This window comes from Callorhinus ursinus, unplaced genomic scaffold, assembly GCF_003265705.2.
Source record: "Callorhinus ursinus isolate GAN/ISIS: 27379988/994484 unplaced genomic scaffold, GSC_fseal_2.0 scaffold92, whole genome shotgun sequence".
Lineage (NCBI taxonomy): Eukaryota > Metazoa > Chordata > Mammalia > Carnivora > Otariidae > Callorhinus > Callorhinus ursinus.
Window position 1 is genome coordinate 2329851 of NW_027397154.1, and position 67856 is coordinate 2397706.

The 67856-nt window shown below is 52.2% G+C and overlaps 3 protein-coding genes and 2 long non-coding RNA genes across 10 annotated transcripts in view; 2 read left to right on the top strand and 3 right to left on the bottom strand.

Moving 5' to 3' along the window:
- Nucleotides 1-1369: 1369 nt before the first annotated feature.
- Nucleotides 1370-7430, bottom strand: SLC27A3 (solute carrier family 27 member 3). 2 transcript variants are annotated; one of them, XM_073888598.1, is made up of 10 exons: nucleotides 6731-7430; nucleotides 6212-6421; nucleotides 5742-5900; nucleotides 5048-5172; nucleotides 4611-4805; nucleotides 4411-4458; nucleotides 4082-4122; nucleotides 3759-3856; nucleotides 3508-3638; nucleotides 1370-3191 (listed from the first exon to the last, which is right to left on the bottom strand). In XM_073888598.1, the coding sequence occupies exons 1-10, from the start codon at nucleotides 7311-7313 to the stop codon at nucleotides 3015-3017; spliced, it is 1767 nt and encodes a 588-aa protein (XP_073744699.1). In that variant the 5' UTR covers nucleotides 7314-7430; the 3' UTR covers nucleotides 1370-3014. The 2 variants fall into 2 exon arrangements, with proteins under 2 accessions (XP_073744699.1, XP_025714757.1); XM_025858972.2 differs by having other exon boundaries at nucleotides 4082-4280; nucleotides 4411-4501; nucleotides 6731-7427.
- Nucleotides 7431-7871: 441 nt separating this feature from the next.
- Nucleotides 7872-48496, bottom strand: INTS3 (integrator complex subunit 3). Its single transcript, XM_025858763.2, has 30 exons — nucleotides 47772-48496; nucleotides 39196-39279; nucleotides 36895-36978; nucleotides 31952-32065; nucleotides 31673-31757; nucleotides 30283-30349; nucleotides 27270-27414; nucleotides 26232-26361; nucleotides 24826-24923; nucleotides 22367-22558; nucleotides 21313-21400; nucleotides 20748-20827; nucleotides 20271-20362; nucleotides 19872-19978; nucleotides 19060-19179; nucleotides 18611-18740; nucleotides 18136-18190; nucleotides 17806-17909; nucleotides 17000-17044; nucleotides 16690-16809; nucleotides 14145-14298; nucleotides 13034-13102; nucleotides 12229-12304; nucleotides 11756-11869; nucleotides 11334-11382; nucleotides 10295-10462; nucleotides 9886-9986; nucleotides 9691-9763; nucleotides 9445-9601; nucleotides 7872-9338 (listed from the first exon to the last, which is right to left on the bottom strand). The coding sequence occupies exons 1-30, from the start codon at nucleotides 47916-47918 to the stop codon at nucleotides 9261-9263; spliced, it is 3126 nt and encodes a 1041-aa protein (XP_025714548.1). The 5' UTR covers nucleotides 47919-48496; the 3' UTR covers nucleotides 7872-9260.
- Nucleotides 48497-57627: 9131 nt separating this feature from the next.
- Nucleotides 57628-63286, top strand: LOC141371743 (uncharacterized). Its single transcript, XR_012376940.1, has 3 exons — nucleotides 57628-58648; nucleotides 62426-62524; nucleotides 63153-63286. It is a non-coding gene; the product is annotated as an uncharacterized lncRNA (long non-coding RNA).
- The window catches only part of NPR1 (natriuretic peptide receptor 1), a 14505-nt gene continuing 5805 nt past the window's right edge, over nucleotides 59157-67856 (bottom strand). The window contains exons 8-23 of one of the 5 annotated variants that reach the window (XM_073888594.1): nucleotides 67600-67720; nucleotides 66950-67024; nucleotides 66723-66800; nucleotides 66221-66325; nucleotides 65888-65962; nucleotides 65636-65792; nucleotides 65194-65349; nucleotides 64827-64995; nucleotides 63974-64120; nucleotides 63764-63887; nucleotides 63553-63621; nucleotides 63131-63305; nucleotides 62780-62878; nucleotides 60279-60370; nucleotides 59992-60101; nucleotides 59157-59488 (exon numbers count right to left, since the gene is read on the bottom strand). In XM_073888594.1, the coding sequence (XP_073744695.1) occupies nucleotides 60039-60101; nucleotides 60279-60370; nucleotides 62780-62878; nucleotides 63131-63305; nucleotides 63553-63621; nucleotides 63764-63887; nucleotides 63974-64120; nucleotides 64827-64995; nucleotides 65194-65349; nucleotides 65636-65792; nucleotides 65888-65962; nucleotides 66221-66325; nucleotides 66723-66800; nucleotides 66950-67024; nucleotides 67600-67720 (1705 nt within the window). In that variant the 3' untranslated portion in view covers nucleotides 59157-59488; nucleotides 59992-60038. Of the gene's footprint in view, nucleotides 60102-60278; nucleotides 60371-62779; nucleotides 62879-63130; nucleotides 63306-63552; nucleotides 63622-63763; nucleotides 63888-63973; nucleotides 64121-64826; nucleotides 64996-65193; nucleotides 65350-65635; nucleotides 65793-65887; nucleotides 65963-66220; nucleotides 66326-66722; nucleotides 66801-66949; nucleotides 67025-67599; nucleotides 67721-67856 lie in introns of all 5 variants that reach the window. The other 4 variants (XM_025858807.2, XM_073888593.1, XM_073888596.1 and 1 more) reach the window with 4 other exon arrangements.
- The window catches only part of LOC141371742 (uncharacterized), a 4699-nt gene continuing 723 nt past the window's right edge, over nucleotides 63881-67856 (top strand). The window contains exons 1-3 of the long non-coding RNA XR_012376939.1: nucleotides 63881-64023; nucleotides 64844-64927; nucleotides 67609-67725. This is a non-coding gene — a long non-coding RNA (uncharacterized lncRNA). The remainder of the gene's footprint in view (nucleotides 64024-64843; nucleotides 64928-67608; nucleotides 67726-67856) is intronic.

Here is a 67856-nt window from a genome sequence, read left to right on the forward strand (position 1 = left end):
ACACGTGAGGGGAGGACACGCAGGCCCGGCGCTGAGCACGGAGCCCCACGGGCGGTTCCATCCCATGACCCCGAGATCAGGACCTGAGCCAAAGCCAAGAGTCAGAGGCTCAACCCACTGAGCCCCCCAGGCGCCCCCCAAGTCAACATTTCTCCCCGCTTCTGTCCCTAGAGGCCCAGAGAAGAGGACCGCGGACGCGCGGCCCCCACCGCCCTCCCCTCCCGGCGCTTCAGAGAGAGCCTAAGGCGCCCCGCACCAAGGCGCAGCCCCGCACCGCGGCGCAGGCTGCATTCTTGGTCGGAAGGCGCCCCGCGGCTCGCCCCGCCTACGCCGGAGGACTCCTCCCACTGGTCCGGCCTGCTCCACCTCCCTCGAGCCCGGGCACGTGCCTGGCGGCCACAGCCGGGAACGCCAGTGCGCGCTTGCGCCGAGACGCGAGCGCGCCCAGGGAGCCTGCGGGCCGGTGCGCGCCCGGAAGTGGCCGCGCCGCCGGCGCTTCCGGCCTCTGCCGAGCCGGCCGTGGGGGGAGGGCCCTGGGCCGCGAGCTGCGCGCCGAGCCCGGGCGGTAAAACCTGGGGCGTGCCGCGCCAGAGGCGGGGGTCGGGGCCCGCGGAGTAGGTGTCCTGGGCCGTGCGGTCTGTCACGACGGCCCGCCTTGGCTCGGTGCAGGAAGGCGGCCGCAGACCTCGGGATCCCACGTGGTCTTCACACGTCGGGAAGCCTCCTCTCATCTCTTCGGTCGCGTAAAATGCAAAATGCGTGCGTCGCCCCCCGGCACCTGGGCCCACGGCCGGGGCGGGGCCGGGGCCCCGTCTGCACCGCCCTCCCCTCCAGCCGCCCGGAGGGGGAAGGACTAGAGCCTTAGCCCAGCTCCTCTAGGCACGCCGTCTCGGCCTCCCGTTCCATTTTATTTCAGTGGATTTTTTTTTTAAATAACCTAATTCTTCTGAGATTTATTATTTTTAATTGCGGTAAGTGGACAACCTAATTCTTTTGGATTTAAGGCATGCCTTTTTGCAGCTGTCAGTTTCTGCCGATCACGTCTGCACTGAGGCTGCATCTTGAAGACACATGCTGGTCCCCGTCACCTGCTCTGAGCCTGGGGACAGACTTCTCTCCTCCAGCTGCGTCTTCGCTAAAGCATCGGCTCGAGGGCCCGCACCAGGGACCACTGACACGTTATGCTTGGTGTTTGTGGGTCTGAAGAGTGAGGCCACTGTTCATTGGAAATACGTGACTCATACGTAATTTAAAATTCGCTAGTAGCCACATTTACAAAAGTAAAAATAAACAAGTTTAATTTTAATGTTTTATTTAACTCAATACATCCAAAATGCAATTTCAACATGTAAGGAATATAAAATAAGAATATAAAATTAAAAAATGCATTTTGGGGGGTACTAAGTCTTTGAAACCTGGTGTATATTTTACACTTACAGCGCGTCTTGCTTTAGACTAGCCACATTTCAAGCACTCAGTAGGCAGGTGTGGCTAGTGGCCACCATATTGGACACATCGCAGACTTAGGTGAAATGAAACAGGGATTGTGGAGAAAAAAATGTGTGTGATTCCATGAGGGGAGAGATGGCTCCTCAGCTCAGTCCTGGGAAATGGGCCGAGTTAGGGTTTTTAAGAGGGCAGCTGCAGGACATGGCCCTGCCAGCCAAGTGACACACCCGCCCAGGCCCCCCATGGCAACCCCCCCATACACTTAACTATTGCACTCTTTCTGGCCGAATTAGAGGTGAACGGAATGAGGTAATTCCTCATTTATTGGTCAGTGTGTGAAGTCACCTGCACCTCAATTAGTGTGTTGTTGATGCTGAACTGGGTTTTCTGATGGAGGGTGGGGCACTGCATATGTTTTAGAACAGGAGTTAGCCATCGGGACCTGAAGTTGTTGGTGGGGCCCGTCCCCTGACCTCTCATGATGGGGAGAGGAATTTGAGGGAGAAAGACAGCCCAAGGGAAAGTAGCAAAAAATGTTGACCCACAGCTCAAAACAGAAGGGACTTTACTTAAAAAATTAAAAAAAAAAAATCTCTACACCCAATGTGTGGGTCAAACCCACAACCCCGAGATTAAGAGTCCAGTGTTCCACTGACTGAACCAGCCAGGCACCCCAACAGGTGGGACTTTAGTTTTAGGGGAAGCAGGAGTTTCGTCTACATGATGAACTTTATTGATGCTTCATTTGGAGGCTAAGGACAGGCCTTTTTCCTTTTGATTCCTCCATTCTTCCTGCTGCCACGTGCACACATGCACTGTGAGCCTTGCTCCCAGGAAAGCCTTCAAAGTCTCCTCAGAGCCTTTGGGGCTCCAACCTGGGCTGCTGCTCTGGCAAAGTAGGACTAAGATTAGGTAAAATTAGAAACATCTGAGCTGGTGGGGCTGTGTTGCCCCCACCCTTTCCCCCTCATTGACTGGTTTTATCAGAGGCTGTGAGGGAAGAGGGGTGTCTAGAGTACCCCTGTCCTCAAAATCAAACCTTCGTTTTGCCCGGTTGACTCTTCTCCAGCCCAGCCACACCTGCGTCTGTGGGGACAGGCTGGCCGGCCACAGGGAGCAGCATTTCCGTGCCTCTGCCCACCTGTGCCATTTGGTCAAGCCCTCCAGTCCCACAGCTCCCCCGACGGAGCTGCCCAGTGCTCAGGGCGTGAAGCTGGGGTGGGCACACACAGCACAGACTGACATCCACCACCAGGCGCTCTCCAAGGACAGGGATCACACGGGGTGACCTGAGAGGAAAAACACTGCGGTCCAGACGCGGAGCTCAGGCCCACATAAAGTCAGGGCAGAGGTGTGTGGCTCTGTGCCAGGAAAAAGCAGTTTCACAGACAGGGAAGCCCAAAACTGCAGATCAGAAAGACAGAGCTAGACTGGCTCTGGTCCCGTTTATTACAAAATAATGATTCCAAATCTGGTATAAAAAAGACCCCAGACAGTCCCCAGTACACCTGCCATGCCCCCAACCCACAAAGTCGCTCCCTCAGGCACCTGAGCATGCGGGGTTCTCAGATGCGAAGGTCCCCAGCCAGGAGGGCACTGTACCGGGCAGGTGTGAGGGGCAGGTAGGCACCCCCAGCCTGGTCCAGAACATAGAGGGGGTCAGGCAGTGTGCTTGGGTCAAAGCCCTCCTTTGTCATCCGCACCTTCTGTTGCTTGAAGGTCTCCGTGGTGGCCAGAGACTCCTGAGGAGGGGCATCAAAAGGAGTTGAAGGAAGGCATATTCTGCCCAGTGGTTCAGGTGAGTCACCTGAATTTTGTCAAGGGGCAGGGAAAAGGAGATATGAGGTCAGAGTTTAGGGGACGGGGTGACAAGGAAGAGGAGACAAGCCTGGAGGAGGGCAGAGGGAATGAAGGGGGGCAAAGGAGTGCATGTCTGGGAAGGAGCTGTTCTTTCTCTTCACGGAGAGTATCACGTGAGGATCCCTGTGTGGGGGTTTGGGCGCCACCAGCTGCTGCAGATACCGGGGGGTGAGGGGTGGAGCAGGAGCAGCTGATTACCTGGAGCCTTAGGAATCGAGGCCAGGCATACGGTGGCAAGTTCTCAGAAACATGGGCGTAGAGCTGCACAAGGTCCAGTGAGTGGGGGGGACGTAGAACCAGGGCCGCCATTCCAGCTCTGCCTTCGTGCCCTGGTGGTCAGTGGGGAAAGGTCAGCTGTGGACCACCCTCCGGCTTCATGTTCCCTGGGCCCAAGTGATACCAGGTCAGGGCAGTGGGCCAGCTGCCTCCCACCTCCCGTGTCTTGGCACCTGGCACGGTGACTCCGTAGACGTTCACCTCCTGAAGAAAATCCAGGGACTCCAAGGCTTCTGCCACCTCAGTGGTGGCCACGTTCTCCCCTTTCCACCTGCAAGAGGGCAGAGATCCTGGGCCTTAGAAGGTGGGTGGGGGGAGGACACAGGGTGCCAGATGCTCAGAGGGAAGAAGTGTTCCAGAGGTCTGTCTGACAGCAGAGGTTGGATGAGGGGCTGGGTTTGGGTGCGTTTGGGTGTGAGTTAGGGAGATAGGTTTAGGGGCTTTGGGTCACAGAGACTGGATGTCTGGGAAAGGACTCAAAGTCATGGGCAGATACCTGAAGGTGTCTCCAGTACGGTCGTGGAAGCGGAGAAAACCCTGGTCATCGCACACCAGCAGGTCCCCAGTGTTGAAGAAAACATCCCCAGGCCGGAACACATCCTTTAGCAGCTTTCCCCGGCCCAGCTCTGGCCCCCCAGCGTAGCCCAGGAATGGGGACTGCTGGCTTACTGGGGCCACCAGCAGCCCTGGCTCACCTGGCAGAGTCACTGGGGTCAGGGGTGATTGCCCACCTCACCCAGAGCCTCCTGCCCCTCACCCCACTGTCTAATCCCAACCCTCCTTTGCCAGCTGCACCACCCCCACCCACCCCACCTGAGCACGAACCTGGACATGTGGCCACACAGTGCCCCTGAGTGTCCCGAATCGGCTCCCCTGTGGTGACATCATAGCGAATCAAAGAGAAGGGGAAGACATGCTGGGGGAAGGGAGACCCAGGCACTGGGTCATTTCAGTTGCACAAGCCCCCTCCCTGCCGGCCCCCACCTTCCATGGGATCTCCAGTTTCTTTCCCACCCTTCCCTCACCTTGTAAAGCCAGGACGCACGTCCCACAGCACCCAGCTGTCCTGTGTAGTTGAAAGTGGCAACGTTGCCCTCTGTTAGTCCGTAGGTCTCCAGCACCTGCAGGGGCCCAAAGCGCCGCACAAAACGCTCCCAGGTGTCTGGGCGCAGCCCACTGCCCACCGCCAGCCGGACCTTATGTCCATGTTCTGCCTTGCTCTGAGATGAGGAGAGATGGGCAGAAGGTTCAGCACCAAGACGCCAGCTCCCAAAAGCGAAGTCCTGTTTCCCACTCCCCTGGAGCCCCTTCCACGGTGACCTCACTCAGATACCCTATCATCCCACGCCCCTCACCCCACCCTGCCGTTCTCTTCCAACTCCCAGACCACTGTCTCAGCGTCTCCCACGAAGTGCCCATCTCCCTGCCTGGGCAGCTCTGCCCCGGACCTGTGCCCACGCACCGGGGGCTGGTTGACAAGGTATCGGCACAGTTCCCCGATGTACTGGAACACTGTCACCCTGTGCTGCTGGCAGTCCTCCCAGAACTGGCCAGCCGAGAACTTGGACTTCAGCACCACTGTGGCCCCTGCCAGAAGTGGAGGAGGGGGAGGAAGGACGGTTAGGGTTAGGGCTTTGGGGGCGCCCTGGCCCCCTCCTTCCCAGACACTAGTCCTCAGTGCAGTGTGTAGTCCCTGGGAAGGCCCTGCTGGGACATTCAACAGCAGGCCCAACCTGGCCTTCTTCCTTTCCCACCTGTGCCTCAGGGAGGTCAGTGCCCTTTCTCTACTTCCTGTCCCCACACAGTCCGTGCTCTGTACCCTGCCCCCAAGTCCCAACCTTCTCCATTTGCTTCTTCCTGGGCTGACATCCACAGCCCTTCCCCACCCCGCCCTTGGAGTCTGGAGTTCTGTGAACGATATGGCCTCCCTAGCCAGTCTGTAGGTTGTGCAGGTGATGCTACTCCACTGTACCAGGAGCTCTTGGAGAGTAGGCCCCTGCCTCCTTCTTCCTCAATTCTCTACCCTGAAGGACTCAGGAAGCATCCCGAAGTGAGCATACCACTTAGGTACTTAATAAATGTTTGCTAGAAAAAACGTCTGCTGGAGGACCAAAGGTGGGGGGTTGGACTGGGGTGGGAGCTGGGGAGAGACTGACCAATGCCCAAGCAGCCCACAATGCCCAACAGGGAGCCGGACATGTGGTGCAGTGGGAGGGCAAGGTAGATCACATCCTCCTGGTGGGCTCCGCACAGCTGGTAGAACGCCTGGCACTGCAGAATCTTCAGATGACTGATCCTAGCAGCCTTGGGGAGGCCTGTGGGTGGTGGGGGGAGACCCGGGGAAGGGTCTGAGCTTCAGGCCCTGCCTCCCTCTGCCCCTGCTGGGTTTCCCAAAAAAGAGGCAGAGGCAAGGCTGAAGCTGCAAAGAAGGGAGGCCAAGCTGTCCTGGGAATGTGGGAAGTTCAGGGAGGTGGAGAAATGAGTATGATCCCCGGGACCAGGAACCAGCGTGGAGGGGCGGGGAGGGTTTGGAGGAGTGGCCTGGAAACTGAGGCCATAGTTCCTGTCCCCAGCCCCTTCCTTGCCTTCCTCTGCCTAGTTTCTGGGAGGTAAGGCCAGTGCTCACCCGTGGTGCCAGAAGTGAAGATGTACAGGCACGTGTCCATTATGCTCTGGGGGGCAGAGAGGTACCCCGGCACTGGCTCATCCACTTCAGCGGAGGCCTCAGCCAGCAAATCGCTGATTCCAGCAGGATGGGTTTCAGGGCCTGCAGCCCAAAGACGGAGCCCCATGGCTCTCAGGGCTGGCAGGTCAGGCTCCAGAGACTCCAAGAACTCTGGATGAGGTGGGAGGGCATAGCTTGGCGACCCAGAATTCTTCTCCACCCCACAGCCTATTTGCAGCCCCCCTCGCCCCTCCCCACCACTTCACTGCTCTTGGGCGAGAAGAGTATGAACATCCCATTACCGTTCTGGGAACCAAAGACCCAGCTCCATCCCTTCGCAAACCCGAAGACTCAAATCCCCAAGCACCCTTTCCGAACCCCCTCGAGGAGGCTCCGCCTCCTTCCCCCTCCCCGTCCCCCACCGACGCGCCCCTTTCCGAGGCCGGTCCCGCCCCCGCTGGCCGTGCGCTCCGGCCTTACCTGGCGCCAGCACCAGCGCGCGCGCGCCGCAGCTGCGGAGGCAGTGCAGGAGGGGACCCCGGCGCAGGGCGGCCGGCACAAAGGCTGTGCGCAGGCCGGCCTTGGCTAGCCCGAACCAGAGCCACAGGAACTCTGGGCAGGCGGGGAGGAGCAGCGCCACGGTGGCCCCGGGTGCGAGAGGGGCCGCGGCGCCGGCAACTCCCGCGGCCCGCTCGTCCTCTGCGCCGCCGCCGAGCCCCGCGTCCCAGCCCCGGGCGCGCAGGAAAGCGCGCGCAGCCCGGTTGCTCTCGCGCTCGGCCTCCGCGTAGCTGAAGCGTCGCGCACCGTGAATGAGGAAGATGTGTGCTGGGCGCTGCCGGGCCAGTTGCGCGAGGCGCCAGGCCAGGCTGCAGCCCCCCTCGGGGCCCCTCGGGTCGGCGGCGGCCGCGGCCAGGGCGCGCGCTCGAAGAGCCCGTTTGCAGCGTAGGGCGCGCACCGCGAAGGCCAAGTCCGCCGCGAGCCAGCGCAGCCGGGGCCAGATGTGCAGCTTCCGCAGCAGCAGGAGTGGCAGCAGCAACAGGGACAGCAGCAGGAGGGCGGCCATGGTGCCCTCGTCCCTGGCTCGGCCCAGAGGCTCCCTTCCGATAACGGGCCGCTCGCTTTTGCTCGGAGACCTCTCCCTCCTGGGAGCGCGCGTGCGCCGGCACACGCCCCTTCCCACCCAGCTCCCCCCTCCCCCCCTCCCGGTTCTCCACGGGCTGGGAGCCGAGGCCGGGAGTGCGTGGGGGGCGGCCCCGCGCTCTGCGCCCTCCCTACAGCCGCGCTCCGCCCTGTGCGCGCTCCCTCCCAGACAACCGGCGGCCCACACCCTCCCAGGTCCCGGTTCAGGTTTTCTCCCCAAGGGCGATTCTGGCATCTGGCTGAACTGTGGCGTCCCGGCCTGAGGATGCCATTGCTCTCCCCCAAAACTGGCCGGAGAACCCGGCCCCTTGCCCGTTTGGCGCTGCAAGACCCGGTCCGATTGCCAGACCCGTGCCCTCCCCCAGCGCCAGCAGCAGCCCCAGGGGATGGGCGGGGGCCCAGCCAGCCAGAGTTCTGGAGGGGCGACTGCGGAGGCCCCTCCTTCCGGGCAAGGGCACAATAATTGGGGCCAGCCAGCGAATGCTTTCCATCCTGGTTTTAATTGGGGCAGAGGGAACGGGAAGGGGGAGAGGAAGAGGCCTCCCGCAACTAAGGTTTTTAAAGGAAGGAATAACAGCTTTGAGGAAGGGGGACACTGGATTCTGCAGGAGCCCTCGTCCTCCACCAAGACCTCACTCCTCTCTCTTCCGTTGGCCACCCAGCCTCCTGGGCAGCCTAGGGGATTCTTTTCTGCTGGGACGCAGGAGATGGCAAGTGGCCAGACGGTGGAACAAAGACGGTTGGTTCCTTCTTGCTGGCATCTGAACTCTCCCCACCAGGCCCACTTCTGTCCATCAGAATCTGAGTTGGGGGCATCCTTCACCCCCAAGCCATCCACCAATAGTTGGTAAGCACACAGATCTACTAAGACTCACTTTTGGAAGCCTCTAGTTTCTTGACAGAGAAGTAGGGTTCAACTTAACGGGAGATGGTGCCTGGACAGGTCAGTGCCTGGCCCACAGCCCCAGTGGCAGCAGGAAGTCTGGGCAGGAGGGGGGCGGCAAAAAGCCCCTCCTGCTCCAGACAAGGGGGTGTTCGGGAAGGGAAAAGGGGAAGTTCTGAGGCCACCAGGGGAGGGGGGGGGGGGGCAACCAGTTAGGTGCACAGGGTAAGAGCACCTGGGCCAGCAACTCCAGCACAAAAGAGGTTCTGGCTTGTTTTATTGTCATTTAAAAACTTTTAAAACGCGATTATCTCTGCCAAAACAAAAAAAACCCCAAAAAGACAGAACTGAGGAAATGGGACCATTTGACAGTTCTGTGGAAGTCTCTCTCTGGGAGTCCCAAGGGCTCTGGCCTCCCTCTCTGCCCTGGGTCCCTGCCTGAACTCTTACGGCATCTGCCCCACGTGGAGGAACAGGCAGGCAGCTGGGCCACATCACTGATGAAATGCCCATTTCACACGGGAGGATGGAGAGCAACTATAAAATGCCTGTTAGGAGCAAATCAAGGCCGGATGGGGAACATGTGGAAGGGGCATCCATACACTGTCTTCACTCCCATCCTGGCCTCTCTGACCAGCAAGCCCCATCTGCCATTTCTCTTCTCTTTGGGAGGCTGGGGAGGGGCAGGGGCTGAGGACCTGCACCAGCCCAGATTTCACACAGCCTCTGACTTCAGTGGGACCCAAGTCGGTGGGAGCAGCAGTGTGATGGGGCTGGAGGCGCCTGGACAGCAGGGAGCAGGGGCTGGGGCTGCATGGCAGCTTCTCAGGCTGAGCCAAAGGAAGCAGCTCATCCTTCCCACCAGGCGAGCCTTGAGCAGAGGGAGAGGGTGTCTCCCCACTATCTCCCCAGCCCTTATTAACCTCTGATTCACCAAGGAGGGGAGGGCAGTCCAACTGGGGGTGGGATGGAGGAACACGGGGGGCCTCAGTCACTGTCAGACCCCACTGCAGAGGACCCTTTCCGTTTCCGCTTGGTAGGCTTCGGTTTTGTGTCTTCTTCCTCCTGGAAGAGATGGGGGGGGGGCGGTCATTAGCCTGAGCAGCTGCTAGTCCCAGCCCCACCCGCTCCCACTGTTCCTGCTGCTGAGCACAGAGGTGAGGGCTCTCACCGAGGCACTGCTGGAGCCTGACTCTTCCTCAGCATTGGGGGGCTGTGTGGCATTCTTTCGACTGCGGGGGCTGGACAGAGCTGCTTTTCTCCGGCTCTTGGGCGGCTTGGTGGATGAGTCCTCATATTCCTCAGCCAGGGAGAAGAGATCGCTGAACCTGAGGGAAAGAACACACCCTCAGCACATTCCTCCCAGCCTCTTCTCTGTCCTGGGCAGGACCCCTCCCACTGCTTCCCAAGGCCTTACTTCATCTTGTGGGCCTCGTCACAGCTTGCCTGCACGTGCTGCAGAGCCTGGAGAATTGGGGTCTGGCTAAAAACTAGAGGGAGGAGGGAGAGCAGGGAAGGAAGGACAGTGAGCGGTCCAGAAACTCACTCAACTCTCCTGCCCCTGCCCCCACCCACTCTAGGGCTGGTCTGAGCCAGGGTCTGCAACGCATACAGTTCTGCTTGGTGTTGGTCAGGTTGAGGCGCAGGTTGTCCAAGTGCTCCAGGATCTGCTCCAGAGTCAGCTGGGCCAGCTTGCTGCTGGAGCTCCTCAGGCTGCAGGGAAGTCACACAGCCAGAGTCTGAGCTTGAGGGGAGGGCTCCAGGAGTGTGGGACACCCTCCCCACCAGGGCCCCTCCTGAAGACAGACGCAGCCCATATGGGGAAGGATGGGGTGGAACAGGGACCAGCCACGAGGCACTAGGGAAAGAGGGGGAGGGGCCAGAGTGGGCCCGTACACCATGTAGCTTCAAGACCACTAGGTGTCACCCACTAACCAGGAAGGAATTGCCCTGGTGATGGCCTGTGGACCGTGGGCAGCCCTCCACAGGTCCCACGTCCCCCCTCCGCCTCTTGCTCCCACCTCTGCCTCTTGCGCGGGAGGCTGTTGTTCTTGATGAGCAGGGACTTGATGTGCTCGGCCAGCAGCTCGTCATGCTTCATGCACCAGTGCCGCAGGATGCTGGTGGTGAACTGGTCGTCAGGGTGGCAGGGCCTGCTCAACACCATCTTCACCATCTCCTCGCTGGGCCTGGGGGTGTGAGAGGAGTGGAAGACACCCTGCTCACACAGCTGGCCTCAGGATCCCCTGGTCTCTCCCACCTGACTCCCCAAACCTTAGCCCCCTACCCCCAACCACGTTGCTGCAGCTTCCTGCTCTCACACCCTCTCCCTCTCCTCTCTGGGCCAAGGAATGCTGGTTTCATCCTTTGCCGAAGCCAGGAGACACAAGTGATTCTTCAGTTTCTGCAGTAGTAGCTGGTATGTATGGGGGGGGGGGAGAGCTCACCAAATCTCTCCCACCTTGCCCAGAATAGTCAGGAAATGGGCCCGGGAGGCAAAAGAGAAGGCGCAGGGGAGGGGGCTGGCAAGCCACAGCCCTCAACCTGCCCACTTCCTTTAGGATGTTCTGTACCACTTCTAGTCTTGGGCAAGAGAGCAGAAAAGGTGGAAGGCAAGAAGGTAGAAAGAAAAAATACACAGCTATTGTCCTACTTATCTGGGCTGTTGGGAAGGTGCCTGTGCTGGAGGGTGGAGGGGCCTCTGCTGGCTCCCCCTCCAGGCCCCACCCCTGTACTCTTGACCCAGCCTCCTCTAGGATCAGCCTAAGGTGGCCTCAGCAGAGTAGGGGTGGGGAGCAGGAAACCGGGATGTCCGGTCCCCACCCCCTACCCCCTCCTCCCAGGGCAGCTCCTGGTGGGCAGGGGCGTCAAGTAGAGAGGAAGCCCAGATCCCAGGGGAGCTGCATGTTTGTAAATCATTTTAGGGGAAGGGCAGAATATGTAGATGTCTACAGTAGGAAAAAGCATGGCCTCCTGAAGGAGCAGCCAGGAACCCTTTACAGGATGCTCTCTCTCGGTATGCTGCGACTGGGAGCTCGAGTCCCCGGAAGTAGAACTCACTTCTCTCTTCGCAGCTGAAGCAGCAGGCAAGACAGGGCCTCTGGGTGCTCTGTGGGGGAGGGCAGAGGCTGCTCAGAGGGTTGTAGACTTCCAGGAAGAATCTTGGTACCTCTCCCATCCCCCAGTTAATAGCCACTCGAAGCAGCAAGGACAGTCTTCCCCAAGGAGTCAGGAAGAACAATCCCTTGCTTCTAGAAAATCCCGAGCGGCCTGAGCCCCAGCTCGTGCCTGGCTCAGAATGGGCCTGCCTGTAGGACTCATCTGAAGAGCCTAAGTGACTGACCAGGGAGCCTGGCCTTCCGGACTTCGCTGGGAGGGGCAGCAGTGGGTCTGATCATCCAGAAGCCTAGGGGCCTCAGCCTTGCCCCAGAGGGCCTGGGACGGTCCTTCCCTCAATTCTCCCTGCCCACAGCCCTACTCACCTTTGTATTTGAGGTGCTGCAGGATGGGGATTATGGTCTCCAGGGGGATGTTGTGAGCCAGGAAGAGCTGCCAGGCACAGTACTGCTCAAAGGTCTCCCAGTCTAGGCTCTGGACTGCAGGGGACAGAGAAGGGGCATGTTCGCGCTTGCTCTCTCTCTCTCCTTCACACACACACAGGGCTAATTCACTAACAGCATCCCAAGCAGGGGTGATACACAGGTGAGGACAGTGACCCCAATACTACAGATACTCTCCCTTTCCACACAAACCATTATTTTCAAAAACTTCACTCCTATCGTCCCACCAGCCCTGAGCTTAAGCAGATCCAGAAACACTGCCCAAGACCACAGAGCAGGGCAGAGTGACGGTCTACCCCATTCTCAGCCCGAGCCAGCTATGCTGTTACTAGAAAACATCCAGGGCTGCCACACGTCTCTTCCCCCCGGGGTGCCTGCAGGGTCTGTTCACTTACTGAGTATGTTGAGGACAGAGTCCTTTCGAAACATAACCAGGTTCCCCATCATCACGTGGCAAACCAGCTCCTGGAGCTGAGGAGAAGGAAGAAGGCAAGACCCATTGGTTCTAAAAGAAGCCAGGAAGCCAGTATGGAAAGAGAAGCAGGAGGGCTCACATGGGGGAAAAAACCAGAGGAAGGGAAAACTTGGTTTAAAGGCATGGGGAGGTCTCTGAAGGATGCAGGGGCTGGTGAAGAACAGGTGAAGGCTTGTTTGGGGCAAAATAGTTAAAGAAAACCATTAAAGTGGTTTCCAGGCCCTGACAGCAGAGGGAGAATGGACACTTGTCTACCTCACCCTAGTGTGGGCCCCGACCCACAACAGCCTGTGCCTGAGGAGGAGGGAAGGGCCCTGGGAGGCTGAGTCTGGAACAGAGGTGTGGGTACGAGAAAGGCAAAGAAAGAAGGGCTCTTCTGTCATAAATGGGGCAAGGGAGTGGAGAGGAGGAGCAGAAACGGGACCTCAGTTCAGCACGAGAACAACGCACAAGCAAAGCTGCAGCCTCCCGGGGCCCTGTCCGTGGTGGAAAGATCAATGGCCTGATCATTTTCATCCTGAGCCAAGGGGACAGCCGGTTGAAAGCTAAAAAAAACCCACCTCCTAGCTTTCCATGTGGAACTGGAGTACCCAGGAGAGAATGAGCCCCGCCTGCCTCCCTGGGATCCATCTCCCTTCCAGCCCCCAGGCCGGAAGTGCACACAGGTGCAGGTCCCCCTCCCCCACCACTGCCCAGGCCTCCCAGGATGACAGCTCCTTGTGCACCTGTGCAGAGTCAATAACGGCCACGATCATGTTCAGCAGCTCGCCACTCCGCAAGGTCTCATCTGGAAACTGGGCAGAAAAAGAGGGAAACTGGGGCAGGAGTCCAGGGTGCACCCCTTGACCTGTACCTCATAATCCACTCCCCTTTCTTCCCACATGCTCAGGGAATGGCTGGGTTAGCCAGATGTGGGGTCTAACACAAATACCTAAACAAAGATCCAACAGCTGTGAAGCTGGGATTCTAAGTCTTCCAAAACCCAAATTTGCTATTTGTGTGCCCACAGCATGAGGAGGGTGTGTGTCTCAGGAAAGCAATGGGGAGCCATGTAGAGATGAAGCTAGAGCCAAAAAGGACTGGCCATGGCTGGTGAGTGCTGTGTGGCAGCAGTAAGAAAAATAAGCATTTGCGTCCCTGGCAGGAAAAAAAATCCAATCTATATTAACCCTCAGCCAAAGAAGAGAAGGCGCAGAGTGTGAGTGTTTGGGGTGCATGACAACAGGCAGGCAGGACCCCTTCTTGGGGAGGCCAGTTTACCAGGGAGGGAGCAGAGGAGGAAACTGCCATATGCTGGGTATGTGCACCCCTCCCCCTGCAGTTTTTGGCTGAGATCACAGTTCCTCCTGTTATGCCCACATCCCGTGCCCTGATTTCCCTGTTCCCAGAAACTTTCACCAAGAGGAAGAGCTGATACTTCCTCTGATGTCCCAGTTCCTAGAGAAGACAGTGAGTGAACGAGGGAAATGAAAGTTGGGTCTCCATCACAAAGGCCCTGGTCTTTGGGAACCACTAGAGAAACAGAGTGAGCAATCAAATGGCAAGAGGGCCTGCAATGTGTGAACGTGGATTTGGTTGGGGCCTGTCCTGGGTCCAGAGGATGGGGCCAAAGCTGAGAAGCCAAGTGTAGAGGCCCAGACCCCAACTCACAACACAAAGCACAGGATAGGAATTCTGTGGGTTTTAGACATTTTTTAACCTTTAATGGGAGGGGGGCCCACGGGCAGGTGTGGTGCTGGAAAAAACCGCCTGCCCAGGCCAGCAGAGATGCGCAGACCTGTGAGCCTGCCCTGCACCGCTGCCCTGCCTCAGTGGGACTCCATCAGAGACACTGACCTCTGTATAGATGGAGGGTGTGAGGTGGCACAGCAGCCGCACATCGTCTTCCTGGCAGGCCTTCATGTCCATCATTAAGCAGGTGTGCAGATCACCCAGCTGAGTGGCCTGGGCAAATGACTCGTACAGGTTCATCTTCCCAGCAGCAGCTTTGCTGCAAGAGCATTTGGGCCTAAGCCAGCATCCAGCCTCAGACATCCCCTAAGTAGGCCCTCCTCTGCAATCCCTTTGCTGCCCCCGATGCTCTGGGCTAATCAGTCTCATGGCTTTCCCCTGCCTTCCTCAAGAGCTTGGTAACTTATAAAAACCAGGACACACTTTTCTTTCTCCCCATCCTTCCCCAGTGCTCCAGACAGGGCGCTGACCACAGTTAATGAAGCCGCTAACTGGCGAGAGTTGAACACAGGAGAGGGCTCAGCTCAGGCTAGAAAGCTCGCTTCCTGATTTCAGGGCTCTGAGCAATGAGGACACCACCACATAGAGGCCCCCACCTCACATCACATACAAAACAACTCAAAAGGGGTTATAGGCCTAAATGTTAAGAACTGAAACTATACAACTCCTAGAAGAAAATACGGGAAAGGGGAGCCTGGGTGGCTCAGTTGTTAAGCGTCTGCCTTCGGCTCGGGTCATGATTCCAGGGTCCTGGGATCGAGTCCCACATCGGGCTCCCTGCTCTGCGGGAAGCCAGCTTCTCCCTCTCCCACTCCCCCTGCTTGTGCTCCTGCTCTCGCTCTCACTCTGTCAAATAAATAAATAAAATCTTAAAAAAAAGAAAGAAAACACAGGAGAAAATCTACATGACACCAAAAGCACAAGTGATGGAGAAAAGATAAATTGTACTCTTCAAAATGTAAAACATTGGGGCACCTGGGTGGCTCAGTCGTTAAGCAGCTGCCTTCGGCTCAGGTCATGATCCCAGGGTCCTGGGATCAAGCCCCACATCAGGCTCCCTGCTCGGCGGGAAGCCTGCTTCTCCCTCTCCCACTCCCCCTGCTTGTGTTCCCTCTCTCACTGTGTCTCTCTGTCAAATAAATAAAATCTACAAAAAAAAAAAAGTCAAACATCTGTGTTTCAAAGGATGCCATCAAGGAGGTAAATAGACAACCCGCAGAATGAGAAAATATTTGCAAACGTTATGTTTCGTAAGGGACTTGTATCCCGAATATATATAAAAAAAGATCTTAAAAATCAACAATAAAAGGATGAATAACCCCAATTAAAAAACAGGAGAGGGGGCGCCTGGGTGGCTCAGTTGTGAAGTGTCTGCCTTCGGCTCAGGTCATGATCCCAGGGTCCTGGGATCGAGCCCCACATCCGGCTCCTGCTTGGCGGGAAGCCTGCTTCTCCCTCTCCCACTCCCCCTGCTTGTGTCCCCTCTCTCGCTTTGTCTCTCTCTGTCAAATAAATAAATAAAATCTTTAAAAAAACAAACAAACAAACAGGAGAGGAGAGGAGGGGCGCCTGGGTGGCTCAGTCAGTCAAGTGTCCGACTCCTGGCTTCAGCTCAGGTCATGATCACTGGGTGGTGGGATCAAGCCACACGTCAGGCTCTGCGCTCAGTGTGGAGTCTGCTTAAGACTCTCTCTCCCTGTCCCTGTGCCCGTTTCCGCTGTGCACACTAAGTCTTAAAACAAAAACAAAAAACAGGAGAGGATCTGAACAGACATTTCTCCAAAGAAAATAGGTAAATGGCCAATGACAAGCACATGAAAAACTGCTCAATATCATTAGCCATCAGAAAAATGCAAATCAAAACCACAAACCCATTAGGATGGTTGTAATGAAAAAGCTGCACAACGACAGGTTGGGAAGCCTGTGAAAGCACTAGAAGCCTCCCCCACAGCAGGTGGCAACGGAAACTGGCTGCAGTCACTCCGGAAAGTAGTTCCGCAGGTCCTCACCAAGTTAGAGATGGAGTTACCGTTCGACCGGCATCTACTCTTAGGTATATATACCCAGGAAAATTGAAAACCTGTGTCCAGGTAAAAATCTCTATGTGAATGTTCACAGCAACTCTTTTCACAATAGACAAAAAAGCAGAAACAAATCAAATGTCCATCGCTGGGTGAACGGATAAACAAACTGTGGTATATCTAGACAGTGGAGTATTATTTGGGCATAAAAAAAGGAAGTTCTGACACAAGCTACAGCAGGGATAAACCTTGAAAACACTACACTAAGTGACAAAGCCAGTCATGAGAAACCACACACGCTGTATGATTCCATTTATACAAAACATGCAGAATAAGTAAATCTATAAAGACAGAAAGCAGATCCGTGGTTGACAGGGGTGGGGTGAAAGGGACAATGGGAAGGTGACTGCTAACTGGGACATGGTTTCTCTTGCAGGTGATGAAAATTTTCTAAATTAGCCAGCAGCAACAATTGTACAACTTGGGGAATATACTTTAAACCACTGAATTGTGGTTTTAAAGCAAGCAACACATGGAAGGCCGTGGTGGTGACAGCCGAGGGCGGGGGAATCAGTGTGCGTAGGAGAGGCTCTCCAGGACACCTTCTCCAATGTGGGGACCACACCCACCTGGCCCTCAGGTAGTACAACAGGTGGTAGCCAATCTTGGGCTGTTTTTGATAGAGCTCAGAGAGAAGATCCAGAAGCAGAGAGAAGCTGCTGTTGTCTTCCTGCATTTGGCACAGGTTCCTGGAGGGGGAGGGGGAGGGGGGAGCAGAGCTGTATGTAGGGCGACTCTCCTGTGGAGGCATGAGCTACCTGTGCCCACTGCATATCCCTCCCCTCTGGAAAAGGAGTCCCATTACCCTAGGACAGAAGCATAGGACTGCTGAGAGAAGGACAGATGGCCCAGCAGTGTCTCCTACAGCTGGACCCTTACCTAAATATTAGGTAGAGAGGCTTTCCCACAGACTCCTCCAGGGACCTGCAAGAGGAGGGTGACATCTAAGAGTCCACATGAGTAGAGAAGATGGGCTGCAGGCAGACATTAGGGAGGCTAGATGCCAGCCTGCTCCTTTCCAAACCAAAGGTCAACTTCCTGCTGTCCCAGAGGCTCGGTCACAGAGAAGACAGATCCCTAACATACACCACAGTCTGGGTAGTGACTGTCACTGAAAATAAGATGCCTGGGGCGCCCAGCTGGCTCAGGTGGAGGAACATGCAACTCTTGATCTCGGGGTTGTGGGTTGGAGCTCCCATGTTGGGTATAGAGATTGCTTAAAAATAAAATCTTTAAAAAAAAAAAAAAAAGAGAGAAAAAGAAAATGAGATGCCTGCCCTTCTGGGAGGGTCCAGGCAAGGGTCCAATCCCACCTACAGCAGCAAGGGCTGGGCACACAGGAAGGGGCCCTAGTCTCTGCCCCACGCTCCGCATTCAGCAGACAAAAATGAATCCTTAAGTGAATCAGCACACGTGAGAATAAAAACAAGTAAAGAGAGGGGCGCCTAGCTGGCTCAGTCGGTGGAGCATGTGACTCCTGATCCCAGGGTCTGAGTTCAAGCCCCACGCTGGGTGTAGAGATTGCTTGAAAATAAAATCGTGAAAAAAAAAAAAAAGTAAAATAAGTGAAGATTATTTCTCTCAGGTCTACAGCAAGATGCCTCCTGGACTAGGGCTCTAAGAACATACTTCTGGCTCCCAGAAGCCAGTGGGTAGGTGGAGGGGTCAGGAAAGATAAGCCTTACTCCTCGGTGATCTCCTCAGGCAACACCTCCCCTCGAAAGTGGGCCTTGAAGAGCTCCTGTAGGCAGGAAGCAAGGACAGACAGCTGCTCCGAGTCAAAGTCTTCCTGGTGGTGAGACAAGTGAGCAGGTATCACCACGGGACCCAAGCCTTACTGCCCCCACGACCCGGAGCCTCTGCACTCAATCTGCTTCCACCTCCAGGATCAACAAAGCCCTGCGCCACCAGAGGGGACCCATCTTGAGGACGGGAAGAAGTCAGCTGCCTGGGTGGGGGAGTTCTGCGCTGCGTGGGCTAGGCTGCTTCCTCCTCAGGGGGTGGGATCTCCTCACCTCTAGGACCTGGTCCACGATTTCCTGCATGACCTCACACTGGGCCTCGGTGTCACTGTAGTGCAGAATTGAGAGGAAATCTCAGGGACGTAATGACAGCAGAGGGCAGGACACTCAACCAGCAAAGCCCACTCATGCACAGACAAAACAAAGGAGCTCTGTATGAATCCGGGCTTGGGTCGGGGAAGCTTTAGGGCCCAATTTGCTACTCTCTGGGAAGAGGCCCTAAAGGAAAGGAAATCCCCATCATCCCACTTTGGTTCTCAGAGACTCTTGTCCTCAGAACCTACAGAGTGAGACCTGCATGCTGGGGAACGAGGCTTCCTTCCCCCAGCCCATACCCCCCAACCCAAACTGCAGAAGGCACATTGCGGAGCTTCTACTACCTCTCCATACTCCCCACCACCCCCACCAGGTAGCAGGGAGAAAGCCTGGGGCTGAGCCTCCTGAGGCTGAGGACAGGAGCTGCACCCACCTCCCCTTCTGGAGCTGAAGCACTTTGTCCCTTAGGGACTCATCCAGTTGGTCAAGATAAGGGGTGATATCAACTGGCTCCTCCACAACTGTCTCCTTGATAGGGTGGAAGCGAAACTCTCTCTTCTTTCCTGAAGGGAATGATTCAGGAAAGCGGTCATTTGCCCAGACACCAGCAGCAGGGACAGCCCCACACGCCAGGTGTGCATGTGCCCTGGATGTGGACACACCCAGCCTTAGTAGCACACAAGGGCAGGGGCCACTCCTCCTTCTCTCCCTCCTGCTTCAGGGCCAAGGGCAGGGCTCTGCGCCCTGGAGTCCCATCCAGTAACCCTGCTAACGAGACTAACGCGGGGGGCCAAGGCAACAGAGAGGCGCAGAGAGGCTGCTCCTGCCACCTGGTCCTCTTAGGGGTGATGCCACCCAGAGCCCCTTCGCTGCTGAGCCCACCTCTGCTGCTGAGGTCCTCCTCATCGTCACTGAAGGCTGCCTCTGCGTTGTCATAGCAACCCTCATCCTTGTCTGACATGTGGTTGTCCATCTCCACAGAAACCGGCTCCTCAAGTTTGACTTAGGAGGAAAGAGACAAAGCATTTGATGGCCTCCTGTGACCTAACATGCCTAACTTGGGGGGCAGGTGGATTATAGACCCTGGAAGGACAGACATCTTGTCCTCACAACCTTTCACGACTTGCAGGGCAATTTTGCCAGGAATAAGAATGGTACAGGAAATGCCTGCTGTGCTTAGCTTGCATTGACAAGTAGGTAAGACCAGGGACAGTCCCAAGTACTCTTCACTTTAAAACCAAGCTGGGAAGTTCTGCTTGGCTTAAGCCTTACCCCAAAAGAAAAAAGGGTGTATGTGTATAACTGGGAGCAAGAGTTGAGACCCAACATGACCACCTCTCATCAGGACTCAGGGCCCGGGGATGGGAAGAGAGAAGAGTCGCACGAAGTTACAGTGAGGCAAACACAAATACCCATGAAAGCCTTCCCTATGCAGGGTAGGCTACTGAGTGAAGACACAGGAGCTGAGGAGCAAGAGAGGTCAGTAAAAGTCAGGTAAGATCAGATAGAGAGGGAGAACCAAGGAAGACAACACAAAAACTCATTAAAGAGAAAGTGCGGAACAAAAACCTGAAATGGACAGTCACAGAGGTGAAGAATCGCCCCGGGGCGACATACATGGGGCTCCAGGCTGAGAGCCCTGGGTGTCTCCATCCCTCTTCTCAAACAGGTAATAGAATGGGAGGGCCCCATACCTTCCACTGGTGGGCTAGGCGAACTGCAGAACTCGGGAAACTTCTCCCTCAGCATTGCCCGAAGCTCCTTATCCAATTTAGGGTTGTCAAATAGGGGAGCCAAATGCCTGGGGAGGGGGGGAACATGAATGAAGGTCAACATCAGAGCTCGCCACTTCAGTTGGAGAGACAGGTCTATGCCCAGCCAGTGCAGCTGGGCCATACTCAGACCCCTGGAATGTGACAAGACCAAAATTTCTCTAAGTGTCAAGAGGACATAGTCTCAGCAGTCTGGGGCAGAGCCAGTACTTCCTGTCAGGAAAAGTCAGCAGCGCTAGGACAGTATCTGAACGTGCGTGACCGAGTGACACATGAGAAAACAGCCCCTCCCCGCTGCTTACAGACACGTAAAGTTCTTACGCCAAGACCCGTTTCTCCACAATGTGGTTGAGGGAGGAGAACACACCCTGTCGCACATGGCCCTCCAATGGTGGATAGAAGTTGGGAATGATCTGGAAGGGAAGAAAGGAAGCAAAGAATGAGCACACAACACAGAGTGTTCTGCTGAACTAGAGCTAAAAAGCTGCTTCAGTTTTGATCAGAAAACACAAGTATGGCTGCAGAAAAGTCTGGAATATTCCTCACCATTTCAGGTTGCTAAAATGGTTAATTCTTCCTAGACCTGGTTGCCCCTCACAGGGACCAGATTCTACCTTAAGTCATTATCCCTGAGGTCAAAAAAAACCATGGAAAGATCCCACGGGACATGGCAGGAATATGGAAGGGGAGCATTCACTAACCTGGGGGGTAGGACCTATGACCACAGCTGCTCCCACAATGAAGGGCACTGAGAAGACCTATTTGTGGGCCTATAAGGTGAAGGGGACACACACTTACACGGCACATGAAGTCCAGGAGTGTGGCAGTGATGGCTGGGTGTGGCTTCATGGAGTGGTGCATGACCAGGATGGCCGGTTCTGGGGAAGGTGGAATGAAAGGGCCCCCACATCAGACAGTCTGTTCCCAGCTCCATGAAACAAGGCATCAGTACTTATGCATGGTTCGGGAGAAAGCTGTATCCCTACCCCCTAGTCCCACTGAGCAGACCCAAAAGCAGACAGGCCCCGAAACAGCTCCTAGCTCTCATCTCCCTTGTCCCCAGCATATAGCTTGGAGAATAGAAGTGGCAGGAGAGGAAAAGCAGGGTGTGGCACAGCCCTGTGCCTAGGCCCTCCCCACCAGAAGCCCAAGCATAAGCTCTAGGGCAAAACGGGGGGAGTGAGTGCTTGGCTTCATAAAAGCAATCTTCCTTCTACATCAAGGGAGCACTGGTGAGGAACAATGGAACTGCTCCCGGATAAGCTGCCTCTCCCCAGGCTGCCCTGAGATTTATGACTACTGTCACCAAGGCTAGGCGGGGGCTTGGGAGATGGGGGCGGTGTTGCCCGGTCTGGTCACATACCTATGTTCATAATGCTATCCTTGTCTGGGCTAAAGAACAGCCAGTCGTAAAACAGAGCCAGCTTGGCATTGGAGGCAGCAACATTTGACTGGAATAGAGAGGAGAAGGGAGGGCTGATTTCATCAACCAGCTCCCTTCCCTTCAGAAGCGCAAGGCAGCCTCCAGGGCCCACACAACTGCCCATCTATGAAATAAATTCACTTCTTAGTGAGACAGATGGAACCCCCCAGGGGTGAGGGGCACACAAGTCTGCCTAAGAGTGCAAGTGGCCGTGTTCTCACTGACCAAGGGACCAGGGATTGACCTGGGTTCTCATACATCCAGAAGAACACATCCTTGATCCTAGAAAAGGAGCTGGGACCTCACTGACACACATTCAGACCAGCGCCTAGGCTGCCCCTGCTGGGCTCCCCAGGCACATTCCTGACTGAAAGACCCCCTAGGAACAGCCTGTTGTTGTGTCTGAATCAGCACATTCCAAGGACCCAGTTGGGGGGGGGGGTCAAAAGGCAACTAGAGGCCAGAGTGCAGACAATTTGGCGTTTCCCACCCAAGGAACAGGGAGAAAAATGCTGGGAAAGACATGGCTATGCCATGGAGTCCCTATGTTTGCATTAGTATCCAAAGCTGATGCCAAACGGTTGCCAAGTGAGGGTCTAAGGAACACAAGCCCTGAATCTGAGGAAGGAACCATTCAGAGGAATGACCATATATGGTTCTGAAAACTAAAAGGAAAGACGGGGAGGCCTGAGAAATCTGGGCTTAAGGATCGGCAGTAAAGGCGGAGATGGACCTGTTCAACCCCAAACCCAGATGGGGAATAATGAGTGTAGTCCACTTCGAGGGACACGGATGGAGGTTGGACGAAGGCGCAGACATTCAGCAGGAAGAAAGTGAAGGAAGGGCCCGTAGGGGTCAGGAGGCCAGGAGAGGCAGTTGGAGAGACAGGTCTAGGCCCAACCAGTGCAGCATGGAAGCATGGAAATAGGGGGAACTCAAGGGAAGAGGGCTCTTCACCACCCGAGAGCCTCCATCCCAAAGCCCAGCCCCTCACCGTGCATGTTGTCAGGAGCCAGCCAATGATGGCCCATCGGGGCAAGATATCTGAACTCAGCACTTCGTTAGAAGGGTGGACAACCCCACAGATGTAGCGAATGAGGTCACAGCGCAGAGACTGACTGTCTGGGGTTGACAGGTACTGGCGCTGGAACCAATCCTGGTAACGCTTTTGTTGACCAAACCGCACCTGGAGGAAGGGGGCGTTGGAGAGAAACTCGGAAGGAAGGGTGTGGTCTCCGGGCAGAGGAAAATGACACTAGGCTCGACCCAGACTTCAATCTCTTCCCTCCACTCATTCATAAACTCACTTTCTTCTTGACTTCTCCTCCTTTGGGAAGACTTCCTGATTTAAACAGTCCTTGACTGAAAAAAGTGCCGAGACTCTTTCTCACTCACCTCTTGTGCCAGGGATGCCTTCATTCCTGCCATCCACCTAATGTCCTAAACATTTACCCCCAACTGTGACTGCAGCCCATTTTTGGCTCCTTTCTCCTATTCTGGTCACAGAGGCTCTAGTCCTAAGCATCATCTTTTCTTATCTTCTGGAGCCCCTTGTGGCCAACAAGGAGTGTTCCTCGAGAACAAGAGTGGAGCCTGTTTGCCACTCAGCACTGACAGAGCTTTCTGATGTTCAGCAACCTACGGGGTCACTATCTCAGGTACACAGACTCTCCAAACCTTCTTGCAGCAACTCCTTCCCCGATCACACTCTAAAGTGGTATAATAACAACACTAAGTAAGAGAGATGCAGTTTTCTCCCCTCTATTCCCCAAATTCAAACAAAACAGTGAGGAGAAGGAATAAAAAGAAAGAAACAGGGGTAGTTGGTTGAGCATCTGTCTTCGGCTCAGGTCATGATCCTGGAGCCCTGGGATCGAGCCCCACATCAGGCTCCTGCTCCGTGGAGAGTCTGCTTCTCCCTCTCCCTCTGCCCCTCACTCTGCTCATGCTCTCTCTCACGAGTATGCTCTCTTTCTCAAATAAACAAATACAATATAAAAAAGAAAAGAAAAGATACAACTAGATCAACACTGTCCAGCAGAACTTTCTGCAACGATGGTGCCTACTGAGCACTTAAAACGTAGCTAATGCAACTGAGGTACTGAATTTTTAATTTTACCTAGCTTTAACTACTTTATTTATTTAAAAAAAATTTTTTTAAAGATTTTATTTATTTGACAGAGAGAGACAAAGTGAGAGAGGGAACACAAGCAGGGGGGAGTGGGAGAGGGAGAAGCAGGCTTCCCGCTGAGCAGGGAGCCCGATGCGGGGTTGACCTGAGCTGAAGGCAGACACTTAACGACTGAGCCAGCCAGGTGCCCCTAAAAAAAAAATTTTTTTTTTAAGATTTCATTGTCAGAGAGAAAGAGAGAGTGAGCATGAGCAGGGGGAGGGCCAGAGGGAGAAGCAGGCTCCCCACTGAGCCAGGAGCCCGATGTGGGACTCGACCCCAGGACCCTGGAATCATGACCTGAGCCGAAGGCAGACACTTAGGTGACTGAGCCACCCAGGCATCCCCTTTTTTTTTTAAAGATTTTATTTATGTATTTGTCAGAGGGGGAGTGGCAGGCAGAGAGACAAACAGATCCCCCTCTGAGCAGGGAACTGATGCAGGACTCGATCCCAGAACCCTGGGATCATGACATGAGCCGAAGGCAGACGCTTCACCGACTGAGCCACCCAGGCGTCCCCCCCCCCAATTTTTTTTTTTTTAAGATTTTGTTAAGTCATCTCTATATCCAACATGGGGCTTAAACTCATGACCCTGAGGTCAAGAGTCACACGTTCCACCAACTGAGCCAGCCAGGAGCCCCTTGCTTTAACTACTTTAAATTGTAACCCATGGCCAGTGGCTACCACATGGGGTAATACAGATCTGGAAGGCTCTCCTGCATGACTCAAGAAAACAAAAGTGGACTAGGCCAGTGGCTTCCCAACCCCCAGACTGGCTGTAGAGGAGCTGTTGCCTGGAAACTCTCTGTTAAAAACATAGATTCCTCAATCAGATTATCTGGGAGACTAGCATCTAGGAAGATGTATTTTTAACATGTTGCTCAAGTAATTCTGCCATAACTCAGCCATGTTTGGAAACCAAAAGGCCATAGCTCTCTTCCTGAGAACTCACATGCAGCCCAAGGAATAGGGGGTTTCCCAGAATGAACACTCTACCTTTTACAGTCCATTTCATACTTGTAAATTACATAATTTGTGTAATTATTGGTTTAACGACGGTTTTAGACAGACTGGAATCTTCACAAGAGCTCCAACTGGATGTACCTCTTTTACTCAACCCTGTATTCCCAGCTCGTAGCACCCTGCCCAATGCCAGGTAGACTGGGTACCCACCTGACCACCACTCTGCCAGTCAGCACTCAGGGGTAAGGCATCTGCAGACTGGAGGAAGAAGCCCAGCCAACCTGCAGCTTCTGTTCCTGCTACAAAAGGTTAGCTTACCCGGGAGGTCATGAAGAGGAGCTTAGTCTCCATGTCTGGGGTTAGACGACATGCTAGGAATTTCCGGGATGTTCTTGACTGAAGAAGCTGCAGGATACCTGAATGAAGTGTGTAAGGGAAGAGAAAAGAGACAAGCCTGAGGACCAGAAGGAAAGAAGGCAGGTGGGGAACCTGGGCCAAGTTCTGATGGCCAGTGGTCTTGCTCTTGGGGAAATTCTAAGACAAGACCAAGAGAGGTCAAGCACAGATACAAGTGGGGGTTCTAACCAGCATCTGCCATGTTCTGTTCCAACCAACCACCATCCCCAGGACCCAGATATATTACTGCTCTTCTGCTCCTGGCCATCCAGAGCCCCCTACTCACATTATTCCAGTTGGCAACATGTGGAAAAGTTAGGGGAAAAACAGGGGAAACCCTAGCCTCTCTTCCTGCTCCTGATGGTCCCATCCCTGGGTCCTGGGATCAATGTGGTGTTGTGGTATAGGCACGGGCTCTGGAGTCAAACAGACCTGGATCCAAATCCTGCCTGTGACACTCACTAGCTGTGTAGCCTTGGGCAAATTACTTAATCTCCTTGAACCTCATTTTCTTTATCTGTAAATGTGGAAAGTAAAATATCCATTTTACAGGGTTGTCCTGAGGATTAAATGAGTTAACATCCATGTGTCTAGCACACAGTAAGCACTCAAAACAACTCAACACATGTTCAATATAAGAGCAATACGATATAAGGGAGAACCAGGACTTTCCTCTCCTTCCTGACTCTCCAGGGCCTAGACAATTGTTTCCATGTGCACACCCATGTACATGCACACACGCAATCTACATATACACACATGCGTGCTGGAGGTGGGATGGGGACCCTGAGAAGGGGAAAGAGCTATCGAAAAGACCTTGTCAGGGAGAAGCACAAAGAGACTCCCTCCGCTGAAGAGAATTTCGGCTAAGCTGGATCCTTGGAATTCAGAGGCAAGACTGCTCCCAGGGAGAAGCATTCATTCTCTTAAAAGGCTAATCCCAGCCTCTCTGCTGACTCAGTCTCACGAGCTGACCTCTGCCTCCCCTGCTGGACCCAGTGAGGCTGGAAGCTGGTCATCAGCTCACCTCCCAAGCCAAAGAGCTGCAGGGAAGGGAGGAGGGTGATCACAGTTCTGTCTCGGTTTTTCTTAGGAGCAATGGCAGCTGGAGTCTGCCAAGCAGGGGCTATCTGGGAACCACATGAATTATTCTATACCTCTGCCATTCCCACATTCAGCCGTACTTGGCAGAGCCTGCCCAGTCCCAAGCTTCCTATATCTGGCGGTCAAAGCCTCTCCTACCTCCAGCCTCTACCCTCTGGATTCACACAGCACACATACACTGACCTCCCAACTCCCAAGGGCAGGATGCCCTGGTCCTTACTTACCTGTGAACTGAGGACTTAAGGCCTGAGGGTTATGGATAATATCTTTCCAAAGCAGTTCAAATTCTGGTATCCTAGCAACATTCTGAAGTAGTCTTACAAGGTCCCGGCCAATCATTAAACACTCCATGAACTTGGTGAGGGGAGGAGGGACAGGAGAGAGAATAAAAACACAGACAGTTTACCTGCTGTAGGAAGGACCAAGGAGCAGCTTGTTCTAGGGAAGGAAGGAAAGAGGGTCCAAGGGACAACAGGGTTTCTTCTGGAACCAAAGGGGAAGAGAGCTGGAAGCTGGGGACTGACCTCAGAAGGACAGGCCATTGGAAACTACCAAAGCCCCGTTGACTTCCTCCTGAATCTTTTCCCCTCCCCTCCCAGAATGGCTGTGATCCAGATGGAGAGAGACCATTCTAAAAGGGCAGGACTGGCAAGCTGAGCCCCAGATAACTTTCCCCAACCCTCCCTAGTCCAACAGAACAATCTGTGATAATGGAAATGATCTCCATCTCTATGCTGTCCAAAAGGATAACTATATGTGTGGCTAATGAGCACTTGAAATGTGGCTAAGTCAACTAAGGAACTGATTTTTTAATTTTATTTAATTTTAATTAACTTTAATTTAAATTGCCACATATGGGAAGTGGCTCCCACAGTAGAGATCATAGCTCTGAGATATCGCTCGGGAGATCTGATAGCGGACAAATCACGATCCCACTTGACGACAGCCATCACCCAGGTGGGTAGGTGGGGAGGGTGACATAGTCGTGGCAGTTTATGTCCGTGGTGTGCAACAGTGTCTACGAAGCTGACCAGGAGAATCCCTAGGATGCCAGTCCAACAGACAGCTATTCTAGGAGCCAGGGCTATTCTGCATGGATTCCCCACCTCCCCCCTTTCTCTGTCTCAGAATGATGAAAAAACACCAGGTCTTGAACCACCTCTTTCTCTTCAAAATGACATCTCTTGGCCTAGGTCACCTCACAAAACTCACATAGGTGTCCCACCCTGGGTTTCACTTGCCCACGCTGTTTTCATCCTTACCCGTTCCCGAAGCAGGGACATGCAAAAGTCTACCTCCTTCTGCCGCAGGGCCTGGAGCTGGGCAGTCCCGTGGTGGTCGACGATGAGGCGGAGGTATGTGTAAACAGCCATGGCAATGAGGATGCTGCTCTTCAGCACCCACTCCCTGCAGAAGTTGGGGGGGGGGCACCTGATACTTGGGCTCTGTCCGCCTATTCACTCTCCCAATTTACTCCCACACATGGCTCTGGGGCCTCAGCAATGTCTGGTGATTAGCACTGGGAGGAGGTTCTTTGATTCCTTGACTGCCTGCTCATTACCCATCTTGGACTATCAACTGGCTAAGGTAGTGACAATTTCCTACTGCTCCACCAGGCGCCCGATAAAGATAAGCACTGAATGAAAGCAATCTCTCTTTTTCGCATAACTACTTAGCTTCCGATAAAGCAACCTGTTCTTTGATTCACTATTCAAACATTTACTGAGTGCCTATCATATGCCAAGCACCATGTGAGGTACTAGGGACAGAGAATACACCATAGCTTCTCTACAGCTCGGAGAACAGGAGAAAGAGGTTCTAGAGGCAACCCTAAGTCAGCAGTTCCTACGATGTGAAATGAGGACTGTCAGGGGTTAAGACCCTTTGAAGACCCTTTAGGACACACCGTGTCAGTCCTTCCATCGTGCCTATCATTAGTGGCCCACTATGCTATATGGCTTTCCCTGGTTCTCTCCCTGGCCACTGCTCCCACTCCCAGACAATGAGGTACCTGCCCTAAATCACAATCTAAAAAGAAGAACATGATTTTGGATGGAAAAGCCTATTTCCCCAGGAGTTTTAGAAGTTCCATGGGGGGAAGGGGGGTAATGAAAGAACTGTGTGTTCCCTGCTGCTTCACAAAGAGTAGAAGGGGGGATGCCTGGGTGGCTCAGTAGGTTGGGCGTCTCCCTTCGGCTCCGGTCATGATCCTGGAGTTCCTGGATTGAGACCCACGTTGGGCTCCCTGCTCAGCGGGGAGTCTGTTTCTCCCTCTCTCTCTGCCCCTCATCCCGCTCATGCTCTCTCACGTGTGCGTGCACTCCCTCTCTCTCTCAAATAAGTAAATAAAATCTTAAAAAAAATAAAACCATTAGGGGCATCTGGGTGGCTCAGTTGTTAAGAGTCTGCCTTCAGCTCAGGTCATGATCCCAGGGTCCTGGGATCAAGCCCCGCATCGGGCTCCCTGCTCAGTGAGAAGCCTGCTTCTCCCTCTGCTCTTGTGCCCGCTATCTCAAATAAATAAATAAAATCTTTAAAAAAAATAAAAATAATGCTAAAAGAGATGACAAAAACTCTCCAATGTTGCTTCAATGTGCCAAAACGGGGAGCTATGTCCCCCAAGCAAGTAGCTGTAAGGACTTTGGCACCCCTGCTGGAAAGCAAGGAACCACAGGAATAAGCAGAGGAGTTTAATTAATCCAACCAGGCAACATCCTGATTCCGGAAAAGTGCTCAAGCCACCTAATTAAAAGACTCTGGTCTTTTCCTTTCACAGAATGAACACAGTAGCCAAGGACAATGGGGAGGCCCTCCCCTACCTGCTGCCCGTTAATTCCAAGGCCTTAGAAACACCTGGGAAGGGACGCCTGGGTGGCTCAGATGGTTAAGCGTCTGCCTTCAGCTCAGGTCATGATCTCAGGGTCCTGGGATCGAGTCCCACATCGGGCTCCCTGCTCCTTGGGAGCCTGCTTCTCCCTCTGCCCACCCCCCCTGTCTCTCATGAATAAACAAATAAAATCTTTAAAAAAAAAAAAAAAGAAATAAACACCTGGGAGGGAGGGAGGGAGAGGCTGTAGAAGACAGTCTTAAATATCTAGGGACTCACTTGCACCAAAGGATTTGAGGTTTTGGAGGGTAGGAGAAAAGATAGGGCAGTTATCTGACACATGTACATGGAGACTGCTCTAACTGCCCAAATGAGGAAAATTCAGCTTTACCGCACAGGAAAAGGGGGTATTTGGCACCAGAAACAAAATGAGAAAAATCAGTTTTCAGGAAGACTGTGAGCAGAGGTGATCAATTATCTGAATCCTGGGATGGGATAATGAAGAGAAAGAGAAAGTGAAACCATCCACCCAGGACACCAGAAAGGCAGCGACCCAGCAAGACGCTGCTGGGATCTCCCGGGCTATGCCGGTGGCAGTGGGGTGGCACCAGGAAGAAGTGCCCCAGCCCCAGCCGCAAGCTGTGCCCAACGCACTAGGTGGCGCTGCAAGGCACCTGACCCAGCCCCCAGCTTGGGCAGGGCCCAGGCAAGTGTGAATACGGGAGGTCTGTCCTTCTGAACCACAGGAAATATGGGCACTATTAGCCCTTCCAATCATCTGACTACTGTGGTGGCCTCGCACAGAAACAGAAGTCAAGCAACAGAAGAGCAAGGCCACTGGACGGAAGCCCCCCTTCTCTTTGTGAAGCTACAGGGAACACACAGAGAAGGCCTCACCCCAAACAAGTGCACATATGGTACAACCCTCATAAAATTTCTGGTCCTTTACTTTACTTTGATGGGAAAGGGAAGGAATTAGCCAGAAGTCCAATGTGCCCCCTTATGCCTTCTACCACTGCAGCCCCCCAACCCTGTGTGCAAACCTTGGCCTCCCACCGCACCCCCTGCCACTTCAGGACAGCGCTGTTTGGGTGGACAGCCTCGGAAGGGAGAAAAGGGGTACCTGCCAGGCAGGGGCGGGGCAGTTGGCTGGCCCCACTCTGCTGAGCTCATTCTCCCCCATCTCCCCCCAAAGATAAACATTCCAAGGAGGTCTGGATCAAAAATAAACCCTTATCAGATGAAGCTAGTTTTTCCTGGGCTCTGAAATATTTTAGCAAAGGCCTTCCTTCCCACCCCTTCATCCCTTTGGGCCGGAGAGTGGCTTTAATTCCTTCACTTGCCTCTCCCTCCCCCACCTCACCGGGTCTAAGCCCAGGTGTTCTCAGGCCACCTATCAGTGCTCACACCCCGACACCCACACCTGCTCCTGTCAAGGCAGACTCTACCTCTGCTCCGTCAAGATATCCAGGACACTTTCTGCCAACCAGATATTTTTTGCAGTAACATCTCCACCTGATTTCAAAGGGGGGGGAGAAAACAGAATGAGAATGGCTCTGATCATCAACTCAGCTAATCCAAAACATTTCTTCACCCATCCTGTTTCTCCTGTCATGGAGGTTCTGAGTGTTGGAAAAACTGCCTTCTGTTCAGTCAGGCTATAACGTTTCCCCTTTGTGTCCTCAGAGAAAGGAAGGTAAGTTCTAGATATTTCCAGAAACCAGAGCTGCTACTCTTCCATAGACTGGGGGTTGCAGTAGGTATACTCTGACCCTTGAAAGGGAATGTCTGAGAGACATGAAGAACCCCTGGTTGGAAGAAAGGGTGACATCTCAAATAGGGCCTGAGGTGCAGATGACCAGTGACAGTGGCACTCCAGCACTGGGGTGCCCCAAATCCCAAGTCAGGCTCATGAAAGGCCAAGAGTTTCTTGCTTCCAGGTATCATGGTCTTCCATGCTTGCTATGGAACTTCCTGGGGCAGAAGTAACATGTGGCAATGTCAGACCAAAGTCTGAGGATGAGAAGAGGAGACTGAGGACCAAACTGGGAAGGAAATGCCAGGAGGTAAAAGAGCCAGCACAACACTATGCCTGCTCTAGTCCTCATTTAAAAAGTCAGTGTTCACATAGTCAGATATCACACAGAGTAAGGTTTATGCACATCAAAACAGGAGCACCAGTGTTACAGAAATTCCTAAAGAGGAAGCAAAGAACCAATGGGAATGGTGAGGTAGAGAAGCAGAGTTAGTTTAAAACAAACACACGTGATCTTGGGAGTAAAAGAGGTAGCACAGGCAGGCCTCTTGGATATTTGGTGGCTCAGACAGATGTCACTGATGCGAAGGAGAGAACAAAACCTAAATGTCAGGGTCTCTTCTGTGACATAGTTCCTCCCTCAAACTGGTTCCCATCAGATGTCATAAATATTTGGAAGCAAGCGTTCAGAACACAGGGGTGGAGCCCAGGAAGATATCTGGGTTTCTGAAAGCATAATGTGATGGGAACAAATTATCTGCCCTCATGTCTCTTCCCATTCCTTCCAGATCCTTCCTGATCCAACATGCCATGAAACCCCAGCGTGAGGACTGGCTAAAACAGGCCAACTATTCTACGTCAGGCCCTGAGTTTGGCAGGAAGGAAAACAAAGCAGACGTATTGCTTCAAAAGACCCCATGTGACTTTTCCATTTCTTTCAGCCAGAAGAGGCCTGTCTCAGAAGGAAAGAGTCGAGGCAACCCAGGAATTGAGACCCCCAGGCACTTAATCCTTCCCCATTGCCCGCATCTAGCCTTTGGGCTCCTCTCCTTTCTTCTTTATGCTCTTGCCATCACACTCACCGGCAATCTGCTTCATGAATGTCATGCAAACACCATCGGCTCCCAGAACCCCACTCTTCACTAGTTCCCGTACCAACCACACCAACTAAAAGAGAGAGGAAAAGGTGGATGAAGAGAAGGGCCTCTCAATTTGAGGAAGGCGTGAATCCAACCACATTATAGTTTAGGTGTACAAAGGAAGAGGCGTGTTACCCCCAATTTCTCCTTCCCTTCCCTTTAGGAGAGAGAGTCCATTGCCTAGTATGTCTCTAAGCTGGATCTCTCTTTTCCTGGCCTTACCTGAGTACGGCAGGTATCCTGCAACTTCAGGTACTTCTCCATGAGTATCTGGTTGATCTTATTCAGGACAATATTCATGCCATCACGACTCACCAGAGCCAAGTCCCGGTAACACTGTGAGAAGCAAGGTTTGTGAGCAACCAGCAGACTGAGGACAGGCTCCCCCCTTCCCCTTAAATTCCACCCATGGGATTCAAATGGCAATGAAAGACCTTCCACAAGGCTCCTCCATCCCAAACCCAACCCTGGCCCTGTCACACAGGGTGGGGAGGAATGGAGCTACTCTCTAAGAAGGCAGAAAAGCCTGCTAAGAAAGTCTCCTTGTTCCTCTACCTCCCTTCTTAAAAACTGCCCCACTGTTTCATGCCATAAGCTGAGCAAAACCAGGTGGAGGCCATCTGCTTTTCATCTGCCAGGGAAAGGTCACTGCAGAATGGGTCTGGCTGAACAGACTATAAAGGACCCCAAAGAGGTTTTTAGACCTGTATTGACTCAGCCAGATGAAGCAAAGGGCTAGGAACATTAGGGAAGGGGACTGGGGACCAGGGCCCCAGAAAGAAAGGGCAGGACAAAAGTGAACTTCCTTAACTGAACATCGTTCTTCTTTTCTCTGGGCTGCCCTTTGCTTTTGCTAAGCACTGAAAAAGGAGGGGTCCTTAAGCATACCCAACCCTGGAAGAGGTGAAGGCAGGCATGCCAATCTTCTCTGAGTGCTCTTGTCCCCTTCCCCGGAGAGTATGCTCATCCTGGCTCTCTAGAAACTAGAGTCCTGGAGGAATGCCTTAGGAGGCCACTGGCCTGCTGAGCTCCATGCTGTCAGGGTCTCAGCACAAAGGGTAAAAATTATGTGGGTATCAGCCCACCACCTCGAAAGCTAGTGGCATCAACCATGGTGACACTTATGCTAAGTTAACATGCACTGGGGTTGTGCACCTGCTATTATATATATGGTTGCATTTGAATCCCACAACAACCCTCTGAAACAGGTACCAGTAATTATTATCTTTATTCCTGCAGATGAAGAAACAGGTATAACCGGGCAAAGTAACTCGCCCCAGGTCACTGAAGAGACCGAGGAATGACCAGAATCCAAGTCCCGTTCTAGATTCCATGCTCTTTTTTTTTTTAAAGATTTTATTTATTTGAGAGAGAGAGACACAGCGAGAGCGGGAACACAAGCAGGGGGAGTGGGAGAGGGAGAAGCAGGCTTCCCGCGGAGCAGGGAGCCTGATGCGGGGCTCGATCCCAGGACCCCGGGACCATGACCTGAGCCGAAGGCAGACGTTTAATGACCGAGCCACCCAGGCACCCCAGATTGCACGCTCTTAACACCTCTTTACTAGCACTAGAAATAGCTACAAGGAGAAGAGGCTGCTGGGGAGGGGTGGGGACTGAAGGTGGCTTTGAGACGACCATATTCCTGAGCGCTTTCATCCTAAGTGTTTGGAAGAGAAGTGCTCCTACTCTCTGGCCTCCGTGTGAGGAGGAACTCCTGAGAGGTTAACTATTGTTACTTCCTCTTGCCTCTATTGCCCTAAGTCAAATGTTTGATCTGATAAAAACACCAACACTTAGAGATCCCTCACGTGCCATAAACTCTTCATACCCAAAGGAGGATTTGATTATCCTCTGACTCCATTTGAGATCAAAAAGTATAAGCAAGGGAATAAGGAATGTATAAAGGTACCAGTGAACTACTGCCAACAAGCCAGTCAGTAAATGGTGGGTCAGCCCTGGAGCCTCCCCTGGAGGTATGACTTACAGGATGGGCAGAAAACAGGAGGGAGGCAGAGACAGAAGGAAAATCTGTCAGGACAAAGACAGAGACCAGACTCACCGGAGAGGAGCCCTGTCTGTTCAATCAAAAGCAGAAATGCAGAAATAGACCCAGGACAGGGAAGGAGGACAAGTCTCCCAGGAGACACAGGGAACAGATGAAGAGAGCAGAAACCGTCTGCCTAATTCCACGCGCCATGTGGGACTTATCAACCACACTGCTGCTAACATGTGCAGTTGAGCACCAGGGCACCCCATCCTGATGCTGCCAGTTGCCTCACCAACCTCTGTGCCATTTTTCTGATGGGCTTGAAAGAGAAGCAGATGGGAAAAAACAAAACAAAACAAAACAAACTCAGTGGGGAACACAGAAGAGAAGCAGAGAGTCTCAAAAGAAAGGATAGGTGGCCGGATGGCAGGGAGGTAGCGCTTCTGCCCCAACTGCTGGGCCTATGCAGCCTCCAAGCCACCTTCGTGAGCAACAACCGCCAAGACCTGAGGCCTTGCCTCTTCAAAAGGAACCTTCTCACTGATGCTAGACCTTTTCCTGTCACCTCTCTCTACTAACTGCTAGAGCCTGCCTACTCAGCCTCCTACAGCCCCACAGGCCCTGAAACTGGCCTGCTCCCACTTATTCAGCTCAGACATCAAATAAGAAATAAACAAACTCAAAAACTATAAACGTAAGAGCTGCCCAGACAGATGAACGTTAAGAAGGTACAACCAGAACAAAACCCACCCCACGCATATTCCACTCTCCACCAAAACCCAGCCTGCTTTGTCCTTCCCTGAATGCTCTTGTTCAACCTGCTCTTGCTGCACCAAGAAGTCCCAGAGAGCTGGCCCTAACATCTGAACCTGCCCGCAGCCCAGACTGGGCTCTTTAGCTCCTGCTTCCCCAGAGCAGGTTTGTAATGTGCTCAAGACTGTTTCCACTACCACCCTCTCCACCACCCCTGCTCCCATCTCCTGGCCTGACAAGATCTAGGAACCAGATCTCCACTCCATCCTGAGGTTTCTGGTCCAGAGACGGAGTCAACCCCAAACAAACCCTTAGAAAACACTCCCCCTGTTTTAAGCTGAAGCCTAAAACAATGCATCAGAATCAGTCCTCACCAGGAACTCCTACCTGAAACTTCTGCAGCACAGAAGCATTTCACAAGATAATCACCCTTTTAGGGAAAAGGATCAAAGCACCTCAGAGACATGTCACTAAATCTTCCCATACCCTGACCTGGCTCAAAGTCTCTCAATGAGTTACCACCTGCCAGCTCCTCAGTTGCTTAAACTTCAGTTGTCTTCCGAACCCCCAACTCCACTGCTTTGTCTGAAGAGCCCTGATAGGCGCCTGTCGGCCTCATATACTCCAGGGAGGGGATTTACTTGGAAACAGCTAGCGTGTGAACACAACCCTGGTGCAGCTGTCAACCAGCTATGAGGTCCAAGGCAAGGAAGGGCCTGGGCCACCCTCATGGGGCTATCCCAGGGCAAGAAGACCAAGTGCTCTAGTACCTTGTCATGTCTGGATGGCCAAATTCATGACTTAATAAGCATTTATGATGCAGAGTGCTATGGCCTTTCACTGCCAGGCTAGACAAAGACCTAGAAATACCACACATACCTGTCCCTTCACAAAGTTTACTGATTTACCCTAGCTGATGCAGATCCCACCTGAAACAAACAAAACCAGCAGACTGGACAAATTTGCCCTGAGGTGACTACACGAGATTTTAACTGTATTTATAAAAACCTACACAAGAGAAAACAAAACCTTAATCCCAACCCGTCCACCCCTGTCTTTGCCAACAATTTCTCTTAAATGGAGTGGCTAGACTGGGTCATATTACTGTTTAACAGCACCAAATTGGAGACATTCATTTGTCTTCAAGGATCTCAGTGATAAATCCAGTATGAAAATGAAATGCCAAGTTAACGCAACAAGGTCCCAGCCCAGAAATGGCCTGGGACACCAAGGACCTGTGAATACTTGCTGTTCCACCACCTACCCTCATCCTAGACACTACTCCAGTTGGCATCAGAGGAATACAAACACATCAGGTTGCCATGCCCATAGATCCTTCCCCTGAGGTTAATTCAAGCAGCTATGCCAGGCGGGCATGGGTATCTTGTCCTTGTCCCTGGGGATGATTTTCTTTGGTGCTCCCTGAACAAATGATAGTATCTCTGACCTCCAGTTATCTTATAGGTAAACTGGGAGCAGTTTGGAAAGAGGGGACAAAGCCACCAACCTTTTGAGAGGATTAAATGAGATCTTGTCTGGATAGAGCCCAACACAGTGCTGGGCACCAAGCATGTGTGTTTCCTTCCATACTTGTTCAAGGAAGGGCCAATAAGAACACTGAATTTCCCCACTCCAAGCTCCTCTCTGTTAGTGTCATATAGTTAATGCCAGATACCAGACATACACTTCTAAACCATCGCCCCAAGACTCCAAGGACACAGAACTGCTGGAAAAAGGAAATCTGGAGAGGTAAAAGACAGAATTTTACTGCTTTATTATGCAAAGAATGGAATCCAAACAGATCATCCTTCCCAATCCCTCACCCCAGGCAAGGATCCCACTTTAATCATTCCACATAAAGGACACTCTCCTGGCTGTGAAGACCCCAGACTAGTTTTTACACAGTATTCCTGAGGAAGTCTGGCTCCAGTGGGTTCCAGGGTTCTCTTGGTCACTACATTATTGCTGCATCAATCATCAACATTAAGCTGTTAAATCCTATGTGCTACAATGTTAAGGCTACCTTCTATTCACCTGCCAATGATTGAGAACCTACAAACTACAGGTCATGCTCTTCTGGGTAAGAACTCTCAATGGACTTGGTTGTAACTTGTTCTCTTCTCTGGATTAAATCCTGACTCTCATAACCTTGACCCATCAATCTACAATGTACAACTCTTCAAATGCTTTTCCATTCTCACAAATGCTTTTCTTGCCCTTTAGCTTCAGAATCTAGATAGAGAAAGGATCTAAGTCAGAGAATGACCAATTCATTGAGAATAAAAAGGGAGTTGTAAGCGTATCTGGACAACAAGGTGATCCAGTTCTGGTCAACGGGTTTGGCACTATGCCAGCTAACCCTTAAGTTCCACCATATCCTCAGACTATCTGAGGGGAGTTGTGGGTCCAGAGCAGGGAGTCTTACCTTCTGGGCTTGGGCAGGTTCAGTAAGGACAAGGGTGAAGAGGCCCAGGCAGATTTCCTCATGCTGGGGGGGGCCTTTGCATACCTGGGAAATGAGGAAGGAAGAAAACTAGTTGTCACTCATAGGAGGAAAGTTCTTGAGCAGTTTCTCCCAGAAAACTTGGGACTCCTGAATAACCTGCAAAGGAGAATCATTAACTCTTCTATCTGATGATCTCCTTTTCCTAAGTGATGAAGCATCTGTTTCAGGAGAGAAGTGGGGAAAGAACAGACCCTACTGTTTTCTCCAAGGCTTGATGCAGGCTGAAAGCAGAAAATGTAAAGAGTGTTTATTTTTTTTTAAAGATTTTATTTATTTATTTGACAGAGAGAGAGCACAAGCAGAGGGAGTGGCAAGCAGGCAGAGGGAGAGGGGGACACAGGTTCCCCGAGGAGCCAGGAGCCCGACGCGAGACTTGATTCCAGGTCCCTGGGATCATGACCTGAGCCGAGGGCAGCCGCCCAACTGACTGAGCCACCCAGGCGCACCTAAAGAGTGTTTAAAATGGAAAAAAAGGGGCAACTGCTGGCTAAGTCAGTGGAGTGTGCAACTCTTGATCTTGGGGTTGTGGGTTTGAGCTCCACATCAGGTGTAGATATTACTTAAAAATAAAATCTTTGGGGGACGCCTGGATGGCTCAGTCAGTTAAGTGTCTGCTTTCGGTTCAGGTCACAATCCAGGGTCCTGCAATGGAGTCCTGCATCAGGCTCCCTCCTCAGCGGGGAGCCTGCCTCTCCCTCTGACTGCCATTCCCCTGCTTGTACTCTCTCTCTCTGACAAATAAATAAATAAAATGTTTTAAAATAAAGTAAAATCTAATCTTTGGGATGCCTGGGTGGCTCAGTCGGTTAAACGTTATGCCTTCGGCTCAGGTCATGATCTCAGGGTCCTGGGATCGAGTCCTGCATCGGGCTCCTTGCCCAGCAGGGAGCCTGCTTTTCCCTCTGCCCCTCCCCTTGCTTGTGTGCACTCTCTCTTTCTCTAACAAACAAATAAATAAAAATCCTTAAAAATAAATAAAATGAATAAAATAAAATCTTTAAGGGCGCCTGGGTGGCTCAGCCAGTTGAGCATCCCACTCTTGGTTTTGGCTCAGGTCACGATCTCATGGGTCCTGAAATCAAGCCGCATCAGGTTCCATGCTTAGGGGGGAGTTTGCTTGAAAGATTCCCTCTCTCTGTCCTTCCCCCCACTCAAGTGTGTGCACACTTTCTTTCTCTCTCAAAATAAATAAATAAATCTTCAGAGAAAACTTTAAAAAAAAATAATAAAGCAGAAAAAAAACCTCACTGTACCACTTTTACCAGACCTTAATAGCCTTCAGGAGGGAGGAAGCTGCAGAGCCATTCATGGGATAATAAGCATACATTTCAAGTCAAGACTTTGGGCAAATCACTGAATCTGTGGTATTTGTAAGGTGAAGACACAATAAAAATAATATACTACTAATAAAAAGAAAATACTAAACATTCACTATGTGCCTGGAATTACTCTAAGACCTTTACATGTACTGGGATGCCTGGGTGGCTCAGTCAGTTAAGTGTCTGCCTTTGGCTCAGGTCATGATCCCAGGGTCCTGGGATGGAGTCCCACACTGGGCTCCTTGCTCAGCAGGAAGCCTGCTTCTCCCTCTCCCTCTGCCTACCACTCTCCCTGCCTGTGCTTGCTCTCTGACAAATGAATACATAAAATCTTAAAAAAAAAAAAAAAAAAAAAAAGACCTTTACATGTACTACTGAAAATCCTTTCAATCTCACAGATCAGGAAATATAAAGGATCATGGGGCATATGGCTGGTTCAGTCAGTTGAGCATCCCACTCTTGATTTTGGCTCTGACTCTTGATTTGGTCCTGATCTCAGGGTTGTGAGACAGAGTCCCGGCATCAGGCTCTGTGCTGGGCATGGAGCCTGCTTAGGATTCTCTCTCCCTCGCCCTCTGCCCCTCCCTCCCTCCCTCCCTCCCTCCAAAAAAAAAAAAAAAGGAAATGAAATGTAAAGGATCAAATATGTGAGAATAATTTGCAAAGAAAAAAGTCACTACAGAACTAAGAGTTATTTTTAAAAGTTGTGACTTAAAGACACCTAAGCTCCAAGAGCTGGATTCCCACAGTGAGACAGAGAGAGGAGCTGGGAAGTCTGGTTCAGGGAGCCAAGATACTCACTTCAGTCCCCTAATTCCCAGCCACTTAAGTCCTATCTTTTGGATCACATCTCAACACTTCCAAAGCAACAGAAATGGATGAGGGAGATCATTATACTCACGTGAGCATTGAGGGCATCATTGGCCTCCCTCTCTGAGACACCAGTAGTCATCGATGTCACAATGCTCATGCATCTTTCTAACCTCTGTAAAGTGTTGAGAAAAAGTTCAGAGTGTGTCACACCACCACCTTCAAAGTATTTCTGACCCCAAAAAGGTTTTCAAGAAATTTAAACCTCATCATACCTCTAGATCTAACTACCAGTTTACAAGTAAAGTTATACAAGGATATAACCAGCTAAGTCCAGAGGGTGGAAACCGTGACACGTAACCTGATTCTTTAACATACAAATTGCAAGGGAAAAAAGCAGGGAGGGGGAACCCATATATTAAAAGAGGCTTAAGACTATAATTATAGCCCATGGGGTGGGGGGATGCTCAGTCATTAGAGTATTCGACTCTTGATCTCGGGGGTCATAAATTCAAGCCCCATGTTTGGTGTAGAGCTTAGTGGGGAAAAAAAAAGAAAGAGGGGCACCTGGGTGGCTCAATCGTTAGGCTTCTGCCTTCGACTCAGGTCATGATCCCAGGGTCCTGGGATCGAGCCCCGCATCGGGCTCCCTGCTCAGCGGGAAGCCTGCTTCTCCCTCTCCCACTCCCCCTGCTTGTGGAACACAAGAGAGGGAACCTCTCTCTCTGTCTCTGTCAAATAGATAAATAAAATCTTTAAAAAAAAATTTAAAAAAGATGTTAAACCCATTGAATAAAATAAGAATCCATGCTAAAACACACACATATTATAAATAATGAAGAAGGGAAAGCTCTCCCTTATAGTGGAATGCCAACCAATAAATGCATAAGGAACAACAGGACCAAAAATGATTCCGGCAATCATCATCAGTGGACACTAAACCAGAGGTGAAACTGCACAAGAGGATATTTATGTGGGTTCAAAATACTTAATTACAAAGGGAAAAGAAATTCTGGAGGATACCACCTTAATCAAGTAATCAAAATTAATAACCTCAAAAGGAGACAAACTGACTCCTGACACTACATGCCTCAACAGGGTGCAATGAAAAGGCTGTAACAGTACTTGTATGGTTTTCTGGCCCCAAAATGAGTAATTTCAATCTAATCATGGAAGAAATTTCAGACAACCCAATTTGAGAGATACTCTACAAAATAACTGACCTGTCCAAAGTGTTTAAGTTCATAAAAGACAAAGAAAGATTAAGAATCTGCTTCAGGTTTAAAGAGAGAGTGCACCTAAACTCAACTTGTGATCCTGGACTGCTATATGGACATTATTGGGACAACTGGTAAAATCTGAGTATGTTCTGTAACAGAAGCATACTGATGTTAAATGTTCCAATCCTGACAACAGAGCAGTAGTTATGTAACCGAAGATCTTTGTTCTTAGGAAATACACAATGAAGTACTTATTTATTTATTGAAGATTTTATTTATTTATTTGACAGAGAGAGAGCGAGAGCAGGAACACAAGCAGGGAGAGTGGGAGCGGGAGAAGCAGGCTTCCCACCGAGCAGGGAGCCCGATGCCGGGCTCGATCCCAGGACCCTGGGATCACGACCTGAGCCGCAGGCAGACACCCAACCATCTGAGCTACCCAGGTGCCCCCACATTGAAGTATTTAAACCCTCATGGCTGCCACTTACTGTCAAAAGGTTAAAACAAAATGTGTACAGAGAAATAACGCTAATAACTGGTGAATCTGGGTGGAGAGTATATGAGAGTACTATGTATTATAATATTTCTCTAAGCTTGAAATCATTTTAAAATAAAAAGCTGTTAAAAATTTTAAAGAAACAGGGGCGCCTGGATGGCTCAGTCGTTAGGTGTCTGCCTCCGGCTCGGGTCGTGGTCCCAGGGTCCTGGAATCGAGCCCCGCGTCTGGCTCCCCGCTCCGCGGGAGGCCTGCTTCTCCCTCTCCCACTCCCCCTGCTTGTGTTCCGTCTCCCACTGTGTCTCTCTCTGTCAAATAAATAAAATCTTAAAAAAAAAAAAATTTAAAGAAACATTGAGGCACCCGGGTGGCTCAGTGGGTTAAGTGTCTGCCTTCAGCTCAGGTCATGATCTCAGGGCCCTGGGATGGAGCCCCGCATCGGGCTCCCTGCTCACTGGGGAGTCTGCTTCTCCCTCTTCTTCTCCCTCTGCCCCTAACCCCACTTGTGCTCTCAATGAATAAAATCTTTTTTTAAAAAATTAAAGAAACATAACGGGGTGCCTGGGTGGCACAGTTGGTTGAGCATCCGACTCTTGGTTTCAGCTCATGATCTCAGGTTGTAGGATTGAGCCCCACTTGGGCTCCCTGCTCAGCGGGGAGCCTGTTTCTCCCTCTCCCTCTGCTGCTCCCCCTAATTGTGCTCTCTTGCTCTGTCAAATAAATAAAATCTTAAAAAAAATGTCCCCCAAAAAAGTTAAAAACAAATTTGAAAAAATGAGTATGAGGAAAGAAAAGGAGAACAAAAGGCCAAACTGCCTGAGCCTCTGGACAAAGGTGGGGACAACTGCATTAAAGTCCACCCAAGGGGCGTCTGGGTAGCTCAGTCGTTAAGCGTCTGCCTTCGGCTCAGGTCATGGTCCCAGGGTCCTGGGATCGAGTTCCGCATCGGGCTCCCCGCTCCGCGGGAAGCCTGCTTCTCCCTCTCCCACTCTCCCTGCTTGTGTTCCCTCTCTCGCTGTGTCCCTCTGTCAAATAAATAAAATCTTTAAAAAAAAAAAAAAAAAAAGAGGTGTAGGAATGAAAGATAATCCTGTGTCTCCCTTCACCATCATCCTAAGGTTGCCTATATCCATCCCTGACCAAGAGTGTACGGTGGCACAGAGAACTGTGTTAAGGCAAGGAGCTCCCACAGTCACAAAACTCTGACCTACATTAGGCCCAAAGCCATTCAGATTTGAAGGTATTACAACTTGACTGCCCATCAGGTCTGACTAGCCTCCAAATTAGGTCACATAGCACACTGAGCCTTAACAGCACCTGTGTACTTGTGAAAAGGAGCTGTGAGATCACATGAAAGCTGAGCTGTGAGATCCAGCACTACCTAGTCCAGCTCCCACATGAGCAGAAGGAAGGAAAATCATCAGGTTGTATTTTCCCTTTTTAAAATCGTATCCCTCTCGGGACACCTGGGTGGCTCAGTCAGTTAAGCATCTGCCTTCAGCTCAGGTCATGATCCCAGGGTCCTGGGATCGAGTCCCCTTTCGGGCTCCTTCCTCAGCAGGGAGCCTGTTTCTCCCTCTGCCTGCCGCTCCCCCTGCTTGGCTCTCTCTGGCAAACAAATAAATTGTATCCCTCTCTAACTCAAGATAGCTATCAGTGGGGGCGCCTGGGTGGCTCAGTCGTTAAGCATCTGCCTTTGGCTCAGGTCATGATCCCAGGGTCCTGGGATCGAGCCCCGCATCGGGCTCCCTGCTCAGCGGGAAGCCTGCTTCTCCCTCTCCCACTCCCCCTGCTTGTGTTCCCTCTCTCGCTGTGTCTCTCTCTGTCAAATAAATAAATAAAATCTTAAAAAAAAAAAAAAAGATAGCTATCAGTGATTGGAGAAATCAGTTCCTCCAGCAGCTAAGTCCCGCTTACCCAGGCCAGGTGAACAAGCAGCAGCACAGCATCCTAAAATTCTAGATATTACTTTCTACTCAAAGGAAGAGGTCTCTGCTGAATCAACAGAGATGCAAGAGGTAAACAGCAGCTAGCTAATGAGCACACTGACAAGCATGGTATAGAAGGATCCCCCCACTACGTGCTAGCCTTAAGCTAATCCTGGGTGAGTTCTTTAGCCTCTCTAAACCCTGGTTTTTCTTATCTGAAAAATAGAAATAGGGGCACCTGGGTTGTTCAGTCGGTTGGGTGTCCGACTCAATTTCAGCTCAGGTCATGATCTCAGGGTCCTGGGATTGAGCCCCATGTCAGGCTCCGCACTCAGCAGGGAGTCTGCTTGAGATTCTCTCTCTTCCACTCCCTCTGCCCCTCCCCCACTCATGCTCGCACTACTGTGCTCTTGCACTCCTCTCTCACAAAATTAATTTTTTTAAAAACCCTATTTAAAACAAATATATATCACAAGGTTGCTCTGAGGATTACACAAGATAACATATGTGAAAACATCTAGCATACAGTCTCAGTTAAATTATAATCTGTTTCATTTGTGAAAAAGCTCAGCAACTGCACAAGCAAATCTATGAACAGACCACTCCCCAACATCTGCTACTACTTCTAATGGCATGTCCTTGAAGATTCCTGAAAACTGAGCCCTCCTACTACAGGACACGGGTTAAGTCCCTGACCAGGTTGAAAAGTTTCCTCACCTAATTACCCTCTGTAAACATTTGCCTTCTAGGACAGAAGAGGAAAGGAAGAGTACGGGAGGTGGGAGGAGGCCTGACTGCTGGACCCTGCACCAAGATCTTTATGCAATGAGCATCAGCCTATGGAATGGCCAAGTTTCTGGCTATGATGTAACACACAGAGACCTTGGACACAACCAGGTTTCTCTAGGCCCCTCCTTAGTCTATGCTCCACTCAGAGGTTTGAGTCAGTTCTGTGGGTCACTGCCCAGTCAAGAACAGTGGCCTCTTGGAACAGCGAGGCCCAGCTAAGGATGTAGGAAGTAGGAGAGTCCAGAATTTGGATGCACGGATAAAAGTGATGAGGAAAGAAATGTGAGGGCCAGTCCTTTCCAGGCAACGAAATGTAAAAGATGCTGCTCTTCCCAAACTACAGAAATCACTTTTCCAAACAGGGATGGGAGAAGGAATTACAAAACTTTCAGAGCAACAGAAGGACCACATCCTGTCAGAGGGCTGTAGGAAGTCAAAATCCCCACAAACAAGTAGCAGTACCCCTCTTTCCCCCCAGTCCCCAGAGGCCCTTAGTAAACATGGAATCATACATGCAGTTGCCAACAATTACTGGCAGAGTGGCTCTGTTCAGAGTAAGCCCTCCATGACAGCACCTCAAAGAGCTGAATAAATATTTACCATCTCTAGGAGCTTCTGAAATAACTTTTCTAGTATCAAGATTACCTGACCATGTTCTCCATGACAGCAGCAGTAGACAGAACAGGGGCAGAGTAGGGAAAGGCCTTCTAGGTTGCCAGTACCTGAAGCTTGGCACTGAAGTCAGAGCCATCCCTCTAACCTTCCAGTTTCCGCTCCCTCAGACAAGTGAACATACAGTCTGGTAAAAATACATATTAAATACTGCTCTCTAATTGGAAGACAGTGGCCCTGAAAGAGCAAATTCCACTGTCTTCAGTAAAAGAAGGTATGTTCCAACATACAAAATCCCCAAGAGCCCACATCAGTAAGGAGTTGCTGAATAAGCTGGGTTCCAAGTACTCTACAGCTAAGAGTCACTTGTAAGAGCAATGAGGATTTCGGGGGTAAAATTAGAAATGACTCAAAGCCTGTTCCCTGGAGATTCTTCAGAGACGAGGTATGAATTACCCCTTGGAGAACACCTATAAGGGATGTACCTCTACCCAATGCAACCCTAAAGACCTGTCCATAGCTTAAGAGGAAGGTCTGACTTGTTTGAGCCACAGCTCCTACTTTCAGCCTGACTTCAAAGTAGACCAGGTCCTTCCCAGAGAGGAATGAGCGGGAGCTGTGGACCGGGAGACTAGGAGTTGCATGTTCTAAACGCCTCCAATCTCTGGCACTACTTTTTTTTTTTTTAAAGATTTTATTTATTTATCTGACAGAGAGACACAGCGAGAGAGGGAACACAGAGGGAGTGGGAAAGGGAGCAGACTTCCCGCAGAGCAGGGAGCCCATGTGGGGATCGCGGGATCATGACCTGAGCCAAAGGCAGAGGCTTAACGACTGAGCCACCCAGGTGCCCCTCTGGCACTGTTTTTATCTCATTCCCCAAATTGGAATGGGATGGCCAAGAATTTCCCCTTCAAAGAGAGAAACAAAGCCAAAGAAAAGAAAGGATTCAACAAATGCTCCCTTGGGTAAGAGTCACAGCTCCTGGCTGGGATGCTCTTCAGCAGTGTTTCATACACCAGGACTCTAAGGGGCCTTTCCTCATCACACTCAGCTATAATGACTCCAGCCTCTTCACTACCAGGTTTTTGGGGTGCTTTTTTTTTCACCTTCCTTATGGGTATGCTAACTCAGTCTTCAGATGATAAGCTCTGCAAAGCAGACTTGGGTCTCCCTTATCCTATTTTCCTATGAGACTCTGCACACAGGAGGCATATACCGTTAGGAAGCTACCTCTGTGGTGGAAAATACCACACCAGAACAGAGAGACCAGTCAACAGCAGGTTTTGATAACTTCTGTATCCAGAGCTCTGCGGGGAGACCCAGAGGAAGAAGCCAGTAAGTCTTGCCCTTAGGGACACTCTGGTCCAGTGGGAACCACACACATGGGTTAAAAACATGGAAAATTCAAATGCAAAGGGTAAAGGCCAAAGAAGGAAAAGGGAGAGCCAAGAAATGCTGGGAAACATCTACACCAGGAAGGACAGGAGGAAAAGTAGGGGGAGAGGGGGAGAGAGAGACCCTCCCTCCCCCTTCTCTCTGGAAACAGTTGAAAGTTCACTCTCAGTCCAAAAAAGCAAAAAAATAAATGCTTCCTCTCTTTTATGGTCCCCTCCCGGCCTATCACTGAGCCCCTAGCAAACGTCACTGTTCAGAACAGGACGCTGTACTACTCTGTGGTACAAATTAGCAGAGACAGGATGAACCCTCTAGCCATCAGGGTGGGGAGTAAACAGATCTTCGTCCAACGCTTGGGGGCTTTTCCCCTCCACCCAAACTGCTGGAGGGATCAAAGGCAGTCAACTATTTTCTTTCTACAATTCTAGAGCTGCTGTTGCAGAACACTGGGCTCAACAAATACTTTGACAATGACAGTGGCCATTTCTTAAAAAGTGGATAATTCAAAGTGCTAGACGTTCCTACAGTCATTTTTATTCATTTTGGGAATACATTATTTTTAGCAGCATTGTTTATTTTCCTAATTGTATCTACCTTAGCTGATAAAAACAATAGCAGAAAAACTTTGATTTCTCTAAATGCACACAGAATCAGGAGGAGAAGCAGGATGGAAAACCAGCCTGTGAGCAGACAGTTGCCAATGGTTGATCTGCAAAGTTATATGCAGCCACCTTGATTTGCAAAGTTCATTTCTGCATATACGTTCCATCATTTTGTATCTGAACCAACACTTTTTTTCAAATCTGAACTATGAATTCCACCTATCTGCGTGCCCACCCTCTACTATCTGATAAAGGGCAGTGACAAAGTTAGAAGCAGGGAAATGGGGAAGCCTGCGGGCTCAGTCGTTAAGCATCCACCTTCGGCTCAGGTCATGATCCCAGGGTCCTGGCATCGAGTCCAGCATCCGGCTCCCTGCTCCGTGGGGAGCCTGCTTCTCCCTCTCCCTCCCGCTCCCCCTGCTTGTGCTCTGTCAAATAAATAAATTCTTTAAAATAAAATTTTTAGGAGTGCCTGGGTGGTTCAGTTAAGCGTCTGCCTTCGGCTCAGGTCATGATCCCAAGGTCCCGGGATTGAGCCCCACATCAGGTTCCCTGCTCAGCGGGAAGTCGGCTTCCCTTCCCCTCCCCCTGCCCCCCCACTCATGCTGTCTCAAGCTCTCTCCCTCAAATAAATAAAATCTTTAAAAAAATAAAATAAAACAGGGGCGCCTGGGTGGCTCAGTCGTTAAGCGTCTGCCTTCGGCTCAGGTCATGGTCCCAGGGTCCTGGGATCGAGCCCCGCATCGGGCTCCCTGCTCCGTGGGAAGCCTGCTTCTCCCTCTCCCGCTCCCCCTGCTTGTGTTCCCGCTCTCGCTGTGTCTCTCTCTCAAATAAATAAAATCTTTAAAAAATAAAAAAGTAAAACAAAATGTTTTAAAAAGCAGGGAAACGATCGGGGAAGAGGCGGACCCTGCTCCTGCGCTCTCCCTGTCCCTGGGTAACCGCGGAGTCGAAAGCATTGGGTCTCACGAACAGCTTAGCAGTCCCTTCTCGGCGCTGGGTCTCCTATTCCTGTGACTCTACCCGCGTAGCGGCACTCTGGGCTGTCAGGGAGCAAGCGGGGGGCAGGGGTCAACCACCCTGCGCGACTTCTCTCGACCCTCTTTGCCCGCACCCTCGTGTGTGTGCTTCTGGACAGAAGCTGCGGCTGACCGTACCCTGGCCAAACATCACTGTTCCCCGGGTCGTCAAGCGCCCAGCGCACACCGCGGCCAACCGCGTCCCCGTGAAGCCGGCTGCGGACTCCTGTCAGCCCCCCAGACGCACGCACGCACGCACGCACGGTACTGTCAGCTCAACACAGGACCCCGTCTGGAGCAGGACAGGTATGGAGAACCCACGGGGAAAAGAACGTCCACAGTCCACTCGGCCGACCTGGACGGTGCCTCCCTTCCTCACCAGCGCCCCCCCCCATCCTCCGGCCCGCGGCTGCTGTTGCCATGACAACCTGTGCAGGAAGTCGGCCCGCGCGCCTTCCTCCTGGAGCGGGAAGTCTGGAGCGGTGCTCGCGCTGCCTCAGAAAACCCCTGAAGGCCTCCTCCCCGACCCCCCAGCCCGTGCCCGCTCCGGCAGAGCCCTCCTCAGCCCAGTTGCTTAACTCCCTTCCCCACCCCCACACCTACCTCCTCTAACTCATCCTTGGCATCCAAACTGGTGGAAAGTAGCAGCCTCCCCCCTCCTGGGGCTCCTGCTCCCGCTCCTCCGCCACCTCCCGCGGCTCCCGAAGCAGCGGCTGCGGCTGCTGCCCCCTTTCCCTTCTGTAACTCCATGGCTGCGGCCAAGAGGCGGGGGGAGGCCAGGGGGTGGACGGGCAGGAAGTCCTAGAAATGACGAACTCCGGGCTGCCAGAGCCTGGGGGCAGGGGGGACGAGCGGGGTCGGGAAGGGCCCCGGCGCTGTCCGCCCCGCCCTCCTCTCCGAAAGGCCGCTCCTGTGGAGGACGCGAGGGCGGACGGCCTTCTAGGTCCCGGGTCTGGAGGGGCAGTGCTGAGGGAAGGCCGCCGGCTCCCGGGTGTGCTGGGGTGAGGGTCTGCACCTGCGGGGAAGGCAGGGGAGGCCCTGAAGTGCAAGGGGAGCCCTTTCTGGCTTCTGACGCTAAGAGAGGCAGAGAAAATCCTAAGTTTCTGCCTCAGGAGGTGAGGGAAAGAGGAGTCCTGCCCCTGAGGTAGGGGGTAGGAAACCTTCCTGGCTGTGGGGCCCGAAGGGCTGGGGAGCGAGGTTCCTTTGGATCCGGCCCCTAGGGGTGAGGGTGAGGCAGTGAGCGCTACAGGAGGACACGGAGGACCAGCTTCTCCCCACACCACACACAGGCGGCCATGGTGGGAGGGCGGGGGGCGGGGAGGCTGAGGGCGGCGGCGGCGGCGGCGGCGGCGGGGAGGGCTCGCGGAGACCGGAAGCGAGCGGCCTCTGGCCCGGCCTCCGCCAATCGCGGCTTCCGCGGTGGCGCGGAGTCTCTCAGGAGCAGGGCGACGGCGGCCGACCGGCCTTTTCCCCGCCTGCCAATGGCAGTGAGACCGGCCTGATGGACAACCAGAGTGGCCAGTCGCATCCCCCGTTCCTCTCGAGGGGCGGGACAGGAAGACTTCTCTGAGAGGGGTGGGAGCGCGAGGCGATCAGGAAGGGGAGGCTGCGCCTGCGCGCGCTGACGGCCTTGCCCTGGCGCGCGTGCGCGGCGCTAGCCTCCGTCTTCCTTCCCCCTCCTTCTGGAGCGTGGGTGGGTGCGAGAGCTTTTGCCGCGTCCCCGCCTGGCCTAGGAGACCCGAGGCCTTGCGCGAGCTGACCGTGCAGGGCGGGGGAGCGTCGCCTAACCCTCGCCGTTAAGCAGTCCCAGGGCAGAGACCGCCAGGTGGCACGGAGCCAGCTCCCAGAGCTGAGCGTGCATTGCACAAGTAAGCGTGTGCGCACGCGAGTGCCGTCGGCTGCCGCAAAAAACAGTAGTGCGTGGACCCACTCAGGCGGTCCAGACCCCTAGAGTCGTGCCCGCACTGGCCGGGTTGCTGAGTGACAGAACCATCTCCATCCTTGTGCTGAGGATCTGGGTCTGACCCCTGTCCCTGCCGTCGTCTCTTACCCACAGCCCAGGGAGGCCCGGCATGTGTGTTGTGAGCGCGGTGTTTCCCTGGGTGCACTTCTGCTGCCTGGCCCGACAGCATTTTCCATTTCCTCAGAGTGTGAGATTACTTTTATTTTTATTTTTTTAAAGGTTTTTATTTATTTTTTGACAGCGAGAGAGGGAACACAAGCGGGGGGGGGTGGCAGAGGGAGAAGCCGGCTTCCCGCTGAGCAGGGAGCGCGATGCGGGGCTGGATCCCAGGACCCTGGGATCGTGACCCCAGCCAAAGGCAGACGCTTAACGACTGAGCCACCCAGGCGCCCCAGTGAGATTACTTTTTAAACTGAAATTGTACAGATATTAGTTAACACCACAGGGGATTCTATTTATTGCTACATTTGTTAGGGCTTAATATTTTAGCTATCTATACACATGCATTGAAATGGTGTGGATGATCCTTTAAATTGACTCTCATTCATTACTTTATTGTATATATTAACTCTTAAGACCTTAGGCAAGTTAGTTTGACTTTCTACAAATTATCCTGCCTGTAAAATAAAGCGGACTGGTTGATCTCTACCCTTACAGCTCAGAAAGTTTAGTTCTATTTGACTGTGCCTTGGATTCCTTCTAGGTGCACAGCACTGCGCACTGCATTAGTCTCCGAATACATACTTGTCATTACAATAACATTACTATGGGTCACTGGAAACACAAAGATACATTAGGAGAACAAAGAAAAGTTAGGTTTAAAACACTATGTCCATGCTTTGTGTGTGGGTTTTTAAAAGTGGGAACTGGGGAAATATACACCCATATTTGTAAATACAGAGACTATCTCTGAAAGCATACACAAAACACCCGTAATATTTGTTGTCTTTGGGTAGGAGACTGGCTGCCTGGGAGATGGGGTGGGAGAGAAACCTTTTACTGTATATGTTTTTGATGAGTTTTGGAATGTTGGTGAGGTCCGGAACCCATGGCCAAGAAAGAATTCTTGCGATGTCTTTGGTGCAAAAAAAGGTGATTTTTTTTTTAAGGTTTTATTTATTTATTTGTGAGAGAGAGAGACCACAAACGGGGAAGTGTTAGGCAGAGGGAGAAGCAGGCTTCCTGCTGAGCAAGGAGCCCGATGCGGGACTCAATCCCAGGACTCCGGGATCATGACCTGAGCCGAACGCAGATGCTTAACCGTCTGAGCCACCCAGGTGCCCCAGAAAAGGTGATTTTAATAAAGCACGGGGACAGGGCCTATGGGCAGAAAGAACTGCTGCACTGGGGTTGTGAGGAATGGCTGATTATATATTTGGGAGTTGGGGGAAGTAAGGAAAAAGGGAGATGTCTAGAAGGACTTTGATAATGCTAAAGAAGACTTTAAGGATACTGGAGGCCTTGCCATTGTCAAGCTGAGGTTGGTTTTCCCTATAGTAAAGTATTAACATTAAGACAGTTGGGAGTTTGGGGTACCTGGGTGACTCAGTCGGTTAAGTGTCTGCCTTTGGCTCACATCCTGATCCCAGGGTCCTAGAATTGAGCCACACTCTCTGCTCTCTGCTCAGTGGAGGCTCTCTTTCCCTCTGCCTGCCGCTCCCCCTGCTTGTGCGCTCTGTCAAATAAATAAATCTTAAAAAAAAAAAAAAGACAGTTGGGAGTTTACTGGAGGAATATTATCTTCCTATCAACAAGTCCTTGTCAATGGCTACAGTTGATAAGGAAGTTTAATTTTACCTGCATTTCCTTTTACCTTTGTTTTCCACATCACTATGGAGGGGAGGATGATGTTAGGGCTCCAGGAAATTAAGTCTATGGATCTCTGGAAGTTAGGCTATCAATAAGAATGCTTTTTCCTTGTAAATCACTAAGACATTTATAAACTGAGGGAGACTCATGTCCTGCAGGACTGTGATCTTTATCAGTTAACCATTTGTTTTTCCTTTCCCCTAGTTTTAGGGCATCCAGGAGGGCCCAAGGAATGTCACAAGTATTCCACAGTGGTGGTGGTGGGGGGGGGTTTGCAGGGTGTCAGCTTGTGCTTTGTCCTCAGCTTGCCTTCTGATCCCTCATCAGTTGGGTGGTTTTTTAATTAGGCACCATGTGAATGTAGTACTTCTTTAAAAATACCTTACTCAAAAATACCTGGCTGACTCAGTCGGAAGTGAATGCAACTATTGGTCTCAGGGTCATGAGTTTGAGCCCCATGTTGAGTGTAGAGATTAAATTTTTTAAAAGCTTTTTTAAAAAAGAAAAATACCTTATTCAAAAAATGTTTTGGGGGGCGCCTGGCTGGCTCAGTTGGAGGAGCATGTGACCCTTGATCTCAAGGTTGAGTTCCAGCCCCACGTTGGGTGTAGAGACTACCGAGATAAATAAACTTTAAAAATTTATGTAAATTTTGGGATCTTTGAGCTCCCTGAGTAGTCACTGATGTGGTTTTGGAATATGGGTGAGGTTCGGTGGGGTGAGGTCCGGACGTTGACCAAGAAAGAATTCTTCAAATGTCTTTAGTGCAAAATGGTGGTTTTACTAAAGCAAAGCATGGGGACAGGAACAGCAACTGGCAAAAAGAGCTGCTGCACTGGGGTTTTGAGGAGTGGCTATTTGTATACTCAGGAGTTGGAAGTAAGAAAAAGGGGATTTCAAAAGGATTTTCATATGTTAAAGAAGACCCTCAGGGCACCTGGGTGGCTCAGTTGGTTAAGCGACTGGCTCGGGTCATGATCCTGGAGTCCCGGGATGGAGTCCCGCATGGGCTCCCCGCTCAGCGGGGAGTCTGCTTCTCCCTCTGACCCAACCCCCTCTCATGCTCTCTCTCTCTCTCTCTCATTCTCTCTCTCAAATAAATAAATAAAATCTTTAAAATAAAAAAAAAAGAAGACCCTCAGGATACTGCTAAAGAGGAACTATAAGCTAATGCTAAAGAGGACCTGCTAGAGGTTGGAGGCCTTGCCATTGTCAAGTTAGGTTGTTTTCCCCTCTAGCAAGGTATTAACATTAAGACAGTTGGGAGACTCCTGGAAGAAACTCACACATATCCCACCCAGGAGTAGGGGGTGGGGGAGGTTGCAGAGTGTCAGCTTGCACTTTGTCTTCAGCTCCCTCATCATGTTTCATGACAATATAAAAATCAGGTCATGTGCATTTTCATATTGGGCACTTTTGTTAAAAAAACTTTTCTAATAGTCAGGGACGCCTGGGTGGCTCAGATGGTTAAGCGTCTGCCTTCGGCTCAGGTCATGATCCCAGAGTCCTGGGATCGAGCCCCACATCGGGCTCCTGCTCAAGGGGGGGCCTGCTTCTCCCCCTCCCTCTGCCTCCCCCCCTGCTCATGTTCTCTCTCTATCTCTGTGTCTCGGATGAATAAATTTAAAAAAAAAATCTTAAAAAAAAAAACTTTTGTAATAGTCTATTTTGTGGCCCCTGGCTGGCTCAGTTTGTGGAGTGTGCAACTTTTGATCTCAGGTTCTTAAGTTAAAGCCCATGTTGGGTGTAGGGTTACTTCAAAATAAAATCTTAAAAAAAGCAAAACAAAAAATATATATGATAGTAGGAAAGCATACCTCCCTTTCTCCAATTCTTTAGTCAGAAAATAAGCTCTAATTTTATACACATTTTTTAAAATTAAGTAAGCTCTACACCCAACGTGGGGCTTGAACTTAGAACCCCAAGATCAAGAGTCACATCCTCCACGGACTGAGCCAGCCAGGTGCCCCTTTTTTTACTTTTTTCCCCCTTATATACATATGAATAAAATGACAGCTTACTTATCAAGAGCTTGCTACATACCCTGCATCATTCCAACAATTCATGTTTTAATTCATTTACACCTTGATTTAAGTAGTATTGTCTTCTCCACTTTACAGATAATAAAAATGAGGCATAGAGAAGTTGTTGGTTGTTGTTGTGGGTTTTTTTTAAGATCTTATGTATTGGGGCGCCTGGGTGGCTCAGTCGGTTAAGCATCTGCCTTCGGCTCGGGTCATGATCTCCGGGTTCTGGGATCTAGCCCCACATTGGGCTCCCCGCTCAGTGGCGAGTCTGCTTCTCCCTCTCCATCTGTGATCACTCTTGCTCTCACTCTCTCTCTAATAAATAAATAAAAAAGATTTTATTTATTTCACAGGGAGAGAAAGCACAAATAGGTGAGCAGCAGGCAGAGAGGCAGGGAGAAGCGGGCTCCCTGCTGATCAGAGAGCCCGATGGATGTGGTGCTTATCAGGACGTGACCTGAGCTGAAGGCAGATGCTTAACCGACTGAACCCCCCAGGAGTCCCCACAGAGATGTTTAATAATTTGTACAGGTCATATGGTTTAGGAAATGTAGGACTTAGGAAATGTAGAACTGAATTGTGTCCCTCCAAATTCATATGTGGAAGCCCCCAGTGTGTTGGTATTTAGAGACCAGACCTCTGGGAGGTAATTAGATTTAAATGAGGTCATGAGGGTAGGGCCCTCATGATGGGATTAGTGCCCTTATAAAAGGGCCCTCCCTTACTGCACAACAGGTACACAAAGAAGAGGTCATGTGAGCTCAGGCAGCAAAATGGTGATGAGTGCAAGCCTCCGAATGAACCCTACATTGCCTGAGCCCTGATCTCAGACTTCCCAGCCTCCAGAACTGAGAAATAAACCTCTGTTGTTTAAGCCACCAGGTCTATAGTGTTTTGTTGCAGTAGCCTGAGCAGACTAATAAAGCCAGGATCTGAACCCAAGGAGCCCCAGGGCAAGCACACTTTACCCCTACATCGTACTGCCACTTTTTTTTTTTTAAAGATTTTATTTAGTATTTATTTGAGAGAGAGAATGAGAAAGAGAGAGAGCACATGAGAGGGGTGAGGGTCTGAGGGAGAAGCAGACTTACTGCTGAGCAGGGAGCCCGATGCGGGACTCGATCCTGAGACTCCAGGATCATGACCTGAGCCGAAGGCAGTCGCTTAACCAACTGAGCCACCCAGGCGCCCCAAGTACTGCCACTTTGTTAATACAAAGTGGAAAAATGGAGTGATTTGGAAATTTCTAACTTACAATTCTATTTTTTTTTTTTAAGATTTTTTATTTATGTGACAGAAACACAGTGAGAGAGTGAACACAAGCAGGGGGAGTGGGAAAGGGAGAAGCAGGCTTCCCGCGGAGCAGGGAGCCCGATGTGGGGCTCGATCCCAGGACTCTGGGATTGTGACCTGAGCCAAAGGCAGACGCTTAACGGCTGAGCCACCCAGGCGCCCCACAATTCTATTTTTTTTTAACTTACTAAAGTAGGGGCACCTGGGTGGCTCAGAGATGGGAATACTCTCCTATCAACTAAGCAGACTCATCCAGCATTATGACGGGCACAGGGTTAGAGACTGTGTGAACATACCCTAAATTCTGAGCCCCGGAAGCATGTAGTTAGTACAGGAGAAACAAGGTTTGAAATATACAGAGCCAGAAACTAGTATAGGGAAAATCCTTCCAATCATTAGATTTGTGAAATTGCAAAGGGAGGATTTGACTGTCACTGATGCCTCGTCAAAACTGAAGGTCTTGGGGCACGGGGGTGGCTCAGTTGGTTAGGCATCTGCCTTTGGCTCAGGTCATGAACTTGGGGTCTTGGGATCAAGCCCCATATCGGGCTCCCTGCCTGGTGGGGAGTCTGCTGCTCCCTCTCCCTCTGCCCTCCCCCTCCTTGTGCTCTCTCTCGCTCTCAAATGGATAAATAAAATCTCAGGGCGCCTGGGTGGCTCAGTCACTGAGCATCTGCGTTCGGCTCAGATCCCAGGGTCCTGGGATCCAGCCCCGCATCGGGCTCCCTGCTCCGCGGGAAGCCTGCTTCTCCCTCTCCCACTCCCCCTGCTTGTGTTCCCTCTCTCGCTGTGTCTCTCTTTGTCAAATAAATAAAATTTAAAATTAAAAAAAAAAAGCTAGTTATGTTGCTGAGACTCCGGTATGCGGGGGCAGGCGGGGGTGCACACTGTTGTTAGAAGAGAGGTAGGGGGCGCCTGGGTGGCTCAGTTGGTTAAGCGACTGCCTTCGGCTCAGGTCATGATCCTGGAGTCCCGGGATCGAGTCCCGCATCGGGCTCCCTGCTCAGCGGGGAGTCTGCTTCTCCCTCTGACCCTCTTCCCTCTCGTGCTCTCTCTCATTCTCTCTCTCTCAAATAAATAAATAAAATCTTTAAAAAAAATTAAAAAAAAAAAAAGAAGAGAGGTAGGAAGGGCAGTGCTAGGACCAATGGAAGAGTGAGAGGCAGATTGCCTTTTTTTTTTATGTAGAGTTTATATTAAATACCTCTATCAAATAACTTAACATTCACATTGGAATGATATTCATCAAACGACTACAATGGCAGGATTTTAAGTGATTTTAATTTCTTCTCTGTACTTCTTTGTAAAAGTGTATGCCATTTCTGGTAAACAATAGTCATTAATCTTTTTTTCTTAAGTCTCTATCAGATATAGCTGGCTTTCAAAGTCCCAATTCAGCTACTGAACTACCTCTACTCTTGCTTATTTTCTCAACTACCACACAAGCAGATTTAGTTCATCCTGAGCTTCATAATTTATATAAAAACTCGGGTCCAGGGCGCCTGAGTGGCTAAGGCGGTTAAGCATCTGCCTTTGGCTCAGGTCATGATCCAGGATCCTGGGATGGAGCCCCTTGTGGGGCTCCCTGCTTAGCGGGGAGCCTGCTTCTCCCTCTCCCTCTGCAGCTCCCCCTGCTTGTGCTCTCTCACTCTCAAATAAATAAATACAATCTTAAGAAAAAAGAAAAAAAGAAACTTGGCTCCAAGCTTATCAAAACAAAGGACTCCCCAACCTAGCAAGATGCTCTTTCCTTAGATGGCAGTTGAAAGGACAAGCCCCCTTGTCCATTTAAAAAAAAAAAAAATTCCTTCAAAAGAAAATCTGACAATTGGAGTATCTTCATCTTCTTATACAGTTGTTCTAATTACAGTTGTTCAAAAATAGAATGGTCTCAGTTCCAAGTCCCTGAAAGTTTTCCAATAGAACATGAAAGAAAAGCCAGATATTTTAAGAAGGATGCTGGCCCAGGGTAGGCAGTTGGGACTCTATAACCTCTACTTTTTTTTCTAAGTCTCACATTTTTAGATCTCATTTGTACCTCTCATTGAGGGGTCTAATTATGTGCTGCATTTCACTTCCAAACATTATCTGGACATCAAGAACCTCTTATATCTAACACTATGGTTTGCATAACGGAGACTCTTCCTAACACTAGCAAAACACTTAACAAATTTCTATCACCTGCCAGTCAGCCTTCTAAGCATGTAATGGGAGGAACTAAGTCATGTAATCCTCAACACAGACCCATGAGGTAGGGCTTATAATGATCATTCCCGTGTTGAAAATTTTGCCTGAGGTTCCATGGATTTATGAGGGTCCAGGCAGGCTGTCTCCAGAGTTAGCCTCTTAACCAACATGACACTGCCTCTCACTTAACAGAGGTTTGAAATTGCTCCAGTTCTGAATACTGAGATCTATGTGGTATTTTGGCGTGGTTCTAGCCTGCTGGGAGGTTGGTGGGCTGACACAAGAAAGCTGACCTGATCATGGGACCTACCTACCAACAGCCAAGGTAGGCCATATGTAGTCCACATTTGAAAGCCAAAGGCCGAGGAGCGCCTGGGTGGCTCGGTCATTGAGCATCTGCCTTTGGCTCAGGTCATGGTCCCAGGGTCCTGCGGTCGAGCCCCGCGTCGGGCTCCCTGGGCTCCCTGCTCAGAGGGAGGCCTGCTTCTCCGTTTCCCACCCTCCCTGCTTGTGTTCCCTCTCTCGCTGTTTCTGTCAGGTAAATAAATAAAATCTTTAAAAAAAAGAAAGAAAGAAAGCCAAAGGCAGAGAGTAGTAGTAGGATAGTTGCATCATGTCCAGAGGGGTATCACAGTGATTGACAGGTGCACACGACTGTGCAATCTTTGTTTGCTGTGGAAAAGTTCTTAAAGGGCAAGTAGCCCACCCATTCAACATTGGTGCCACGTGTGTGATGGCGAACTGGGTGGGTGGAGCTTCTTCCTATCCGGACCCCCTCACTGACCTTGGGTTAGCACTACCTGTCAAGTGGGTCCCTGACTCCCACCCCCTCTCTTCCTGTGGCCTCACCCACCTCTCAAGCATCCTGGCCTCTGCCTTGGGCAACACTAAATTCATCAATATCTCAACCCTTCATCTTGGTGGTAAACACCTTGGCTGGAATCTTACTTTAGTTCCAACCCAATGAGATTAAATTTCCCTGGACAGCATTAGGTGTTTTTTTTCTTATGGTTACTTAATTATTTTTATAGTCTTACAACTCCCGCGATTTAATTGAAAAATGACTTTCAGGTTGCAAAACTGGCCTCCGCTGCTAAATAGATTCCATAGATTTGTCCTGAAAAGGATAATTAAAAAATATATGATTATTACTAAAAGTATTGTTAAGACAGATCAATTACCCAAGGTCTTTGACGTAGAGAAAAGAGGGGGTGGGGGGAAGCTAAGTGCCTTCTGCAAGCTCTGTTTTATCTTCCAGTCCCTGACCGCTTGGGCCGGGGCCCCCCCCCCCGCCCCACAGCTGGACCTCAGCTGGGCGCTCCTGCCCCCTTCCCGGCGGCGTCACGTGGCCGCTGAGCTCACCGTCAACCGCCAGGCTCAGCTGGATGCCAACGATGACTGTTGTTTTTATTGTGATCGTACTCCAGGGAAACCCTGCTGCTGCCCCGCACCCCTCCAGCCCCGCTCAGCAGGACAGCCCGGGAAACCGGCCTCCCGTGGGCGGAGGCCCCCGCTCCCGCAGACCCCTCCCCTCGGCAAGGGCTTTCCCAGATCTTCCGGGCTCCGGGGCCTTCCTCCAGAAGGAAGTCTCCTCGGCCCCAGGGAAAGCTCTCGAGCGGCCGCAGTCCCCGGGCCGGGGCCTGCCCTCACGCCCCCCGCCGCGGCCCCCTCCCCTCGAGCGCCCGTGCTGGAGCCAGGCTGCCCCGGAAGGATCTGACCGGCCACTTCCTGCAATTGTCTCTCTGGACGCAGTCCGCGGGCGTCCAGCGCTCCCAGTCTCTCCAACGCCCGGCCTCTCGGACGTCCCCGCCCACCCTCTCCGTCCCCGGCAGCTCTCCTTCGCCGCCCTCTCAGCGGCCGGCCGCGGGGGACCGGGCGAGCGTGGTCACCGGGGCAACCGCCCGGGCCGGGGCGGAGGTGGAGGGGGGTAGCCGCGCTCTGGCTCCCAGCGAGTCAAATCGGAGCGGCCGCCAAGGGTGGGCTGGGAGCGCTGCACAGCAAGAGACCCCGCACTGGAGGGAGGAGCGGCTTGCCCTTTCTTCGGCTCGGACCACCGCGGCCCTCGAGGCAGCCCGCCCCACCTCCTGGTCCCACTGGGCGTGCCCTCCAGGAAGAGGCGCAGGGAGGTCGGGGAGGGGCCTGTCTGCACTTGATGGATGGCACTGAAGAAATGTCTGGCACTTTCTTTCCCCGTGGGGGAGGTGAGGCTGCAGCCACCTCTCCCCCGCATTCATTCACATTCCTGCCCGCCCGCTCAGGAAGGGCTTGGGGTGGGGGGCTGGAGCAGGGCCAGCTGAGAGTCATTTTGCAAACTCCCACATTTGTCTACACTGGCATGGGGTGGACAATTCAAATCTCAACCAAGGTAAGAGAGGATCCATCCTTATTTCCTGGCTCCCAGGCCTCCCCAACACTGGGCAGTATAGCAGTCCTCAAACTGCTGTGGTCCACAGACCCTGGGAGTCCCCAAGATCCTTTCAGGGGACGGATGAGGTCAACAGCCTTTGTATAATCATACTAAATGTGCCTTCATGACGTGACAGGTACATTGATGGTAGGAAAGTAATGGGGGGCAAACTGCGGGTGTCTTAGTATAAACCAAGGCAGTGGCACTGAATGAGTCATTGTATTCTTCATTACCACACATTGGCAGTAAAAAAAAAAAAAAAAAAAGTCAGTTTTTGTAAGAAAACTTGATAAAGCATCAAAAAAATATTAACATGCGATTAGTTTATTATAGTTGTTTAAATGAGTTAATAAGGCCTTGTTTTAATTTCTAATATAGTATACATGAATAGATTTAACCCACATAAACACAAACTCTTTGAGGCCCTCAATAATTCTGAAGGGTGTAAACAGGTCCTTAGACCAGAAGTGTCAGCACTGCTGGGGGGGGTCACAGGCTGTCAGGTAGCTGAAAGGGGGCAGGGGCCTTTTGCAGATACTGCATTCCCAGCTTGAGAAGCATGTCTTACTTGGAGTAGAGGGTGGGGAACATGGCTGTGTTTTCTGGGAACCCGCTCTCCTTCCAGAGACAGTCACTAGAATAAAGATGTTAATGGCCTCTGTTCACCAGAGAAACAAGACATACAGGCCCACAGCCCCTCCAAGCTGCCCCTCTCCCCTGTGCACTATACCCAGTGTTGGGGGTGGAGGGGGACCCAGGTGTGTTTGTGGATCCCCCGGATTCTCTTGTAGTCCCTTTTCCTATTGCCTCTAAGGTGGCTCTTCCCCTCCCCAAATTAGTCACAGTTTAGCAAAGGTGAGGGAGTGGGGGAGAGGATCAGGAGTCCACACCCTAGCCTGGCTTGAGTAGGATGGAGAGTGGGTACACTTGTCTATGTGTGTGCCACTGGGCATGACTGTGTGCTCTGGTCCAGCTCCATGAACTCCAAGTTCTCCCCAACACCAGTCCTCCTTCAGAGGTCATGTCTGGTGTCTCCACTGGGGTTAGCGCATTTGAGTTGTTCAAACTACTTCTCTGATCCTTTGGCAATGGCAGGGCTGCTGAGGGTGAGGCCGAGGTCTGGCACCTCTCTGTTACCTCTGGCACAGGGAAGGGAGGTGTGGAAGGCCAAGAGGGAAGGCAGGTCAACCTCGAGTGCTACTCCCCCGCTCCCCGAGGAGCCAGTAGGTCCGAACTTTGCCTTTGCCCTGGAGGGAAAAAGAAGAGGCAGTTGGGGTGGGGAGTAGCACACCTACCTACTTTCCCAAATGAGAGGAGAGGCTTAGGGATGGGAGTGGGGTTTGGCTGCTTGAGAAAGGGCCTGGGGGAGGACAGTCTCCCCTGGGACCCCAAGGGATGGTGAGGGCAGGGGCTTTCTTCTCTACCTTCATTTCTACATCTCCTCGAAGCTCCAGCTCGAAACCACCAAACTCTTCCAGGACAGCCTTGGTCTCAGAAGACAAGTGGATCTTCAGGGCTGGGAAGGATAAGGCAGAAGAAGGGAAGGTGGGGGATGCAGAAATAGAAGCAGGGAGATTGGGAACTGCAGGGGTAGAAAGATGCTTTCCTTCCTTTCTTTTGGCCTAGAAAGCCTCTTAATTCAGAGTCCCACCCCTCCATGTGGAGTCTGTCCATACTGGCCTCTCCCTTAGAATTCTAGAATTGTATTGTCCAAAACGGTAGCCACTAGTCACCTGTGGCTATTTAAATTTAAATTAATTAAAACTGGGGGTGCCTGGGTGGCTTAGTTAGCTAACTGTCCGACTCTTGATTTCAGCTCAGGCCATGATCTCTGGGTCATGAGTTCAAGCCCCACAATGGGCTCCACATTGGGCATGGAGCCTAATAAAAAAAAATAATAATCAGGGCGCCTGGGTGGCTCAGTCAGTTAAGTAACTGTCTTCGGCTCAGGTCATGGTCCTGGGGTCCTGGCATCGAGTCCTGCACTGGGCTCCCTGCTCGGTGGGGAGTCTGCTTCTCCCTCTGCCTCTGCCTCTCCTCCTGCTGGTACTCTCCCCTCCCTCTGCCCCTCCTCCTGCTGGTACTCTCCCCTCCCTCTGCCCCTCCTCCTGCTGGTACTCTCCCCTCCCTCTGCCTCTCCTCCTGCTGGTACTCTCCCCTCCCTCTGCCTCCTCTCCTGCTGGTACTCTCCCCTCCCCACCTTGTGCTCACTCTCCCTCTCTCTCTCAAATAAATAAAATCTTTTAAAAAATAATTAAAACTACAGTTAAAAAATTCAGTGCTTCAGTTGTACTGACCACATTTTTTTTTATGATTTATTTATTTATTTGAGAGAGAGCGAGAGAGAGAGAGTAAGAGCGAGCACACGAGCATGGGGAGGGCAGAGAGAATCTCCAACAGATCCCCATCTGAGCAGGGAGCCTGGCTCAGGTCTTGGATCCCAGGGCCCTGAGATCATGACCTGAGCTAAAATCAAGAGTCAGACGTTCAGCCAACTAAGCCACCCAGGCGCCCTGCACGACCACAGTTCAAGTGATCAATATTCTCCTGTGACAGAGGCTACTACAATGGACAGCACAGATTATGGAGTATCTTCATCACTGCAGAAAATTCTACTGGACAACATTCTAGAATGTCACCAGGCTCAAGACAGACAGTGTAGCATGGTGGGCAGGGCTCCGACTTTAGGCCCTGCTCTGTCTAGTGACTCCCAGGTCAGACACTTGTTTGGGGAAGTAGTCTAAACTCTGTGCCTCATTTTCCTAGTCTGTAAAATGCTGGTAGTGACAGTTTCCCCCCAAGGCCTTGTTATGAGGGTTAAATTTAATGCTCATCAAGTATTTAAACAGAGTCTGGTGCACAGGAAGCACTCTGTAAGCGGTTCTTGTGACTCTTGTTTAACTCAATACTCATTTTCAGGCTGAGGGAACTGAGGCCCAGGGGAGGAGATGCGCCCCAACCACGAGGTTAAATCTAGGCTCTGACCCCTGACCTGGTGTTCCCCACACTTCTCTCGAACTTGCCCCTGCCACTCCTGGGTTCTGTATCATAGTGGCCTTGTTTGGTTGTTGACCATTTCTGAGAAGATGCTCCTTGAAGCCTGGACCTCAGTGAGGGGCTTTCTCCTACTCTGACTGCTGCAAACACAGTGCCCAGGGAGTATCTGCTGAACCAGAGCCCCTCTGGGCTCCCAAGTAGCCCTTCTCCTGCCATGAGGCTTGGATGGGGTCTGCATAAATCGCCCCCAGTGCGTCTGGGTCATCTTAGTACCCCAAGGCCTAGCACTTAGTAGTCACTCAATACATGTTTACTGAATTGAATCGTGTTGAATATAGCAGGAGGGTAGAAGATCAGCAGGAAGCAAGACTAGGGAACAGGGAGGAGTAAGCATTGACGAAATACCTACTATGTGCAGGGCTTGTGCAAGCTTTTCCACAACCCTGAGACAGGTATCGTTTTATAGATAAACAGCTGAAGCTCAGAAAAGTTGCGTGACAGTTATGTCCTGGTCACGTTATATGGCTTTCACACATAACTCTTCTAAGGTACGTATCTTATTCTCATCTTACAGATGAGGAAAATGGAGGCTTGAGGCCAACTGACACACAGCTGTGTGGGTTGTGGAGCTAGATTCACACCTAAATGGGCTGCTTGAAGCCCTCTACCACAGGTAAGAGGGAGCAGAAGGGCCCGAAGGATAGGCTTCCCTTGGGGAACTGTTGAACGCTGGCCTGGAAAGACTTTCAACCATTTGGAGGAGGGGGCCGGATCTCCGATTGGATTGGAGATGATGTGCCCACACTGACGTGGAGCCTGGGAGGAGAAAGGGCTGGGTGCCAGTACACTGGGAGGGGTGCCTGCCTGAAGGGCTTTCCTTGCTCCAGCCGCACCGCCCTCTCCAGCCAGTCCCGGGCAGCCACCTTACCTTCTCCGTTAGACTCCATTCTGGAAGCGGTATTGACTGTGTCTCCAAAGAGACAGTAACGGGGCATCTTCAGCCCTACCACACCGGCACACACGGGTCCTGCAGGGAGTGGAGACCCATCACTGACAGGGTGGCAGAGGTGTTAAGAAGGGTAGGTGGGAGGAATGGATGGGGACTGCTGGGCAGGACCGGTGTGTTCCTGGAGAGTCAAGAGGTGGGACCCGAGGCCCCTGGGAATCCAGGTGTGCATGTGTGTGATGGGTGGTGGGGAGGAGCTGGGCCTGGGAATACGTCTCCAGCCCTTGGGGACAGCTGGGCCCGGGGACAGTCCAGCCCTGGGGGCTCCCTCACCTGTGTGGATGCCGATTCGCAGGCGCAGCTCCTCCTGGGGCCGATGGCGGATGCGGAAGGAGCGCACCGCGTCCAGCAGCGCCAGGGCCATGCGGGCCACCTCCCGGGCGTGCAGCAGCCCATTCCGCACGGGGAGCCCGGACACCACCATGTAGGCATCACCAATGGTCTCCACCTGTGGGGCCCGCCAGAGGACGCAGGGCATGAGCCCTGGGGGTGTCTCTTCCCTGTGCTGCCCCCACGCTGTGTGCACCATCTTTGGTTCAGCACCCCATCCCCTGCGTCCCTGCTCTGCCTGTTCCTGGGGCTCCAGGTAATAGTCTCTGCCCATGTCTCATGGTCTCCTGTCTCAACTCTCTGCCCTTCACCTTTCTCTGACCCCACCACCATCTGTCCATGTTCGTCCCCACACCCACCCTCACCTTATACACATCAAAGTTGTCTATGACAGCATCAAAGCAAGTGTACAGGTCATTGAGCAGGGTCACCACCTGGAAGGGAAGCCAAGCCAAGGGTGGGTAGGGAGGAGGGGCCCCCACCTGGGATCAAGTGGGAACAGGGAACCCGCAGGCAGGCCTGATAGGGTGGAGATGCAAGGCCAAGCACACCTGCCTGGTCTTCAGCTGGACTCACCTGCATGGGCGTGCTCTCTGCTGACAAGGCTGTGAAGCCCACGATGTCACTGAAGTAGATCGTGACACTGTCGAAGGCTTCAGCCTGGACCGTCTCCCCGCGCTTCAGCTGCTCGGCCACTGAGCTGTGGGGTCAGGGACAGGTGCAGGATCAGAGCATGAGGTGGGGCTGGGACGGGGTGGCCGGGCAACACCAGACACGGGCACTCACTGAGGCAGAATCTGGTAGAGCAGGGCCTCGGCTTTGCGTTTCTCCTCCAGGTAGGCCTGGGTCCGCTCCTCTACCAGCCCCTCCAGATTGTTGGCATACTGCTCCATGCGGGACAGCAGGTTGTCCAGGATGTTGCTGCTACTCTCCCTGAGGACCGGGGGTGGGGGATGGGGGTGGTGGTGGGCAGGGGGGCAGTGAGAGAGGGGTCGCCGGCAGTACCAGGAAGTGCCTACCCTGGCACTCACCCTTCCCAGGCTTCATGTGAGCCCATCCCCCAACTGCAGTGGGGTCCCTGGAGAGGGTTGGGGTTGGGGAGCATGGCAGGATGGGTGGGTGTGACAGGGGAAAGTGTAGGAGGAAAGTTCCATTCATCTCTGAGACCCCAGAGTCAGGCCCCAAGCTGGAGAGATATTGGCTACTTTGTTCATCTTTGTTGTTGAACACAAGCAAGTTAGAAGGAGGTGGAGGAGGTGGAGATGGACAGGGGTAAAGTGAGGACAGAGTGTGGGCAACAGGCGGGCAGAGGGGTGTGTGGAGGGGTGGTGGGGGCAAACGGCGGCAGGGAGGTCCAAGGGCTGGGGTGAGAGCGCCCGTGGAGGGTTGGGAGGCAGGGAGCTCCACTGGTTCTGCACCACTGCAGAGGAGGGGCTGGTGGGGGAGCAGTGCTGGTGGGGGGAGGGGTATGAGAGGTGGGGGACGATGGGACAGCTGGGTCATGCAGCACTCACAAAAGCGGGCTGTGAGGCTGTGGTGGGCTGGAGCGGGCTCTCTCTGCCACTGCCAGGAGAAGACTTAAGTGTGGGGCACAGGGTGGCTTTGGGAGGGTGGGTGGGCTGGGATGTACATCAGCAACCTGTTGAACTTGCGCAGCATCAGGCGAATCTGCTGGAAGGGTGGCCGCTCCTGTGGCTCCTCAGCCCAGCACCGCTGCATCAGCTGCCCCAGCTCCTCCAGGTGACTCTGCAGGGCCAGGGAGGGCCGGAAGGGGGGCTGCTCCCCCCGAGTCACACGCTCCACGATCTCTGTGTTGGGGGAAGAGGGGCTGAGGGGAGGGGCCTGCCAAGGGCCAGGGAGAGATGGTGGGGAGGTCCAGGACCAGGCTGGTGTGGTTGAGCCACATTCCCAGGGGCAGGTGTGGTGGTATTTCCAGGGGTCCCTCACGCTGGGGCTGGGTGTAGTTGCAACTGTGGCAGGGCTAGGGGACAACATGGTTCTCTCACCTTTGGGGCTGAGGTCTAAACCTTCCACGTGGAAGACACCGCGCCTTAGGGCAATCTCCTGAAGGATGATCCCAAAGCTGTACACGTCACCTGCCTGGGAGCCCCGGGCAGGGGGTGAGGCCATTCGCAGGAGCTCAGGGGCTGTCCACAACTTTTCTGCAGGTCAGAGGTCAGAAGTCATGGGGCGAAGGGCCCTAAAACTAAGGGGTGGGGGGAAACAAGGTCCTGGAAGATGTGGCTGGAGAGATCTGGAGCCATCAAACCGAGTGCTACAGAAGAAGAAGCCTCAAGACCACTGTGTCAGGCTCCCCTTTCCACTGGAGAATGAACTGAACCAGGAATCAGGAAAGCCGTGCCAAGCCCTTGAGAAGCCAAGCATCAGTCCCCCTGCGGGGCTGTGCTTGGAAGGAGGGGCGTCTTAGGAGTCAGAGTTAGGGCTCACTGGCATAGAGTGTGTGGCCTTGCTCTGGTTCCGGGTCCCTGAAGCTTTCCAGGCCAAAGTCGGTGATCTTGAGCACAAAGCGCCCATCTACCACGCAGTTGGATGACTTGAGGTTGCCATGGGAGCAAATGGCCCCATTGTGTAGGAACAGCATACCCTGGGAAATTTGGGGAGGCAGAGGTCTTGGTTTTAGTGGGACCTACAATCAGGGCTGGGGAGAAGCGTGCCTCGCCCCTCCCCCACATATCCCACCTTGACAATGTCATTGGTGAGAGAGTACCGGAACATCCAGTCTAAGGTGATGCTCTCATTCTCCAGAATGTCCTGCTGGGCAATGAGAGTCAGGCATGTATGCTAGGGACTCCGGGGGCGGGGGGGGGGGGGGCGGTTTGCAGAGGCCTACTGACAAACCAGCACGACAGGACAAAGCCTTGGATTTACTCTAGTGCATTTGCCCCCCTCCCCCATTTTATGGATAGGGCAAATAAAGGTCAGAAAGAGGGAGAAGATTGCCTGGGGTCATATGGCCAGTGGGGGACAGAGCAGGGCTAGACCCAGATCTCCTGAGACCCCTTGTCCCCTCACCTGCAAGCTCCCACGGGGACAGTACTCTGTGAGGATACAGATGTTGGGGGGGTCAGTGCAGGCACCCACAAACCTGGTCAGGTGTTCATTCTGAACATCCCGCATCTGTAGGTGGAAGCCAGTATCAGGAACCTGACAGAGACCTCACTCCTCCCCAAGTGCCCCCCCAGGGACTCCTGTCTTCCTAATGCCCTATTCACTCTGCAGATGGTCTAGGACCCTGGTGATTCCCACCTGTGTTCTAAAGAACCCTCCCCCAGAATCTGCTCCCTGCTCACTCTGCCTCCTAATCCCTTCACCCCCCAGGGGCCCCTCCAGGACTCCCCCCGCCGCCCCCTGCCGCCAGGGTACCTCCACTAGTCTCTTCTCCCATTCAGGACCTTCTCTCCCACGTACAATATGCGACGGTCCATCCCTTTCCTGGGATACCCTGTAGTCCTCCCACAACCTCCCCAAGTCCCTGGGACTCTCCCCAGGTTACTGCCTCACTCCCCCACATTACATGCTTCAGTTCAAACAGGACTTTTCGTGTCAGCTCAATGCGCTTACGATTCACACGTTTCACAGCCACAAGGTTGCCCTGGGCAAGGAATGGAGGATGTCACTGAGATGGCCCAGTGGTGGGGACTCCCAACTGCTCCTGCAGCCCACTCTGGGACCGCCCTGTGCCCCGCCCCCCGCCCCAGAGCCCTGCCCAGCTCCAGGGATGGCAGTCTTTCCCCGGCCCACCTTATAATACGCTGTCTTGGCAAACACTTGGAACTGGCCCTCTGTGGTTAGCAGGGAGCCATAATTGGAGCCTCTCTGGAGGATGGAGAGCAGGAGGGGTGGTCAGCCCGCTCTCCATCCCAGTGGCCGGAGCTCTGGCCCGCCTTATCTCTGTCATCCTGCTTCTCATTCCACATCATAAAATCCTTTTGTTTTCTTAAACATTTAAATATTTTCATTTTAAAGATTTTACTTATTTATTTGACGGAGTGAAAGAGCACAAGCAGGGGGAGCAGGAGGAGAGAGAGAAGCAGACTCCCCGCCGAGCAGGGAGCCCGACGCGGGGCTCAAGCCCAGGACCCCAAGATCATGACCTGAGCCCAAGGCAGGCGCTTAACCGACTGAGCCACCCAGGCGCCCCTATTTATTTCTTTTTAAAATGTATTTTCACATATACTATTTCTGAACTTTGAAAGCCACCTGTGAAGGAGGCTCTGTGGGCATAATCTATCTGAGGTAGTCCCAGAGGGGCAATGGGACTCACCCCAGATCACACAGCAAGTGAAGGTAGAGCGGGAACTAGAACCTTGCCCTCTACCCTAGTCACCAGGCACTGCCCCCGACCCCCACACCCAGCTGTCCCCCACTCCTCCCCTTACAAGTGTTCTTACCCCACTCAGGGTCAGCCGGCTGCCTGCACTCCGGAGGTGCCTCTCAAGGCTACTGGGCTGCACGTCCTCCCAGCGCACCCGCCACAGCTCCGAGGCCAGTTCCTTCTCCAGCTGCATCTTCCTGGGGTATGAAACCTCCATCTGAACCCATGTCTGAACCCCTGACCCTGGCTGGGCAGCTTAGCAGCCCCTCCTCTGAACCCTGGGACCACTGCAGGTGCCGACAGGTGGACGGGGGCGTCAGGAGGTTTGGGTGA

Bases quoted from the DNA above. Each gene is read 5' to 3' on its own strand.
- SLC27A3 (XM_025858972.2), bottom strand. From the start codon at position 7,313: ATGGCCGCCCTCCTGCTGCTGTCCCTGTTGCTGCTGCCACTCCTGCTG. The intron at 3,857-4,081 runs GTATCTGCCCAT...GCCCTCTTGCAG, and splicing joins CGTACTGGAGACACCTTCAG to GTGGAAAGGGGAGAACGTGG. The intron at 3,639-3,758 runs GTGCCAAGACAC...ACTGACCACCAG, and splicing joins CTACGGAGTCACCGTGCCAG to GGCACGAAGGCAGAGCTGGA.
- INTS3 (XM_025858763.2), bottom strand. From the start codon at position 47,918: ATGGAGTTACAGAAGGGAAAGGGGGCAGCAGCCGCAGCCGCTGCTTCG. The intron at 27,415-30,282 runs GTAGAGTCTGCC...CAACTTCTGCAG, and splicing joins GATATCTTGACGGAGCAGAG to GGAGTGGGTGCTGAAGAGCA. The intron at 18,191-18,610 runs GTGGGTGCAGCT...TCTGCACTACAG, and splicing joins CTTCAGCTCCAGAAGGGGAG to TGACACCGAGGCCCAGTGTG.